Below are 72,089 nucleotides of genomic sequence, written 5' to 3'. Positions count from 1 at the left end.
TCCAAATCTGAGCTAGGGTGATCCCTAAGCTCATCTTAGGTTCGGTTTATACCCGATTCCATCCGGATCTCGTGACTTAATGGTTTAACGGTGTCGGCTCGTCGTTTCACGATTATATCTAACGGGTTTAAGCTCATACAACATCATACTATCATTACCTTAGATCGGGATCGGTTCTTCTTCTATGTTTCGGCTAGAGAGAGAGACTAGAGAGAGAGCTTAAGTGTGTGTTTTGATGGTGTATGGAATATGCGTCAAATGAAATTAAATGGGTGATTAAAGGTATATATATATATATATATTAATCATGGGCTTAAGCCCATGGTCTTTCCTCCTTTCCTTCATAACCCACGTCCATAACCCATATCCATTTACCTAACGCTAGCCCGACTCGTAATAACTCATTTTTCATTTATTAACCGAAACTCGAGAAACGGGATGTTACAGATTAAGTGCAGGGAAATGTCTTTTTCCTCGAAAACTTTGTTTACCCCCCCCCCCCCTTTAATTTAAACACACATCATGTGTTTAATTTGCCAGCAGAAGGATTAATGGCCGCATTAAATCCTCATCAAAGATTGTTGGTTTCTCTGATTTCGTTGGTTTAACCATTGAATTGTTGTTCTTAGATGGATTTGAGCTATACACGGCTTCCTCAAATCCATGAGGCTCACACAAAATGTGATTCGAATGTGGAATATTCTTAGCCTTGTGTATTATTTGAGGTTCAAATACATCCTCGATTACAACCTTTTCTTAAGTTTTGACAAACACTTTTTTTCTTTGAGTATGAGATTGAGGAACAGTTGGTTTGACATGAAAATTTTGTGTTGGCTTTTCCACATTAATGACTGTCTCAGATTTAGCAATTTTAACAACATTTTCGACTTTCTCATAAAATGGGTTGTTTGTATAGTCATTGAAAAATGGTGTAGGGAACCTCAACAAATCCTAACTCATTCTTTGAACCCTTTTGTTTACCCGAAACTTCAATAATTTCATTTAAAAGGAACGATGAGTTTCTAAATTTGCCCAACTTGTTCTTTAACTCAAGAATTTCATCCTCAAGTTCGGTTATCTTATTTCTCTATTTGAGAATCTCTTGGAATTGTTTGTCAATAATGGTTAATTTTCCTGAAAGCCATGATTACTACAAGACAATCCTTCTATTTTATCCTTAGATTTCTTTTGTAAATCCAATGATTGTCTATAGTTATCTTTCACTGAAGCGAGTTCTTTTAGAAGTGATTCATTTTGAGCATGAATTAAGTCATATTTAGACTTAAATTCCTCACAAACATCACAAGACACGGTTTTCGTTAATTCAGTTAATGTAACCGAATTAGCTTAAACATTTTCAGAAGTAGGAGAAACAAATATAGGACTAACCTCATCAGTCTTGGCCATACATGCAAAATTTGTTGGTTGCATATTGCATATCCGAATCCGATTCACTCTCGGTAGTCAAACCATCTCCTTGAGCATCTTGAAAATTTTCAGCTTGTTCAAGCATGGCAAGATTAGCTTGATTGCCATTACCCAGCAGTCGTTGATTCCAATCAATCCAATCAGCTGTGAGAAGAGCTTGTGAACCAGCAGCTTTAGAAGAATCACCCCCGAAAGATTTTTCCTTTGTCTCGTTAAACTTTTTACCCGAGCTTCTATCTTGATTGCGGGGTCCATTATATTCCTTATTTGGCTTGCCACACTCTTTGGCAAAGTGTCCAAAATCTTGGCAATTATAACATCTTACTTTAAGCTTATCAAAACCAACCCGCTTGTTCAAAGTCACGTAGATCTTTACCCGTTCTTTGCATGAACTTCTTTACTTTACGCACTATCATTGCCATATTTCATTTCAAATCCATCAACTCCAAATCATCTGAATAGATTTGGTCATAGTCTTAATCAGTAAGCCCACTTTTGGCAATTTTACCACTCACCAAATTTTCATAAGAACTCATGAAAGCACTTAGGAAAGAAAAATCTTTTTCAGCTTCCTTGATGTTCACATTTGGTGGTTGAGCTGAAGCATTACCAATACCACCAGAACAATTGTCTGACCCGGATTCCATGAAACAAATATTTGGTATTTGTTCATTCACTGAAGATGGCATTTCTTGTGAATTCTGAGATAAGAAAGCAGTGATTGGAGCTGCAGAGCTGCTTAAAGTAAAGATCCTCCATACAATGTTGGATCTTGGTTGTCTTTGGATGATTTCTGACACTTATGTCATATTCCCTTTCCTCTATCTTTTGCATGACTTCCATTGCCGTTAATTCTTCAGATTTAAAGAAGGAAATTTCTTTTAAAACAATTAGAAAAGTGGAATAAGAACATGGAAAAGCATTCTTAATAGTGTCAATCTGGTCAGACTGAGAAGGTTTCATCTTTTGTATCTCAGCAATAAGATGATTAAATCTGGTCAACATCTCTTCTACCGTTTCACCCTTCAATAAACTAAAGTTCCTGAATTGAAACTTTAACATGACCTTCTTTCTCTCTTGTGTATTACCCATGCTTCTCATCCTTATATGTTGAAACAACGAAGCACATATCTTAATACTTCCCACCTGGTGGAAAATATTATCTGGTAAGGCCATTGTCAAAGTGGAATAAGCTTTGGTTTCAATTTCCAAGACCTTTTTCTCATCTTGGGAATAAAAAAGCATAAGTCTTTTCTTCATAACCAGTATTTGCATCACCAATCATTGGAACAATATAGACATCATCAAGACATCTAGAACAATCAAGATGAACAAATCTCAAATGTGCTCTAAATCCTGGTTCCCACTTAGCAAAATCACTGAATTTCATAAGTTGGGACACTTAGAATGAGAACCAATCTCAGCATCCAAGTGGAGCATTTGTTGCATCATCATACATTGAGATACCAACGCGTAATAGTTAGCCATGTCAAAAATATGGATTAAATGATCAACAAATTCAAGTTTTAGGTTAAAATGTCCAAAATTAAAACTTAAGGGTTTGAACTGAAACTTTCTATAACGAATGAATCAGTTTAGTGACGAATGGTGAACAATAACACGAATAAGGTTATAAAGTTATGGTAACGAATGGTATCACGAATCACTGTAACGAATGACACCACTGTAGTAACGAATAGCTATAACGAATGATGATTCAATTGTAACGAATCAGCATGCGAATGATCAAACGAATAGCATAACAGATGGATTGATGAATGAGGTAACGAACCAATCTGTCATGAATGTTGTTTCTGTAACGAATGATTTTATCACTAATGGGTGTTGATGGCGCATGGGCTACAATACACGAATGAGCAGTTGTCAACCTACCACGTGTCACTAAACGGTTATAGGTTGATAACGAATGGTAGCTACAGTATAACAAATGAATCGTTATATTGTAACGAATGGGATCTTCAAAACTTCAAACACAATTTCTAGATCTTCAAATCCAGATACATACTTGTATCCAAACAAACGATCAACAATAGATTACTAGTATGTATCTCAACCAAATTTAACAACTAATAGCTTAATCAACTCGTATAATCCCCGCGAACAAACTCTAACACATCCAAACCTTCAATTTTGAACCATACTCGTCCGAAACCCAATTAAACATCAAACAGAAACCTCTGTTTCATACATACTCAATTCCTTCTCAATTCCACTCAATTAACCAAAAATAACAAAATTAAACCAATACAAACCTTGTGAATCTGATTGCAAACTAGAGTATAATCAACTAGATATAAAATTATTCATTACTTAGCAATAATTGAATCAAAATCGATAAACACAGTTTCAGAACACAAACTAATACAACTACTCAATGAATTCTTAGCAATTCATCTTAGTTATCATTATAATACCTTAACAATCAAATGCTCAGCTCTGATACCACTTGAGAGAGCCTGATTGAATAGATACGAATCAATTCATATTATTACACATACGCATCTAGTTCTTGATATGTTATAGGTGATTGAACGAAGTGTGTGTGTGTGTGTGTGTGTTGAGAGGTAAATTCGGCAGAGTAACGACACACTTGAATAATGATAAACACACTTGATAAATTAGCATTCATGGTACATCTATATATAGAAGACGAAGTCCATTCGTTATACATGCCATTACGAATGGGATTCATTCGTCATTAACCCTACATTAACTTAACAGTATAGCGAATAACTCATTCGTTAACATTCCATAACGAATGGTACAATAATAGTAACGATTAGACTCATTCATTAAACATCCTTAACGAATGGCTAATAAAGATAAAGTATGGGTTCATTCGTTAAACATACTAAACGAATGACCACATAAACATAACGTATGGACTGGTGAAAAGACCAAAATGCCCTTTTACATTAATAAAGATAAATTACAATAAATACAAAGACAAAGATGACCAAAACAATGCACTAACAGAAATAAAATGGAGGGGTTTGGTGGATGGTGTGCTAGATAAGGTACATATCAACATTAAGTCAATCTTATCGTCATAAAAGTGAAATACCTAAATTGCCCTTGTGCCATATTTAGGAATTTAAAACAAAATGCATATGTGAACATCCCTCACCAGCCATTTGGGTTTCAAGGGTTCACAACATAAACAAGGATTTCAATCAACATTTTCCATATATATATATATATATGGAAAATGTTGTTTTTTTTAATCTTAACTACATTAAAATCTACGTGCATTATAGCCAAAAAAAATTTATATAATAAATAGTATATATTAAAGGGCTTTTCGTCTAGTAGTGTCAAAAGGCTGGATATGCAGGTCTAAGTTTTGTGTGTGTCAATACAAAAGATGTAATTTAAAAGTAGAATCATTACATAGTCTTAGAGTTACTATCTTGAAGTTCTTAATATATCACCAGGTTTGAAATTATATATCACATAATTACATAAATAATATTTTAAGAGGATCCGTGTACCTTTTACAAATAAATAAATAAAAAGGGTAAGAAAAAAGACTGTCCCTCTCCAGCTCACGACCAAATTAAGGACCATATAAGAAGAAAATTTGGCTTATTTAAAGTAGTTACTTCTTTTTCCTTGCATGTGCAAAATGTTGGTAAAGTTGAGACATAGTTGTAAGGAAGGACTAAACATGCTTTCATTATTGATTTCAAAAAACAATCTTGGTATGCTCTTTCTTCATGAAAATCGTAGCTTTGGTATACAAGGTGATGAGTTCTTGTATTACGGAGAACATTTTGAAGCACTTAAATAGAGTTCCTTGGCATGGTGGATTTGAAAGTGTCGTGTTATTTTTATCTACTTGCAAAATAAAATTTGACAATATTCTTTTAAATTGATTTGATAACTAATGGGTCGTTCGGTTCGCGAAGGAAACGGTAACGAGATTTAAATTGGATTTGAAATGGAATGTTTGAAAAATCTATAATTAGGGTTAAAACACCCCATGGGTTTTATTAGTTTTCCTTCTAAAATTGGAAGACTTTATGAATTCCATTCAACGTGGGATTAATTCATTGAAATTCACCTAAATTCCAATTTCATCTCTTGTCGAAGCAAACACGCTATGTCACGATATTTAAATTCCAATTTCTTTAAATTCCTATGAATTCTGTGAAACTTTCACAAACATGTCGTTTAGTTCACTGTTTAGATTTTTTTTTATCTTTCGAGTTAGAAGGATATTATCACTTGGACTTATACCTGCTGTATATGTATTATTGTTTTCTTATTCACTTCAACAACTCATCCGTCTGAAACATCGTATATTTATCGTTTTAAAGTTTCTTTAAACTTAAATACAAATGGCCGATCTTTTTTTTAAACGGTAGAGAATCACACATGTAAACCTATTCTTTTGGGGGATGTATGTCTAATATCGACTCCTTGACCGCCGTGAGACCATACCCCCTTGATGCGCGGGAACAGATGAAATTTGTAAATCCTCGTTATGTCAGGTTTGAGCCCAGAAATAAAGTCATGATTCGTCCATTCACCCAGATGTCTATGAAAAAGACCCCAAGTGAAAATCGAACATATGTCTCCACCGGTAAGATCAGACCATCTTACCAACTTAATCAAATTCACATGACAAATGGCCGATCATTAATTTGTAGTTAAAAAAACGTATATGTTTGTTATTTAATAATTTAAAGATCTACTTTAGAATCTTTAACAGGTGTCACTAAGATACGATGTGAATAATTGAAGAATTTAGTACAACAAGATCCAGGAAAATAAGGAGAATCCTTTGGAAGTGTTGGTTGCACATTCACCTACGCCCATACATATAGTAAGTTCAGGTGATCTATCTCCTCCTAATGTTGTACGGATGAAAGACAAGTAATCAAGTCATTTCACATCTCATTGTATCAACTTCACTTGTAATTCGTAAAAATGTCTGAATATTAGTTAATATCAAACAGTTATATATTAATGTTGCATGAACTATAATTAAACTAAGTTACGACATTTAATCAACAAAATATGTTTTAAATGCAACAACTTTGATATGTAGGGAAGAGAAAGGAGTTGGTATTTATTAATTGAATTATACTCACTATAATAATTTAATTTTAAAATATATTTAGTGTGATATATTTTCGCAGAGTGGATTGAGATTAACCGAATTAGTTATAACTAACGGAGTTACAAGAAGCGAACCCTAGAGAAACCTTTATCATGTCATGGGCTAAGTACGTAATGAAACAAACTAAATTAACATTATATAAGCAGTAAATGTTTTCTCAAGTTGGAGAAATTATATTAATCATGCTCAAATTGTTAAAAATAAAATTCATACGCACTTCTCGAAAAGATTTGGTAAAGATGTTTACATGTTGAAACTTGTCTTCACATGCATCGGCTGATTAAATGGGGTTTGTTTTGAGTGTATACTAGGGCTGTTCACGAGCTGAGCCGAACTGAGCGAAGGTTTGCTCGTTTCTTGACTCGTTTACCACCGAACCGAACGGTTAAAATTCAAACCGAGGATAAACCGAAACGAGTCAAAATCGAATCGAGCATTCTTCGATCGAACATCGAGCGATTTTAAGCATTATTTATTTCTTTTTCACTTTAAGATTTTCAATAAGAAACAAATTTGAATATTGTAAATAATATCTATAATATATATAAACGAAGACATAAAAATCCTACGTGTCGCAATGTGGTCGCTCCCACTTTTTTGGAGTCACCAGATTTGCTTGATTTTTAAATGAAGGCTTCTTATGCATTTAACCCGAATTTATGGGTATAGGTCTTACCAAACCCAGATATTCCTTAAACGGGTTATAACATCTCATTAAATTAAAAATTATTCTCACCAAATTATTGATGTAAAAATCCTATAAAATAGGATATAATAAAAATTAATATCTTATTTATTTTAAAAAGATATATATATATATATATATATATATATATATATATATATATATATATATATATATTATTTAAATTAAAAAACCAATTTGATAGTAAAAAAATAAATGGGTCTTAATTGGTTCTCATCAAACCATAAGTATTTTATTAACTTTCATAAATATTATTTATAATTAAAAAACCAATTTTATAGTAAAAAAAATAAACGGGTCTTGGGTCTCATCAAAACCATATATCTTTTAAACTGGATTATAACATCTCATTTATTTGTGAAACAATTTATCATCAAACTATAAGTATATTATTAACTTTCATACAATAAAAAAATACAAATTCAAAAAATAAATAAATATTAGAACAAACAATATAAAACAACCCCCGTAATACGGGGGATAAAAACTAGTAATATATATAAGCAAAAAAATAAAAATTTTACGTGTCGCGATGTGGTCGCTCTCTCTTTTTTTAGAGTCACCAGATTTCTTTGATTTTTAAATGGAGGCTTCTCATGCATTTGACCCGAGTTCATGGGTATTGGTCTAATCAAACCCATATACTTCTTAAACGGGTTATAACATCTCATTAAATTAAAAACTAATCTCACCAAATATTTGATATAAAAATTCTAAAAAGTAAGGATATATATTAAAAATTAATATATGATTTATTTAAAAAAGATATATATTATTTATAATTAAAAAACCAATTTTATAGTAAAAAAAATAAACGGGTATTGGGTCTCATCAAACTTATAACATCTCATTTATTTGTGAAACAATTTATCATTAAACCATAAGTATATTATGTACTTTCATACAATAAAAAATAAATATTCAAAAAATAAATAAATATTAGAAACAAATAATATAAAACAACCCCGTATATATACATATATATATATATATATAACCTAAGAGAACCAATATAAGAATTTTGGTTTTTTTACCTTTTTAAAATTTTTGTTATTTTTTGTTTTATGATTTTTTTAAAGGTGTTTTTAGTGGTCCAAAATGGTTCTCATAGTTCTTAATTTCAAAAAAGTTATCTCATAATCCTGATCCTATATATATATATATATATATATATATTATTTTTCATAAAATAAAAAAAATAAAAGTTCAAAAAATAAATAAATATTATAAACAAATAATATTATACAACCCCCGTAAATAAACAAAACATTTAAAAGCTATATGGTTGTTTCTTACATTTACTCAAGCCACCATATTATTTTATTTGTAAATGAAGACTTTTCATGCATTTTACCCGAATTCACGGTATGGGTCTCACCATACCCCGATAACCTTAAACGGGTTATAACATCTCATTATTCTAAAAATAAATCTCACCAAGTATTTGATATACAAATCCTATAAAACAGGGATATACTAAATATTAATATTCAATTTTTTTTAAAAAATATATATTATCTATAATAAGAAAGAATTTTATAGTAAAAAAAATAAGTGGGTCATGGGTCTCACCAAACCCATAGTTTTTAAATGGGTTATAACATGTCAGTTATTTGTGAAACTATTTCATCATTAAACCCTAAGTTTATTATTAACTTTTTTTTTATAATAAATAAAATTAAAATGCAAAAAATATGAATATTAGACACGAAAAAGAAACACAACCCCAGTAATACGAGGGATAAAAACTAGTATTCTATAAATAAATTAGTAGTTTTAGACAAATGTGTAATAGATTGTAAATTTTTATTAAAACTAAGTTTAAAATGAGATATAATGATCATATAAACAAACTTCTATTATTTTAAAAACTTGAAGCAAACAAATAAAACTATAAAATTGAAGGAATATGAAAAATTTTAAGGGGTAAAAATAATTGTAAGCTAATATTTATGTGTTTTGTCTATATATTTATATATTTGTTCATATATAATTACATTTAAAATAAATTAAAAATATTCGAGCCGAACCAAACCGAGCAGACCTTTGCTCGTTGTTTGGCTCGTTTACAAAGCGAACTGCGCAGAGCGACTCGTTTTCAAGTGAAAAAACGAGCGAGCATTTACCGAGCAATTTCCGAGCGAGCGACGAGTGGTTTGGACGGCCCTAGTGTATACTACCCAATCCATGATTGACTTATATGTGTTTCGTCTTCTAATGAAACATTTGAGTCTTATATATATATAGACGGGTGCCAGCGCGATGCATCGGGAACACAGACCGTTGATAAAAGGTTTGGTTTCAATTTTTAACGGTTCTGTTTCGGTTTACATGATCATAAACTACTACTAATTGTTAATTTAAAAATCATCAAAACCGGATCACACACTGCTACGTAAATGTTAATTTTTTTAACTAAAAAAACTAAGGTAATATCATACTCAAATAAAAAAGAATAAAATTCTCGTTTTATGGTGCCGTTTTTTAAAAAAATATTAGCGTATGAAAAAATTATGACTGTTTAAAAGTCGTGGGTGGAAGTTGGGTTAAATGTGACATTAAAAAGAATATATAGTTAAAAGTTAAATGGCTAATGTTGTAACTGTTACTTAAATTTACAAAAGTTAGTTAAACTTAAGAGGGCAATATTGTAATTATGTTTAAAGAATTGAAGTTTACTGTTTTGTCATTTTTCAATATGTATGTAAGTTGTATCATTTGTTAATTAACTTATAATTTACTTAAAATCCAAGTGTCTTAGTTTGCGCATGAGTTATGTATTATATATATATATATATATATATATATATATATATAGTGAAAAGATCCAATACGAAAATGCTTAACGTACAAATACGTACGCGAATCCCGTTTTTCGCGAATCGATCCATAAAATCACATCCAAACATCTCGGAATCGTCAATACATATCCAATCAATCACTGCTTCATCGAAAAAACAGTTTTGAATGGTTAATCGATCAATTTTTCACTTTTTTTCACAAAGACGGTTTTTGAGCGTTTAACGAGTGTTTAATGAGCGTTTTAGGTTTTTGCCTTTGAGCGTCTCGCGTACGTTAATGTACGTTAAGCATTTTCGTACAGTAATTGAACCCTATATATATATATATATATATATATATATATATATATATATATATATATATATATGTATGTATATATATGTGTGTGTGTGTGTGTAGCGGATTGACAATGATATATGCCGAACATATCAGCAACATATTAATCACGTTCATTTGCAACCACATTTAAATATTTAATTTGCATGCTTAAGTATAAACCTTTAATTTAGTTTGCATGTTTCCATTCCTAGATCTAGAGCAGTGGAGTAGTGTTGGTTTATTAACTCCTTTGCATTGTAAGCTATATAAGGTATTTTACCTTTGTTTAGTGTTCAGAATAAAATTGATAAAATAATGTCTCGTTCTCTCTATTATTTCTTTGGAGTTTAACCTACTCAAAGGGTCACTATCTTGGGAGATTAATCATTTTGAATCGGCTTCTATCAGACTATCTATAAATGCGTAAAGTAGCTAGTTAGTAATAACCTGGGTTCTCTAAGAAGATAATGAACTCATATCAATCCTAGTGTGACATGTCACGACTCTATATTATAACTCATCAATCAATGTATATAATATGTGCCACTTCGTACTCTTTCGAAACACAAGATTACCAATAAACACACGGTACCCAAATCATCATGAAATAAGTATCCTATCCAATATGCATATGAAATCGATATTCCGTCATCTCATCCTCGGTAAATGCACGTTTGAGATGCCTCAATAGATGAAGAGCGTCGCCACTTGGCATGGTGTTCGGTATATGGTGTGGCCATGAACTGACTCAAAACACTTGCAGTAAATGAAATATATGGTCGAGCAACTGTCAAGTTAGTTAAGTTTCCCAACCAACCTAATATCTTGTTTATGTCCTTGTAGAAAGCATTGCATCGCAACAGCTTGTGGGATAGTAATCCAAACTCAATACATTTTTGCTGAGAAAGTATTCCTTATGGAGAATCAGATACTTCATGGAGGTGAACCAAAGACAACATAAGTGATCATGATTTGGATCACAGAGGTTGGAGGAAATATTTGAGCTCGGTGATTATGATCCCAAACTCTCCCATAATATTAGAAAACCATCCAAAAGATGTCATGAGACTACTTATGTTCATATAAAGAATGGCAGTCCGAAGCTTTCTATCTTGCTTTCTCCTCCGCTGTGAAGGCTTTTCTCTCTGAAGGCATACAAAAAGCTCTTCCACGCCTAGCATCGTACTTTCCTCTCCGTTTATAGAATAGAATGCAAGCAAGCTAGCGACTCTCCTAGTAGCGAAGGAAAGGAGCAGAGAAGGGGTTGGATTTCCACAATGATGCTGTCCATAGATCAAATTATTTCGTGGATTGGATTTCACTTGACTGTCTACGGTTCCATTGTGTGTGTTCGGGGTAGAAGTTTTGTATAAATGTATCGCCATGCTAGTAAGTATAAGTTTAAAGGTCGCCCACGAAAATAAAACAAGGTGGCTACTCCGTATATACCTCCTCAAAAATACCATTTAGACGAAGCTTTACACCATTAAAGCACTTTTTTTTCCATTTCCTGTCATTTTAGTTTTTCGTCATAAAATTATAAAGATAGGCGTATTTAATCATTTTTAACTTGAAAGAAAATTTATGTGATTTATCCAACTTATTATAAGAGAATATTTATGTAAATTGCTTAAATCTACATAAACTAAAACATTGAAGTTAATCCCTCTCCCCCACCCTTTCGACCCCCTCCCTCATTCGTCAACGCCGCTCCCACCAAATCCTCAACCATCACCAACGATAGACGAAGCACCTTTACACCCCCATTGTTCTTTCCTTTTTTTCATGTATTTTTAAAACATCGACATAGAAATAGAGGCCTTAGAAGAACATCTTTTTTTCCCAGCAATGCATTTAACCCAGCTCCCCATGCTTGTCTCACTGTCCTTAATGGCTAGACATAAACACTACCGATTTGTCATCCAAGGAGTTCAACATGCAACTGGCTAAGCTCATTTTAGTTTGACGTAATGGTAGCGGTGATATTTGGTGCTGAACCACATTGGGTTCAAATTAAGGACTTCGGTGATATTTTTGGAGGCAACCCATAACCCAAACTGGAATCGAATATGTGGTAGCAAACCCAGAATGCAACATCACCATTTCTTCATTGGGAAGAGACTGACTGTTAAAACTTCAGTTTGAGGTTTGATTTTGAAAGCTGGTTAAAATTGAGAACCATATGTGTGCCGTGTGCGACTGAGATAGCAGCAAAGCAGTAGATGAAGACGATGGTGACGGTTAGGTATTGTAATCAGTAGTAGAATAGGCGTGATTGAGATATATATTTAATTGTTATTTTGTTTTCTTTCTTTGGTTACTAAAAGTTCCCCAACTATTAACTTATTTTAGATGTAAAGAGACTAGAATACCTTATTATATAACAAATAGAAACAACCAGATTTAGACAAACGGACTGAAATGACAAATAAAAACTAGACTGAAACCATAAAATAAAAAATTGACAAACCACAACAAAACATAATTTACTCAACAAACTTAAATAAATACATGTACAATTCAGAACAAAAACCATATAATTATTTTATTTTTCTATCATAATAATAAAAACTATATGTTAATAAATCTGGGTTTGCATCAGCTTTTTTTCTTTTAGTTCAATTATCTCGTAGGAATTAGGAAACAACCTCGAGTGGCCTTTAAAATGAGATTTTCGAGTCTAATTCAATTCGGTTTATTTGTAGCAAAACCGAATTAGTTTATTTGAATCAAAACCTGAATCAGAAGTTGAATAAGATATTTCAATTCAGTTTAAACATTCGAGTCTCATTCTGGTTTTGGTTGAAAATTTCATACCAGATAAACTAAGAACAAGATACACAAAGCTCTCTCCTATCATTAAATTAAAATCAACCAGCTCTCCAAACATGTGTAAATTGTCATGGACCAGAGTACCAGACCCGATCCTGCCTGACCATAATTTAATCACACTTTTTTACTTAGGCCCATGAATGAATCAACACATGATCGTTATATATTGTACAGTATACAGTTATACAGAACACTCTACTTGTAAAAACACACCTACTAACTATGGTCTGGTCAATGTCCGGTTTTTTATTTTAATTTTAAGTTTATGAGTCGGAACGGTACCTTCAGGCCGCTTAACCACATCGTCCACTGGCATCGCAACACTTGGCACTTGAGCAACCGCCACCTCATCTTTAACTGCCTCGGATTGTTTCACATCGATCAAAGGTGGCGATATCATCAGTTTAGCCAATTCCTTTTCTTTTCGTTTCTTTTCTTTCTTCAACCGTTTTCGCTCCAAATACGCGGGATCGTCTTTATCTTTATCTTTCTTTTTTCTTTTCTTTTCCTTATCTTTCTTTTTCTTCTTCTCCTCCTTATCTTTACCATCCGAATGCAGTTTGTTCGTAGGTCCTGGTAACAGACCGTCAACCCCTTCATTAAGGGCTCGGAGACTGATGTACCTGTTATGATTAACGGTTTCCGGATCGTTAGCTTGAACTTTACTTGATTCAGCGGTACACTGTAGTTCCTTTATTAGGGCGGCATCACCATCACCGCCATCATGAGGAAGTTTAGCACTGCCGATGCTGGCGGTGACACGCGACCCAAGGTCATGGCACGAGTTAACATCTTCAAAGTTTTGATTACCGGCACTTGCGGGCTCGGTTAAGTTTCTTTGTGGCGGGGCATCCATTGAAGCGGAACTACTCATTCCATGATCGCCGCCATTATGGGCACCTTGAGATCTTTCTAAAACTGTGTTATCAACAACATCCTCGGCTCTACTAGAGGCAGCAGATGATTGTTTCATTTTTATTTTCAACACGGTTTTTTTCCGTTCTTGACTGTTTGAAACCGTAGCAGGTTCTTTCTGAACTTCTGAAGAATCCTGAATGGGTAAATCTGGCAGTTTTTGTTCATTATTGCTGTTTACTTCTTTTGGTAAATCGGGTTCGGTCAAGGTTAGAGTCAACTCTTGATACGGGATTAATTCCACCTTATCAGTAACGGGAACAATGTTTGGGTTGGTTTTTGGTTCGGTGTCTGGCCCATCATACGGAAGCATAAGGGTGTCTGGAGACGATTCTGGTGGCTTAGAATTAGACTGATTCACAATAGCAGTAAAGAAGTTTTTAAGCTCGTTGCAGATTTCCATGTGGCCCTTGATCATCGTTTCATCTCTCGGAACTCCACAAAGTGTCGGTGGTCTGATATACAGAAGTTATATTCTTTTAAAAAGATAATAAAAACAGAAAAATAAATTGTAATACGGAAGGTATTATAAGTTTATAACTAATTACCTTCCAGCCAGGACTTGTAAAATGCAGAATATATAATGACGGAGTGTGACATTATTAAACGCTGCTGGGCTTTCAAGAAGACGGAGTAATGCCACGAGAGTTCCACGCATGACACCGTGGTCGTCATCCGAATCACCGTTTATTTGGCATAACCGCATAGCATGCACACCCAACTTCACTTGACCTGATGAAAAAACACATTAAAAAAAGTGATTTTATGATTAATAACTAAATTAATAATTAAATGTTCATGCCAAACCTCTTAATGAAGGCTCGTCCTTCATATATATAGTAAACAGAATCAATGCTGCATCGATTCCTTTGCAATGATACTCGAGGTCAAGAAGTGACCTGAATGCTTCAATTCTAACTTGCCATTGTAACTTAGAAGAGGAAAAGGGTTTTATTAAATCAATGATATGATCCTGAAACACGAGTAAACAAATATATAAATAAGCGGTGTTTATTTTGAAACTTGTAGCTACAAACGAAAGAAATATAGTTACCAGAGGGGTGAATTCTGAAAGCTTCAATGCAATTTGTGTCAGTGTTCGAATGCAACTAACCGTCAAGATTCCATTGTAGCTAGGCATCAGCCTGGTAAATATTTAAGATCCATATTAAATGGAAATGGGTTAAAAGTTATAATTTGATGGGTTATGATAATACAGCTGTGATGAGAGTAATAATGCACCTGTCAAACTGTAATAACCGGTCTATCCGTTTCACAAGAGAAGATAGTTTAAAAACAGTCTGCCAGTAAAATAATAAAAATTATTCGTGAAAAACGAAGATAAAAGTATACACATGTATGATGGGTTTAATCATTAAAATATACAGTTGTATTAAATCAATAGATGACAACAAACCTCTTGTCCAAATTCGAGTTCACCAACTGACTGGACCAATGCAGCAAGCCAGTAAACATCAGAGTAGGGATTCCCATTGTTTTCATTGTGCTGTATAATCAATAGAAATATGAACAACAATTAAAAAGGCAAAGAACACAAAATACAATGAAGATATGCACAACAGGTGGTCAACAAAAAAAGTTGACCAAGGTAGTGCAACCTAAAGAACTCTGCCTTTTGGCCCCCATTATAGAGGTGGTAATTTTGACCTGTTTACTTATGAAAGGTTTGATTTAGGTTTAATTTTTTATCAATGGTTCATATGGGTTGGATAAAATATAGTTAAGGGAGAACGGATCTGATGCAGTTGTCGGCCTAACGGACCTAATTCCAAAACCCGGTGTCGGCCCAGCAGGCCCAATTAAGGTGGACGGCCCGATCAGCAGCCCCAACTAGTCTGGATGGAAATGATTTGCAGCTGGAACTATTTAATAATTTTTATGTCATCTTTAATTTAGTATTTATGTTGGACTGTTCAGTTCATTTTCCTACTGTCCTTTTAGAGGCCTATGGTTGTCTTTAAATTGTTTGGGTTTCTCTTTGTTGAAGACAGATTTTGATTAATAAACTTTCAAAGAACCGTTCCAGCTTGTTTTCGTTTTTGTGTTCGATCCAACTTGGTTGCATCTGAAACTGCATCAGTTGGTATCAAAGCTCAACGAGATCAATGGGTGACCGTGGAGGACGTATGTATAGACATCCCCATAGAAACGCCGACCGAGGCAACGAGGGCTATCGTCGTGACCCACGAGACATTGAGGAGATTGCACGCCTGCAACAACGGGTCCGGGACCTTGAACTACAGCGAGAGAGTCGATCCGATGAAGAAACCGAGACTGACTCCCTCATCTGGGATGAAGGGGGCGGCCCTCAACCGTTTTTCCAAGATGAGCGGAGGAACCCATTCGCGAGAATGGAACCCAACCTGACCCGTTGCGAAACTTGGGGGTCAAGATTGACGTCCCGGAGTTTGATGGAAAAGCTCAACCCGATGTGTTTATTGACTGGCTTCAAACTGTCGAACGCATCTTTGATCTACGTGACATTCCCGACAGACTCAAGGTAAAACTCGTGGCCATTAAACTCCGTAATTATGCATCTTTATGGTGGGAACATGTTAAGAAAAAGAGGGTTAAGAAGGGAAGTCTAAAGTTAGAACGTGGGACAAGATGAAGAAGCTACTTCGCGAAAAGTTTTTGCCCGTTAATTTTCGCCAAGAAGCGTTTCTGGAATATCAAAGCCTTTCACAACGATCAACCACTGTTGAGGAGGTGATTTGTGAATTTGATAGACTACGAATGAGGTGTGGTGCTGAGGAGGAGGAAGAGCAGACTATTGCACGTTTTTTTGGGGTTTTACGACCTGAAATCGCCAATATTGTCCAATTGCAACCATATTGGACATATAATGACGTATGCCAACTAGCTCTAAAAGTGGAGAAACAACTCAAGGTAACAGGAAAGCCACCGTTTTCCCGGTCAAACCCGAACCGATCCGAAGTCACGAGAACCCCAGCCCCACCAGGAAACCGATTCGGACAGGGCCGAACCGAAGGAAGCTCCTCGTCCGCTACCCCAACGGAATCATCCCGAGCACCAGCCAGATGTTTTAAGTGTGGCGGTATGGGCCATTTCGCAAGGGAATGCTCTAACACTCAAATGGTTACTCTCACAGAGGACACGTTACCTATTTTTGATACGAAAGATGACCAACCGAAAGATGAGAAAACTGAAGTTGTTTACCCAGATAAGGGCGAAGCTCTGATTGTTCAACGGGTTTTAAGCACCAATCCGACCCGCTCGGTCGACGACAATCTATGGCTTCGCAACAATATATTTCAAACACGGTGTACGGTGTAAGGAAAGGTGTGCACTATTATTATTGATGGCGGTAGTTGTGAAAATATGGTGGCTTCGGTATTGGTGGAGAAATTAGGATTAAAAGTAGAACCGCATCCCGAACCTTATCAGTTGACCTGGTTAAAAAAAGGTAATGTTGTGAAAGTTAATCAACGATGTCTTGTACAGTTCAGCATAGGTAATCGCTACTCAGACGAGATTTGGTGCGAGGTTATTCCTATGGATGCGTGCCATATTTTGTTGGGGCGACCATGGCAGTATGATCGACGCGCGAAGCATGATGGATTCCTTAACACTTATAATTTCAAAAAAGAGGGGGTCAATGTTCAGTTAGTTCCTCTTGACACACGTGAATCGGGAACGGAAGCGCTCATACTTAACAAATCAGCTTTCTTGGATTTCACTAGGGCCTCAAAGCCCCCATTAATATTTGTTATGGTTATCACCGAAACCAATCCCACAACCAGTGATTCCCCACCCAAGGTACTACCAATACTTTCTGAGTTCCATGATGTCTTTCCATCTGAAATACCCACGGGTCTACCCCTTGTTCAAGAAATTCAACATTGTATTGACTTTCTGCCCAGAGTTGTCATCCCGAATAAACCGGCATATCGTATGAATACCAAAGAGTATGAAGAACTACACCGGCAGGTCACTGAACTCCTTGACAAAGGGTTCATTCGAGAGAGTATGAGCCCATGTGCGGTTCCAGCTTTGTTGGTTCCAAAACCTAATGGCACATATCGGATGTGCATTGATAGTCGGTCCGTTAACAAAATCACGATCAAATACAGGTTTCCCATTCCCCGTTTTGATGACCTCCTTGACCAACTACACGGAGCAACGATTTTCTCTAAAATTGATTTAAGGAGCGGGTATCACCAAATTCGAATGCGCCCCGGTGACGAATGGAAAACGGCTTTCAAAACACGGGATGATTTAAGGAGCGGGTATCACCAAATTCAAATGCGCCCCTTTGGCCTCTCGAACGCTCCGAGTACTTTTATGAGACTAATGAATCATATATTCAAACCACTTATTGGTCAATGTGTTGTCGTTTATTTCGACGACATACTTGTTTTTAGTCGTGATCTCCCACATCTCTATCACTTACAACAACTCTTTACTATTTTGAGGGATCAAAAACTTTATGCAAATCGTGACAAGTGTTCTTTTTTGTCACCAGAAGTCTTATTCTTGGGCTATCTAATTTCGGGAAACGGCATACGCATGGATAAATCGAAGATCGAGGCGATCACCACTTGGCCCACACCAAACACGATTCATGAGGTACGAAGTTTTCATGGGCTAGCATCTTTTTACCGACGGTTCATTCGCAATTTCAGTACCATCGTAGCACCTATTACCAATTGTTTAAAGGGGAAAGTCTTCTGTTGGACACCCACGGCTACAAAGGCGTTTGAGGAATTGAAACTTTGTATTACACGAGCACCCGTCCTTGCATTGCCTAACTTTCAGATGACGTTTCAAGTTGAGTGTGATGCATCCGGGCTTGGCATTGAGGGCGTTCTTAGCCAGGAGGGACGTCCGATCGCTTTTTTTAGTGAAAAGCTAAGCGAGGCCAAACAGAAATTCAGTACTTATGACAAAGAGTTTTATGCCATTATATGATGTTTGGAGTTCTGGCGACATTATCTCCTCCACAATAAGTTTATTCTATTTTCTGATCATCAAGCGTTACGCTTTGTCCAGGGGCAACACAAACTCAACCCACGCCATGCCAAATGGGTCGAGTTTCTACAAGATTTCTCTTTTGTCATTCGACACAAGTCCGGCGAAACTAACACAGTCGCGCTGATGCTCTAAGCCGCCGTCGCGCGCTGCTCACATCCCTACAGGTCCAGGTTGACGCATTTGAATCCTTTTGTACTCTATATCCTGATGACCCGGAGTTTTCTACCTTATGGGTCGCTTGTCGGGTTGCTCCGGCCCATGGATATTCGCTTCAAGGTGGGTTTTTGTTTAAGGGTCTTCGGTTGTGTGTTCCTAGGTGTTCTTTACGCGACGCTATTATTTTAGAAGGACATCAAGGGGCGTTAACGGGGCATTTTGGCAGAGATAAGACGCTGAAACTGGTTAAGGAACGGTTTTTCTGGCCCAAGATGAGTGTGGATGTCACTCGGATTGTTGAAAGGTGTCGTATATGTCATATTGCTAAAACCCATCACTCGAATGTCGGGCTCTATACGCCGTTACCTGTTTCAGATGGGCAAACAGATGGGCCGTGAGAGGATGTTAGTCTTGACTTTGTGGTGGGTCTACCTTGGACTCAAAAGGCAGAAAGACTCTATAATGGTGGTTGTGGATCGTTTCTCAAAAATGGCGCATTTTGTTCCATGTGCCAAAACTTATGATGCGAGTCAGATTGCTCGTCTATATTTTGCAGAAATTGTGAGACTACATGGAGTGCCAAAAACATTAACTTCGGATAGGGATGTTAAGTTTGTTGGGCATTTTTGGCGAACGTTGTGGAAACGGTTGGGATCTCGCCTCAATTTTAGTAGTGCTCACCATCCTCAAAGTGACGGGCAAACGGAGGTTACATATAGAAGTTTGGGTAATCTGTTGCGCAGTCTTGTTGGATCCAATCCAAAACAATGGGACACGGTTCTTTCCCAGGCCGAGTTCGCCTATAATCGGTCTACCCATCGTTCCACCGGGATGAGTCCATTCTTGGTCGTTTACGGGCGGAATCCTTTCACCCCGCTCGATCTTGCGCCTTTACTAGCTACAGAACATTTCAGCGCAGATGGAGAGGACCGAGTGGCTCAAATAAAGCTTATTCACCAACAGGTCCGTGACCGTATTATTAATAACAATATTGTGTACCAACGACGAGCCAATGTCAAGCGAAAGAAGGTTGTTTTTCAAGAGGGTGACCTTGTTTGGATTCATTTAAGTAAAGATCGTTTCCCGGGTGGTCGTTCGAGTAAGTTACAACCGCGGGCGGATGGCCCGTTTAAAGTTTTGAAGCGCATCAATGATAACGCCTATAAGATTGATTTTCCAGGGCATTACAATGTTTCAGCCACCTTCAATGTCGCTGATCTTTCACCGTTTGTACCCGAGGTTGATGACTCGTATGACTCGAGGACGAGTCCTTTCGAAGGGGGGGAGGATGATGCAGTTGTTGGCCTAACGAACCTAATTCCAAAACCCGGTGTTGGCCCAGCAGGCCCAACTAAGGTGGACGGCCCGATCAACAGCCCTAACTAGTCTGGATGGAAATGATTTGCAGCTGGAACTATTTAATAAATTTTATGTCATCTTTAATTTAGTATTTATGTTGGACTGTTCAGTTCATTTTCCTACTGTCCTTTTTAGAGGCCTATGGTTGTCTTTAAATTGTTTGGGTTTCTCTTTGTTGAAGACAGATTTTGATTAATAAACTTTCAAAGAACCGTTCCAGCTTGTTTTCGTTTTTGTGTTCGATCCAACTTGGTTGCATCTGAAACTGCATCAGGATCAAACTCTTTAGTAGTTTTACTCAAAAATTTAGATTTTTTTTGTAAGAATAATGTTTTTGTAATCATACTCAATGAGCTATTTATTAAAAACTAGAATCAAATTCTTGCGTAGTTTTACTCAAAAATTTAGATTATTTATTGTAATTAGATTATTTATTGTTCGCCCTGGTTACGGTGCGCACATATAATGTATATATGTGGGCCCTCAGGTGGGCAAAAGTGAAATTGCACTAACTTTGACGTTATTTTACTAATTTCGTAAACATAACGTTAAAAGTGGCGGAAGGTTAATCAGGCATCATGTGGTGGCGTTGATAGCCGAAAGACAAAGGCACATGCACCAATCGGCGGGGTGTCCCAATGGTTGAGTGTTATGTGCCTTATGTCCAAGGCTTGATGCAAAACTACTATCGAGCCGAGGGTCTCACTGGAAGCAGCCTCTCTATTCCTATGGGGTAGAGGTAAGGCTGTCTACATCTTACCCTCCTCAGACCCTACCATAGCTTTGCTATTGGTGGGATTTACTGAGTACGATGATGATGATGATGAGATGATTTATTGTAATAACAATATTTTTGTAATCATACTCGATGCACTAACTATTTCTTTAAAACACTAGATAATATAGAGCATATAAGGTAATCTCAACTCATCCCAGCCCTACTTTTCCCAATCCACACACGCACACATGTATATATATATAGCAAAATGCCAGCATAATGAATACACACCTTCAAGAGTTCTAAAATGAACTCAACAGCTTCCCTGGGGCTCTTTTTATCTGATGATCTAACCAAAGCAACAGCATGTGGAATAGCCTGTAAAAAACATCCATAGTTCAAAAGTTTTAAAAAAGTCAACAATGTCTTTTTTATCCACTTCTATCAGTTATAGCCTGTGAAAACTCACTGTGGTTTTTAAAAAGTCAACTCAGGCATATAGAAAGCAACGTACTCCTATGTATTGAAACACAATGTGTGCAACCAATGCTAAAACCATCAAACTTATAAATTACAAATATGACCAGAGGCATGTTTTTTCATCCTGTGCAACCAATGCTAAAACCATCAAACTTATAAATTACAAATATGACCAGAGGCAGGTTTTTTCATCCAGTATATATAATGCAGAACATCATACAGTAAACCATGATCAATCACATAAATTAATTTCAAAGCAAGATTTGACCTTGTTATTGAGTAATCACCCTTGGAAAATTCGATTTTTAAAAACACAAAAACTAAGGAGCTAGAATAATAATTAACATAAAAGGTAACTATGACATCCAATTACAGACCAACCACAATTTCATGACAGTTAGAACATAGACAACCAACTATATTAAAGCTCATGTTAGCCTGACATTTACACACGTACACATAGATTGACTAACTAATTATTTAATAGGACCTTATGCTCATGCCTAGCATTATTCCATACTCTGTTCAATACAAGTATAATTGTATATGTTAAGAATATTATATTAATTACCAAGATCATGCCGTGTGTCAAAACTGACCCCTAGACACTGACATTACACATCCTACCTCATCACATTACCTCAAGTACAAAATACTCCGCAAAATCATGGAAGTCATTCGGCCTGAATTAAAATAAAATTAGCTGAGCATACTACAGAAAGGTATTATTCGATATCTACCAAAATGATAGAAAAGAATAGAAAACTTACTTTGGGAGTCCAATCTTCTCATCATATCGTCTACTTTTATAGAACTTAATCAGATTCTGTAAACCAGCCAAATCAGTTGCCTATAATAACAAACAACGCATCAAATGACAGATAATTAACAAAACCTTTTTTGGAGACAATCATAAGGATATCTTAATCATACCTCAGATGCTGTGGTGGCCAAAGCAAAAGCTGCCTCGATCCGAACTCGCCAAAACGCCTTGACAAAAAAAAATGTAAAATTAAAAATTTTATAACTAACAAAACGAATATACAGGTATAATTATATATACTAGCAAGGAGAGTACCTGAGAATCACAAAGGAGATGATTTAGAGCATTGACAATTGGCATGTGACGAGGAAACAACTCTAGTGCTGTTATTGCTTGTACTTGAGCAACAACATCCTTGTCCTTCTCCAATTGATTTATCTGGTTTATGTTTACATTTTCTCAAAACAGTTAGATTAATAAACAGAAAAGAAAAGAAAAGGAAAATATAAAAAATACAATCATATGCGCGCAAATTTCATCCTCTTTTTCTTTCCATCAGAAAGTAGTATTAACAAATAAATCATTTTATATTTGGTTGGCGATTTCCTTTTTATAACACACATCATGCATGCTTGTATTTTAGAAACTGAAATTATATTACCAAACATTCAAGGCTGCAAAATTACCAAAGGTGGCAGGTGAGCAGGTCAGTCTGGTTCATAACAGATAAAAGGGTTATTTTTTGTATGCGTTGGGTTGGATTGTGCTGACACTTTTAACTTATGTAAATAACAAATATGTGAAACACGATTGCAAGAATTATATTAATTCAATAAATAATCAAAATTTCAGAACACCAATTAGGAGGGTTTTTGCAATAAAAAAGAGTAGTTTTTGTGTGGGTATGCTTGTGTTGAGTGTTGACACTTGTGAAGTCTATAAACTATGAATAAGTGAAACACAACTGCAAAATATAATATATCAATGAATTATCTGAACTTCAGAAGATAGAATTAGGAGGGTATTTGCAACAAAATACATTTTGAACAAATTTTGACCGTTTGGGCCATTTTGTTTTCAGCTAATAAATATTCTTTTTGCCCGTTTGATCTATTGAAGATAAAATCGTAACCTGAATCGACCAATTCACAAGTATATCAGTCAAAATTTCCACTAAAAATATTAATAACAAAGGAAAGCACGATAACTTACCCACATCTGTACAGGTTGGTTGAAATGAATCTCAGCAAGATACTCCATTTCAGGGTCTGCCCTAAGCCATTGCAAGGGGGAATCGTTGCTGCTAACAAACCATCTCACAAATGTCACACAGAAAGAAACATAAACTATAATTAAAACAATAAAAAGCACATAACTACATACTTGGAACGCGTATCTACTGAGGCAACTGCATCTGCATTATCATCAGAACCATCATGTTTAGGCCCTTTTTTTGGCTTTTGAAAACGTTTAGAAGCAAGTCTAGAATGACATTGTATTTCTAGAAGCTGCCATGTTTCTCCCGCCATTGGTAAGACAGGATGATCATACATTCCATCAAGTTCATGAACCCGTATACTCATCATCCCCGGCCATCCAGCATCAACTTCTCGTTTCACAAAATCGGGTTTTGAACTGGGAAAAGTGGGATTTGAATCTGGTGTGGCTGTACACCCACGCAAAGCTGCTAACTCAACCAGGTTTTTTCGTTTGTTGTATGAAAATCCCATCCTAAGTATCATAAAATGCAACAAAAAGTTAGCATTAAAAGTGGCAGATATTTAAATTAAAAAAAGAAAAAGAAAAATATGTATATGTTTGTTGAATCATACTTTAAAACAGGGCAACCGCTAGAACCCACCCAACGAGGAAAAAATTCTCTTAGAAAAGGGCGCTCAAGATTGCCTACTTCATTAGCCAAGTGCCGAAACTGCATTTCAAATTTTAGCCAAAAAAGGTTTGATAATAAGTTAACCTTGTTTTCATATCGCATGTTATTAACATGTTAAAGCAATAATAGGGAACTTGCAGACGTGTATATGTGTGTCAAGTAATGTGATACAATGTATTAAGTTGCATAAGAAACAGTTCTTCCACCTTTTAGAAACAGTTTTACATGTATCATATAGACATGATATAGCTTCTACTCACCTGTTTTGTGCTAAGGGTTCTTAAGGGATGAGTTGTATCTTTAGGAGGTGCAACCAGATTCTTTAAAACCTGTCAAGTGAGATAAGTATAAATAAAAATTAAGCGATGACAAGTTAATAATGAGCTTCCTGATATTAATAGACAAAAAAAAAACAATTTCTTTACAGTAGTAAAATTTTACATAGCTAAAATAAAGTCAACCATCGTACTTTACAGAATGACTCAGGACCCATCTGCTTTTCCAACATTTGGAGAACAGCAACCTGCAAGAAAGTGGTCAAAGATCAAATACAGCCAATTTTGTATTGAACTTAACTTTCTGAGAGCCTGACTTTTGACTTATTTGTGAAAGCATACCATTGAAAATTTTGCAAACTTAAAATTGTTCTCGTGGAACAATAAAATATGAAAATTAATAAAACAAACTTACAGATTTCCAAGACCTAACTTTTCCATAAAAACCAATGCACTGTGTTCCATACAAAGCCTTGGAAGCATCAGCGGAGCTCAAGGCAGTTGCAGCACTATCATCTGCTTTGCAAACCGCACAATTTGCCTACAATAATATTCACAGGTGAAATACCTGATTCAAGAACAATATCAAGAAGATACTCATCAACCAGATATGAGAGCTGCTAACCTTATAGCGCCTATACCGTGCTTCATTGTTCCCCAGAAATTGTTTAATAAACGAGTCTGTCAAGAACCAAGCAAGCCCATCCAATAACCACTCTGACAACAAAAAAGAGATGATTTTTGTATTACATTATTTAAATTACATTAACCATGCGAATAGGAGTATGTTACCATCATTTGGTGCCTCTGCAGTGATATACACTCCAAACCATTGCCTTGCAAGACCATAGGCGAGTTTTATTCTTGTATCTATTGTCTGCTCCAATGATGATTAAGAAATCAACATACACTTAAATTAGATAATTAAATCATCCTTAAAACTATATAATCACTCTTTAATATAGCAGCCATATGGCACACATACAGAACTATTTAACAAATCCCATTAGTAAAATATACCAATAAACAAGAAGTAAAATGTGTGTATTTAAGATAACAAACGAAGTTTGACTCTTGAAAAGGCTACACCCATCAAGATACATGAGATAATAGAAAATGAAAACTAAAAGGCACATGTAAATGTGTTATTGATAACTAGTACAACATTTAAAAAGATTACCTGATCAATGATTTTCTCATCAAAGAGAATTTGTGAGCTAAAGATATTCATTGATGCACCTAAGCTCAAAGAAGATACTGCCATCTCAGGGTCGATAAAAACTTGTTTGTATGACCCAAATGGGAATTTGGTGGAAAGATAATGTTCAAAATGGCTGTTTCATAATCAAACATGAAATCATAAAGCAGAAGCAAAAAAAAGAAGAAAACCAAGCCATAATTAGTCTTAAAATGTAAACTAAAAATGCCAAACCTGTATGCACTATAGAGAAATCCCACTGTATTCCGAAGCTTTGGCAAGTTGTGTGACAAACAGAAGTGTGTTATAAGATTATTATGACGATCAGGAAATATTTCAAATGGAGCGACAGCCAGAGATATCCATTGAGCTGCAACGGGTACATTTATTTTGTAGATGTATGTCTTACGTGGAGGGTCATCATTGGTCAAAACCTGGATGAAGAAACAAAAACTAAGCATGAAAATTGCAAAGCATAAAGAAAGAAATGGTGTTCACACTTCACAATTGCAGGGAGTTTGGCAAAGAAAAAATCATAAATGCATCATTGTAAATAGGAGTAGAAGGCAGTTGTAATTCTTTAAAATTCAGTGTGCTTGGGATCACTAAAAAAATTAACCATGCACTTCAAAAAAGCTTGTTAACGTGTTATTACCTAATTGTGGCAAGTGTATTCTTTGTGCAAACGCATTGGACCCAATGACACAAACATGCCTCTGTGCCGTTCTTTTTATTAATCATGATGGACAAATATCAGAAACCATATTTCTACACACATGGCAAACTGGCAATGATGATGATGAGTGATGATGAAAATATTAACTTGATCGTGATGATGACTAGTTTTTTCTCAACCCAGGGTCATTTTTCATTTAAGTATTGACTCTGATGGCTAGCAATGTTCCCTTTGTTATAGTAAATAATACTATTTGGTCCTTTGATCTTAATTTGATATGGCTTTGAATACTTAGCAGATTTTTCTCTGAGATTATGTTTCTATTTTATGTTAACATATTTTATACATGGCACACCCAAACTATGGTAACTAGTAAACCTCAAAATCCCAAATGTAGTATGCTATTTGACTATTTGAGTATCTGTATCTGATTGTTTAAAAGTATTACTTTACTATGGTCCATATTAATTATGACACCAGGACAAGGCATAAGTATTCTCTTCAGATGCAAGAATATATAGACATTTATTTACATAAAACAACCAAAAGTACATGATATTTGAAGAATATCCCGTTACCATTTGTTAGGTCCTGAAATGAATCCCATTTAACTGCTTTATTTCTCACCTGATACATCAAGGTTCCAGTGCTGGCAGCAACTAGGTTGTTGGCCACCGTGAACTCCAAGTCAAAGCTGATAAAAATACAAGCAAAAAGCATTTAACAAAAATGCATGTAAACATACTGAGTGTTATTGCATGTAAACATACTGAGTAGAATAACATATTTTCTTACCAGCAACGTTGTAAACTATCATCCATACAAGGGAACCAACAACGAGCACGTCTTATCTGATTATCTGTGTGCATCACATCTTTTTCAATATGTATTCCTGTTTCTATCTTCTCCACCCAGTAATCGATATGGATTAGTCTTACATTCTGCAGCCAACATAACCTACATGAAGAAATACTGAAAAGGAATACTGCACTTAAATAAAAACTTGTGAACATTGTCACGAAACCATGTCAGTTGACTTGATAATAAAGTGAAGCCAGCTTTCTTCTAAGGCCTTAGTAAACCATATAGGACATGTGCAATCTTTGTCATTACTGATGTGAAAACATAAAAACTAAAATTCAAGAATAGCAGCTATTAACAATTCAAGAAACTAAAAAGATAAGGGTAAAACTGTGTACATTTACACATATTCATATGTATATATAACATGTAATTGTAAGATTCTTCTGCTTTTAAACAATGCTTGTTACTAAAGAGCTGACATTTTGAAACCACACCTTAAACCTTGTTAATCCACTTTTTTAATTTTGTTTATCACCAAAGTGTAAATAACTACAGATTTGCATAGCAACCTAAATCCTAAAAACAAATCCACAGTTATGTCTTCAAAAACAAAAGCTCAAACATCATCTGAATATTTTGGTTGCAATCTAATTGCATATAACACAAGGACTTTCAGTAACTGCATTAACCTGCTTGGGTTCGCTGGACGTTTGGTTCCCATTTTCTTGCAATGTTTGTGTTTGGGTCCCATTTTCTTGCACCGTTTGTGTTTGGGTCCCATTTTCTTGCACCGCTTGTGTTTCGGTCCCGTTTTCTTGCATCGTTTGTGTTTCGGTCCCGTTTTCTTGCATCGTTTGTGTTTGGGTCCCATTTTCTTGCACCGTCTCTGCTTGGGTCCCCATTTCTTGCACCGTCTCTGCTTGGGTCCCCATTTCTTGCACCGTCTGTGCTAGGGTCCCAATTTCTTGCACCGTCTGTGCTTGGGTCCCAATTTCTTGCACCGTCTGTGCTTGGGTCCCAATTTCTTGCGCCGTCTGTGCTTGGGTCCTAATTTCTTGCGCCGTCTGTGCTTGGGTCCCAATTTCTTGCGCCGTCTGTGTTTGGGTCCCAATGTCTTGCGCCATCTGTTCTGGCTGCTCGACCACCAGTTTGGCAGCCTCAGTAGAGCACATAATCAACAAATTGGGCACCAATTCTCTTTCAAGGCATGAAACATAAACCGAACCCGCAGCATCAGCAGCAGAATTAGCTGAAGAAACAGAGCACCATCTGTCATCACTGTCCATTTGCTGGTAGTGAGGAAATATTTCAAACCTTGCTGGCTCTCCATCCACCGTTACACATTCAATCATCAAATTATCAGCATGTAACCCCACAATACCATTCTCTGGGACAACTACTTCAAGCTCAGTATACCTGTTCAAACATAAGCATAAGAACTATAAATTACAAGATAAAAGTACAATTTGTTTGCAATCAAGAAATCAGATTCACAAAGAAAAGCATAGTTATTAAAAGTCCTCGCTTCTTGCTAGGCCCCACTTTTCAAGCGATGCTCAATAAATGAACTTCAAGTTTCTAGGCGAGCGCTTTGGCATTCTCTACAACAGGAACATGAGAAGAAAAAAACCAAGCAAAAGAAACGCAAGGAGTGGAACTTAGATCTAGGAGAGGTTAAAAAAATTATACTGAACATTTTGTTATTCAAGTTTTGGAATTACATTTTAATATTGACTATTTTACAACTTCTGGTACTAATTGATGATATTAAATGTTATATAATAGCTTTTATTTATTTATTTTATTTGAAGAATAATATTATTTTTCATATACGTAATATATTTCTATTTTTTTTATTTAGGTGCGCCTTTTTTTCCTGAGACCATTGCTTTTCTTTGCGCCATGTGCCTAGGCCCCAGGAAAGGGCTATGCGCCTTGAGCGCGCCTAGCGCATTTAATAATTATGAAGAAAAGAAAGTGATTTTTCTTTAAATGCTATAAATAACTACCACAATCGTAATTCATAACCTAATACCAAAATTATAACATTGCAGTATAGCACCACTATTGTCATCAAGTTCTTCTACCACTATAATGGTTGTACCTTCCTATTTCAAATGACTCCAGAATTTAACGCCATCAAGACACCATGATCAAGAAAGAAAAAAAGGAAATCCTGTCTTCACAATATGAGAATAACATATACTTATAAGCTTCCCGGTCAAATACAACATTACTAGCGCTCTTTCCAGAGACTTTACATATGATTGATAATCAAGAAACGCCATTTACCATAGTTAACAAAGACGCGAGGCGCAGTTAATACGCAAAGGGTGAGCCTCGGGCCTAGACGCAAGGCGCTCAAAAAGCGAGGGCCTAAGATGTGCAAGGCATATAAAGATAAACATACATAATTTTGGGGGCTTTAAACATGTTCTACATGTTCTAGACTTATTTAGGGCTAGTTTAGGAAGATTCCAAGCCATTTTTGGACGTTTCCGACCAGTTTGCCAAAAATTTGCAAAATATCGTCGCCAAATTCCGACCGTAATCTGGTAGGAATCTCGCCAGAGTGAGTAGATAGCCACAAGGTGCGTTCCCTGCATCTCACTTTGCGACAACATAGCTATTTACAAATAATAATTAAATCGTCCTCATTCGCAACCATAACATTTGGCACTTTCTTACATACAACAACAAACTAATACATCTCTAAGATAAAGGCCGACTCGGCAATAACCTAATTGCTCCTTGAGCAAGCTAAACCTAATCTCAGGACATGCATAATTCTCGTAGTGTACTAATTGTATTAATTGAAGCATTTAATTCAATAATAACTAACTTAAGGCACAAAAGCTAAACCTAATCGCATACTAACCCGTAGATTCGACGCTTCTCGATATCAATTGCGAGGCAGAGCTTCTGATGCTTCACCACAGCTTCCGAATTATTATTATCAGCTTTCTGGTCTTCGCTCTTGTGCTTTCGAGGTTTTGCCATTTCACAAAATATACTCTGTGTCTGTGTGTGTGATTACACCTAGATACACACACAGTTAAGGCCTTTAAAAATTTGGGAAGAAGAAGAGAATAGAGCGGGTTGATTATGATTAATATATATATATAAGATGTATGAGATCAGCTTTCGAATTTGAGCCCTAGTTTTGATTTGATGATGTGTTGGTGGTGAGTTTAATCGGACGGTGTATCTATAGGGTCTCGGTTAAAGTTAAACACGAGCCTACTGTATAATTCTCTTTTTAACCCAATCCGATAAAATAATTATGTGATTTTTTTTAGAGTTAAGTGTCATTTTAGTACCTGTGGTTTAATCGACTACGCAATTTTAGTATTTTTTTTAAAATTTTTCGCAACTGGCTACTTCATGTTTCAAAAACTAGCCATTTTAGTACTTTTTCGTAACCTCATTTACTTTTTCAGTTTAGTCAAGGGCATAATGGTAACTTTAGTTATTTTATTTATTTTCTTTTTGAGTTAAGTGTCATTTTAGTACCTGTGGTTTGGTCAACTATGCAACTTTAGTACTTATTCTTTATTTTATGCAAATGGCTACCTCAGTTTCAAAAAACTTGCGTTTTTAGTACTTTTTTTTCTAACCCCGTCTATTCTTTTCGTTAAGTCGAAGATAATTTGGTAACTTCGTTATTTTCTTTGTTTTTTTCTTTTCTTTTAAAAGCTTATATCTTGTAAACCTTAAATCCACAATCATAACATCAAAATCTAAATCCTAAATCCCTAAACTCTTTCTCCATATCATCATAGGGCTTGAATTTTTACGATATTTGGGAATTTAGGATTTGGATTTTGAAGTTTTGATAAGGGGATTTAAGGTTTACAAGATATGAGTGTTTAAAAGTAAAGAAAAAACAAAGAAAATAACGAAGTTACCAAATTATCTTTAACTTAACGAAAAAAATAGACGGAATTAGAAAAAAAAAAGTACTAAAAACGCAAGTTTTTTGAAACTGAGGTAGCCATTTGCATAAAATAAAGAATAGATACTAAAGTTGCGTAGTTGACCAAACCACAGGTACTAAAATAACATTTAACTCAAAAAGAAAATAAATATAATAACTAAAGTTACCATTATGCCCTTGACTTAACGAAAAAAATAAACGGGGTTACGAAAAAGTACTAAAATGGCCAGTTTTAGAAACATGGAGTAGCCAGTTGCGAAAAATTCAAAAAAAAAATACTAAAGTTGCGTAGTCGATCAAACCACATGTACTAAAATGACACTTAACTCTTTTTTTAAGAAAATTAAAAGGTTAAAAATTACTAAAGGAAAGGAAAAGAACAAAAATAATTATACAGGACTGGAATCGCTTGAAGCATGGAGAGGAGATCAAATATAGACAAAAAGGATTTGAGTTTGTGGAGATAATGTTACGTGATCTAAAACTGTAAAGGGTGATTGTAACGATACAAAGGATTTGAATTTGTGAAGATATGTTACGAAGATAGTGGTGAATATATTTTTATATGTTTGTATTTGATCTAAACCAATGGATTTAGAAGTTTGGATGATTGCGAGATGTTGTAATTATTGGGTATTGGCCATCTTGACACGAGGGTGTATTTTGATTGTAATGGCGAAGCTTAGTGAGGGGCCCCTTGTTTTTTTACGAGTAGTGTAAATTTACCTGTTTTCGGCTGAAAATTTGAAACCCCCCCTCCACTCATTTATGATTTTTTTTAATACGAGTCTCCTGACAAACTCGTCCAAACTTCGCCACTGCTAAAATGCATTTATTTACTATGATTTTGTGCTCTCTTAATATCATATGATTTTATCTTGTTTTCAATGTTGATGGTTTAGTTGTTAAGCCATACTGGTAAACGATCTCAACATTCGAACCTTAGTCAAATGGGAGTCAAAGTCAAATGAAAGTTTGTAATTTTATACAAAGATAAATGGTAGATTCATAGAAAAAAAGTCAATAACTCAATAGAAGGCAATAAAAAATAAAAACATCAACCATGAATTTGAAAGCGATTTCTTTAATAATTTCAAAGTAAATATCTTTGACTTTCTCTCGTAACCTTTTGGGTAAGTCCTGCAACACGCCTTTCAAGAGGATTTACATAATATAGTTGTAGTCCATAAATAAAATAAAGTTAGCATGATACAAACATTTTAATTATATTTAGATTAAAAGTGAAAGTTGATGTCACAACTTACCTAATCGGTCCGCTTCATGACATATGATTGGTCCATATTCTTTTGGTTTTTCTTTACATTTAATTAATGTTTTAATGGTGTATTTTAAAAATCTGAGTTCATAGAAAATTGGTTCATAAATGATGTTATATATGATGCTACAAGTGTTTTACTTAAAACATGTTGAAAATGCATCCAAATATGATGAAAACAAATAAATACCTACACATACTAATAGCTAGATAGCAAAGTACGAGTTGGAGAGACATAGTTCCTTTCGAGCTCACATACGTTCTATATAATATATTCAATGTTCTTCATTATAAGAGAACGAAAACATGAGGATGAATACAATACGGAGAGAGGTAGAAAGGCAATGCACCAGGCTACTACTCTGATGCCTACACTTCCCCTATGGGGGTGGGGGTGATAGGCCTACTTACAATAAAGCCACATATTTAATAGAACTAGTAAGCGTACCCGCGTGTTGCAGTGAGCGGAGTTAGTACCATGTTGTATGTGTGTTGGACATATTATAAGATAATTTGCTTTGCAGCACATTCACATTGATTAGGCAGTCTACACCTTGCTAAGTTAGAAGTTGGTTATTGTAATAGTTTCACTACAAAAGATGAGATTGGTTTTAACTACATTTGATGATGACAATACATGTTGCATATGTACCAAAATAAGCTTGCTTCTTCATTCCATGGTTGAAAGGATGTTGTTTCTTCATTACATCTTGAAGATGATGTAAACATACAACATGCATGTAGATATATGATTTAGATAGTAAAAAGGTCTTGTTTATATGTTCAATAGAAGCAAACTTTGATCAAAATAATAAACACCTTAGTTCACAAACTACATTCATCTTCTTCTAAACCGCACCTTTTTTCCCTAAAGACAATTAAAGAAAATGAAAAAATATGTTATAAAGTTAACCTAGTTACCAGGTTATAATGAATTAAGTTACTGAAAGGTCAACAACTTAAAATTTTGAGTTTCTAAGACTATGTGTAGTGGAGGGGCTACAAATTGGGCGAACTGCGACACGTGACGCCCATTCAGCAAATGGTAGGAATTTGTTTTTAAGGGGTAATGGTGTTGTAGCCCCTCCAGTGCCACGTCACCATTTTCTATTATTTTATTTTGTAATTAAACTAAACAAACAAAAACCATTTAAGTTATTAAAAATTATTAAATTAACTAAATAAAATAAATATAAATTATAATCAAAACAAAAAAACACACCAAAAAATAAAATAAAAAATACATATAAAAATACTAATCTACTCAGTATCCTCGTCTTCATCTTCGTCTTCGTTCTCCTCATCGTCTTCGTTTTCCTCCTCGTCTTCGTCTTCGTCATCGTCCTCGTCTTCTACTTCAACGGGATGATTATCACACACGTGTTGAACCAAATCCGCCTTAAGTTGGTTATGTATCTCACTTGATGTGAGCTCGTGAATGTTATGCTCTCGTTGCTCTGCGGTTGGTTCAGGGAACTGTTCTGGAACGCTTCTTGGTATATAGTGTTGACATATTGCTTTGCCAGTGTCTTCTAAAATCATATTATGCAATATGATACACGTATAAATGGCATCGCTCATTTTTTCCATCGTCCATACACGACATGGGTTTTTCACATAATGCCAATGTTTTTTTAGAATCCCGAAACACCTCTCAATATCCTTTCGCGCGGACTCTTGCTCTTAAAGTATTCTCTTTTTTTCTTCGATCGGGTCTTGAAACATTTTGACGATAATCGAGTACTATGGATATATCCCATCTCCCAAATAGTATCCGTGACGATAGAGGTATCGTTGGCATAAAACGGTTAGACCGGTGTGCTACGGCTGATGTAATACTCTAGCACGGGGGATGCGTTAAGAAATTTTATGTCGTTGTTGGACCCGATGGAGCCGAAGTAGGCCGGCCAAATCCAACGGTCGTGTGAACAAATGGCTTGAAAACTAACCGTTGGTACTCCATGGTCACCACGAGTGTATTGACCTCGCCATGCAGTTGGACGGTTGCCCAATTCCCAATGCATGCAATCTATACTCCCGATCATGTCGGGAAAAGAATGTTTGATTTTGTGTACGTCATATATGTGAGTCAGGTCGTTTGAAGTTGGAATCCTCAGATAACGACCAGCGTATAATTGTATTATTCCTACACAAATAAATTATTAAAAAATATTTATATTAAAAACAATAATTAATGTAAACAATTTAAATTTTACCGATGCAAAAATTCTCCAACGAGTCTCGCGTCGTTTCTCAGCCATCTTTAAATACTCGTCGCTGATGTCAGTCGTGTTGCTGTATGCGAGGATGCGTAGCGCCGAAGTACACTTTTGGATGGCGGTGAATCCTAAATATCCTCTTGCGTCGGGTTTTTGTTGAAAATACATATACTCTTGCTCCAAATCTCCCACGATGCGCAAAAATAAACGCTTAGACATCCGAAAACGACGTTGAAACATAGCGTCGTTAAATGTAGGTATGTCGTTGAAGTAGTACTTCATTAAACGATCGTTCGCTTCGTTACGATCCTGAAGGATATACGATCGCCTACGTGGCAACGAAAAGCTAGTAGAGCCGGAAACTATCTTACTGTCGGCGACTCGCATTGCGCTTATGACCTCTTTTGTCTCCTCCAACACTCATTGTTGCACTTGAAAATTTCTCTGACTCTCCTTAATTACATGATCCCAAATTTCGGAAGAGTTCGAGGTATCCGGGGAATCCATTTTGAGATAGAATGAAATGAAAATGTGAAGAAGTATGAAATGGTGAAAATGGTAGAATTAGTTTGGTATTTATATTTGAGTTTGTGTATGATATGGTGAAAATGGTTGAATTGGTTTGGTATTTATATTAAGTTTTTTATTTAATTTTTCTTTTAAATGTGACCGTTCAACGGTCACCTTAATTTATTATTATTATTTTCCACTTAACATCGGCGACAAATAGATTCCCCCATCTTATCGCCCAAAAATCACCGGAGGAGGTCGGCCACTATGGGTGGCCTAATGGATTGTTTTTCTTCAATCCATTTGTGACACCTATCATAAACAACTTTTCCCACTAATGTGTCCCTCGATAGAACCAACAATGAAAAGAATATAACAAAGTAATACTGATATCAAAAAGTTTATATGTACGATGGTGATTATTACCTGGATCAAATCTCCATGTATATAAATCAAGTATAGCATCAACCCCGAGTCTGCCATCTTGAAACTGCAATCTGCATTCAATCTGCATTCTCGGGTTTAAAATACAAGAAAAATAAATGATAATATTGGATATAAGAAGAAAGGAAAAGAAATTATATACTTAACAGACATTCTCGAGTTAGAATAAAAGAAAAGAAAAGAAAAAAAAATGTTAATTACATTCTTGAATTATATTGAAAGGAAAAGATAGGGAAAAAATTGTAACTTTACAATTATGTCCTCATAACAACATGGAAAAGAGAATTAAGATAGTGTAAATTAGTAATATGGTAATGAGCTATAAACTTTCCTTAACAATCAGGCCATATTTGGTTGGAAAGTTTTGGAGGAAAAAAACCATAACTTCTCTTTCCATTCCTTTTCTTTTCTTTTAAAAACAAAACTCAAGAATGAATAAATAAAAATTTTCTTATCTTTTCTTTTTCAAACTCTTAAATAAAAAACTTAAGAATGCAAAAGGTGTAATAAATCCGTTAAGCTGCACTCGAAGGAATCCATATACAACCATTAACAATTTCAATAGTGATGCATGAAATTATGTTATCTTTAAACTTAATCAGGATGAATTGAAGCTCAATTGCAAAATTCAATAAATGATATATCCAAGATTCAACAATAGGTAAAATACCCTAATTTGATTCAAAGATCAAAGCTACAGTTGTTATTAATCTAAAATCAAAACAACATTAAACATAAATAATCAGAAAAGAATAATTGTTGTGAACCTCTATATGTGTAGCATTTTCAATGGGCGGCTGAACACGCAAAAACACAAAACGCCTCAAACGCACGTCAACATCGAATATGACTTTGCTTCCGCCAGCAGCGTTATTGACACTTCTAGAACCACCAAACCGAACCTGTTTATTGGTGGTAATAGTAATGATCGGGAGGCACCTTCTAGTCAGCGACATGCAAACAATTTTACCCAAACTGAATAAATAGCTAGATGAACATACCCACAAAATTGAACAAATAAGTTGAAATAAAACAATATTATACACATACCTAAATTAACAGTCATTTACACCTTCAATTCAAACGACCAGAAACCCAAATTTTCGGACCACTCTTATTGAAGACGTCATGGTTTCAGTGCCTCATTCCCTGCGCCGAAATCCGATTACAAATGCCATTAAAAATAAATAAGCAGTAAGTTGCATACATTGATCACCACCACTATAATCGCCATGAGCCAAAGTATGACCGATGCAGGCGGAAGCTGGTGAGACGGCAAGGGGGCAAGGGCTATTGTAGACGTGGGTGAAATTGATGAGAGAGAAAGTAAAAAATAGTTTAGTTATTCAAGAAATGGGTGAGAACAATCTGAAAGTTGTGTTTCATTCAGTTATACATAAGGCTTAATGAATTGTACATTTAGCTACAATGTAATCCCTCACATACCAGATTTGCCTTTTAAATATATATATATATATATATATATATATAATAAGTCAAGCTAGAAGGGGAAAAACACTTTAAGATTGGTCATGAACCAAAAAGAATGAGTCGCTTTAATGCCAAAAGGAAGAAATTATTACTTGCTTATTGAGTTGGTACAACTCCTTCAGTGAAAAGGATTAGCCGATTATAAGGCATGAGCAAAGGTGTTACAAGCGGAACCCCAGTCCCGAAGACAAATGAATTAGCGACGTGTTTGTATCTGAATGACTGAAGTGGAAAGACACTAAGGGAGAGGGATATAGTCCTTTATTTTTGTAATCACCGAAATTGTACGACGAACCTTCTTGTTCCAGTCGTACTACTTTGTTGTAATATTTTAAAACTAATAAAAAAAGTTTTGGGTTAAGGGTGCTAGAACTGAAAAACAACCCTTTTTTAAGAAAAACACGCCTGAATAAAAAACACTCATTTAGAAAATCTTAACCAGAGATTAAACCAAAAATGCATGATAGGTAATGGGTATTTAAGCCACGTTATATAATTCAAATGAAATTTACAATTTTGAAAGAAACCGACATTATCGAATCGAATAAAGTATCTTTGGAATCGATTTGTATACAAAAATCTCATTATTCTGGGCTCTCTGTATAATCCACTAAAAATGATTGTCTTAACACCACTTTTTTCTTCTTTACCCATCTAGTCAAGACGGTGTCAACGGTGCGGTTTGGTACGATATTGGGCTAAAACCAAAATTTTAGTTTTTGGATTTTTGAAACTTTTCGGTTTCAATTTTTCGGTTTTCATATTGATTTCGCTTTTTGTCATCTGAGCTTGAAAATTTTAGGCCAAAAAAAGAATTAAATCGAAAATAATGAATTTTATATCTAAATAATTGTGTTAATTATTAAATAAGTGGCTATTATATAATTGGCCAAAAGTATTTTGAGTTATGTATTTATTAAATTCTTAAAAATTACTTAAAATAAAAATTAAGGAAACTAAAAATCTAAAAATTTGGTTCGGTTTTATAAAAACATAAAAACAAAATCGTCGGATTTTGTTTCGGTTTGGATTTTTTAGGGTTCTCATTTTCTTGCTTATCCCTACTGTTGAGTCCAACCATTAATAATATTTTAGACCCTTATTAACTTGGAGCTCCACATCCAACTAGCGACCAATCGAATTTCCTAATCTTAGACACCATATAACACCGTCAAAATACACGGTCCATAACTCACTTAGATCGAACATACCATACATAAAACATAATGAATATATATATATACCTTTAAAACTTAGGGGGTTCTTGGTTCATGGAATATTTTGCAAAGGAATTGGGCATGGAATTTGAATGAATTCCTTTAAAATTTAGTTAGATATTTGGTTGACAAATTTATTACTCGAATGTAATGTAAAAAAACCTAAGACACAAAATTACACTTTTCCTCACACTAACATAAGGGGTTTTCTAGGGACATCAAAGATCCCCTATACATCTCGTATAGAGTTATACGAGGGGCTATACCTCGCCCTTATAGGCCCCCGTATAGCCTTATACGGGGCCTTATACGCCACGTATAGTCATATACGCGTATAGGGGTGTCCCTAGTAGGGAAAAAAAAACTATATTGTAGCCCCAAATTTATCTCTTACTGTTGCTATTTGCCTTCATCATTTGATTGTTAAATGTTTATCATTTTTCATTAATTAATCTTTGTTATCGCATGTAGACTATATGTTTAATTTTGTGTTCGATTTTCATAAATCTTTTTCATCGCTTTTTGGAGGATTTCCTTGTTCTCGTATGATTGAATCATGGAGACGTCATTGTCATGAGTCAGTAACAAGTCACAAACATGAGTCCATCTGTACACGTTGGTGATTAATGTCGAATAGGTTACGTTAATAACTTGTATGATTTAATTATTGCACGATAAGTGATTATGTGTTACATGCTTTTCCATATTATAATTAGTTATTATAATTCTAGTGTAAAAAAACATGAAGCGCGCCACACGTCTCGTAGCCCGTAGCCTCGGCCTCCACGCGGCTCGAGGGATGACCAGACTCGGGAAAATTTGTTTAAAACCTATTTTTCAAACTCTAATAAGCCCATAACACTTTTTAGCCGTCTTTGGAACAAAAACTTGAGTTCTTGGGTAACTTTGGGAGCTTGTGGGTGATTAGGAAGATTATAGTTCATCAACATCATTGTTTGATCGTTAATTGTAAGTGTTTCATCGATAATCACTCGTTTACGTGCTTGTCTATTGTTCTTTTTGAAAAACCCTAATAGGATATGATATATTTCTGCAATATGGATGTTTTATGATGTTTTTGATGATGTTTGTTCGTTTATTAGTGTAGTAGAACATTAGTGTTGTTGTATACATCATTATTGATCGAGCTTTGTTGAAATCAGAATGCTGACAGATTTGTACTCGCTTATTGTTTCGACTATAACTTGATGATAAAGGATGATTTTTAACATATTCTTGATTCTAGGATATAGTTTGTCGAGTCTAGTTTCCAGAAAGTTATGATTTGTAATTTTTGAATATACATAAGATAGTTATGATTTTTACAAGATTGCGTGTCTAATCTGATTCTGGAAGACGTTTTCTGATCTAACTTCCTGACATCACAACTTGAGATTGACAAAGCAAAATGGGTTGCTTCAACTTATGGAACTACACCTTTTGATTTAGGATTCTAACCCAATTGGCATTGCTTGAATTCCTATAGTTTGGAGGGTTAACCAAGTCTATACTTTTTGTTACGCAATCTGATGAGTTATCTATACCCCCCCCCCCCCCGTGATGATTGATTTATCGTGTTACACAAAGGAAAAATACAATAAAGATATATTGAGAAACCCAATCCATAAATGCTTCCGTGGTAATTTTTGTGGGATTTATTTCTAAGGAATACTTAGTTAAACTAAAATGGATTGATATGCGAAATTCTGTCCTGAAAACTATTTGATCAGATTTTGAAACACTTGACAATTGCTTGATGTTTTAATCATGATGTGACATAAGATGCATGTTAGAATAAATTACAACTATCGACATTAACTGAAATCACCAAAGAGTCGTCGGGCCAAGTTTGTGTTAGTGTGTGAGTCCATACCTGGGTCTTAGAGTCAAGTGTTGTTGAAGACACTCTCATCACTTAAACATTTGGGGTTGAGTTATTCTACAAAGGCCATAAAAAATGAGAAGTGTGAGGAGCCATAATTAATTGACATGTGTCAAGTAAGGACCAAAGGGAAAATGGTATAAAAGTAACTAGGTTATTAACCCGTGTGTTACACGGGTGGAAATATAAAAATCATCAATTAAATACACATATATTTTGTAACGTGTTTTTTTTAGACACAACATGATTTATAAATGCAATTCATTTTAAAATGGAAACATAATATAGAAAGACATAAATTACAAAAAATGACATCACATTTATATTTCTTCTATATTATGTGTACAAATAATTTTTAATACAAACATATGTAAGTTGAAACAATGATATGCGATATAGTGGATGATACAAAAAACAAAAATACAATAATTTGTAGCTCGAACTCAGTTTAAAACAGAACATATTAACCTTGTATTACATGAGATAAAAATATGAATATACAACTTTCCTTTTATCATACAATGTCGTCGAAACATGATCATCATGTAACCTTTTACACGCATAAACTGTATTCTCCATACATTCACACCACTATAAAAGTAGTATAAAAGACAATAGGTTACGGATTTGTTGTCAAATTACTATAAAACCCTTCAAATATTAGTGAAATACAAGATGCCTATTCATGATTTATGAAACTGCCATTGGGACCAATTTGTATGTGCTTATGATCTGCAAGTCCTTTAATTTATTATTCAAATATATATGTTAAACGAGTTTTATTCATAAAAAATATAAAGGAAAACTAAAGAAATACTTTTCGAGCTTTGGTAAATTAACAACAAATGTAATGTCCTGAAAAAAAAGCAATTACAAAAGACATAATATTGTTGACCATTTGCTGATGAAATACATATTGTGTGTAAACACAAAAACAACCACACACGCGCAGCGTGTGTGATAAAACAAATAAAATTTAAAATACTTACGAATGTTGAATGCAAATAAATGATGAAATATTGTAGTACGGAGTAGGTTGCAAAAGATTTGCAATTTGCATAATAGATAAGTGTCGGGTATATTATATATTTCATAATGTGGGTGAGTTAAATTTGGAATTTATGATAGATTGACAATACATACCAGTTACATGATTAATATACAAAAAACAAAAATAAACTTTTTATTTATGGAAAGGTCAATTACTATTTAGGTATGTTTAAAACATTAATATAAACTTTATTTTTATGGAAATGTCAAAACAATTTTACAATTATAAATTACAATTTTACAATTACAATTTAAAGGAATGCTTAATTAACAACTTTGGGTTGTTAGGTCTAAATTAGGAAAAATGTTTAATTGATTTTTAGATTTGCTAAAAAAACTATATTTAAGTTTCGTTAAAGTGTTTTTTATTAACTATCAAAACTTTTGAAATATAAGGTTTCTAAGATTTTTTTTTTTCGTCGCCTAAATATAAGTCAATGCACAACATAAACTATTAACTAATATTAACTAAATATAATATCCAAATTATGTTTTTTCTTCCTAAATTGCAAATAAACTATTAATAAGATTATTAATCAAAATTTAATGAAATCTGTTATTCTAGTAGGTTAGTTACAAATTTTTATAAACATAAATTTCAAAACAAAATATTAAATATGTAAACTGTTCAAATGAAGCATGTATTTAGCTAAGTAGTTTTTTGGTTTTGTATAATTGGTCAAATTTTATTATTATTGGGTCAACCTTTTTAATTATATGTTACAAAAATTAAACATTAAACATCAACATTGTGATATGATTATCCATGTCTAGTAAAACGAACATTATGAGATGATTATGTAATCAATAATTTTGAGATGATTATGTAATCAATAATTTAATTGCAGTTATGCACCTTTTTATAAAACATAGTAAATTGTTAAATTATGTTTTTCCTTCCCAAGTTATAGATAAACTACTAATAAGATGATTAATCATAATTTAATCAAATCCAAAAATTCTGGTCTGTCAGTTATAAATTTTTACAAACTGGAATTTCAAATTTATATATAAAAAATTAAGGGAATATATTATAAAATAGTAACAACTTTCAAAAGTGTTCTAATTAGGTCACTCATGCATATTTTTCTCAAATTAGGTCATCTTTAAATCGAGTCTTACCAATTTTTTTGTGCGTCAAGAAAGAAATGGAGGATAAGATGTGGGGGTCGGAATTTGCAATATATGTAGTTATATTTAAAAAAATGAAAAATATTAATTATTTTAAAATACAAAAATAAAAAATAAAATCCACGTCGCCACTCAACGTCAACATAAAAAAAGATAAAAAGATTTCATATGTGAAACAAAAAAGAAAAACGCTAAAAAAACATGTTAAACCCTTTAGTTTAATAAAATATGAAATATGAGTAACTTAATTTGAACACTATTTAAAGTTGAGTGACCTAACTAGAAACATTTTAAAACTTGATTACTATTCAATGAAGTTTCCCCAAAATTTAAATATGTAAACTTCTAAAATTATTCATGTAATTAACTAATTAGTCATTTGGTTTTATATAATTGGTCAAATTTGACTAATATTTGTTCAAAATATGTAGTCATATGTTACAAAAGTTAAACATCAACAAAATTCGTAACAATTGGAATTAAATTGTTGGAAGTAGTGACTACAACATTAATGTTGTTCTAAACAATCAAATTATTAAGAAACCGATGGGCATTGGTGTATTTGATGCCAACAGTCTAGTCATTAGAATCCTTTTGAATAAGAAATTGACGAGCATCGGTGTTGTCTTTGAATATGTATTGACATAATGAAGATGACAGTGACTACAACATTAAAGTTAATAAGAACAATCAAAAGTAATGATGAAATTAAATGGTTAGCATAAGTCACACAGAGGTGTCATACATGTGACAAAAAGCCGGATAACTCATTTGCTAAAATTTGATAAGAAAAACAAACATTAGAAAAAAAATATATAATTAAGTAAGACAAACTACACTCTATTATTAAAAAGCCATAATCATCTGTTAAAAATATTTGAAAACAATAAATATATATGAAACATTTATACATAACCTATTCAAAAGGAGGTTTAGAGTTTAAGAAACAATGAACGTATAATTTATAGCTAAAATCAACCCGAACCCGTTTATACTAAACTCAAACCCACAAATACAAACAGTTATATCAAAATAAAATAATTGTATAGCATAATAAAACAATAATTGTTTGTTCTCAAATAAAATATGAGGTTCTTTATACGTAAGGTTGTAAATGAATCTTCCTTTTTAAACTTTTATTATTTTCTATAAACAAAAGTATTAACTTTACTAAAAGTGGCCACAAGAAATTAAAAAAAAATAAATAAACAGGATCTCATTCATTTTAAATAGTTATCTAGGTTTAATAAAACAATTGCGCATTGTCACATTATGAATATTAGCCCTCCCTTATTACGTTCAAAATATAAGAACTTTTGTGTTTTCTATATAGAACATACATATAAACATCGTTTATGTATACTGTAAGTAAAGATTTAAAAGAAACCGTATCATAAATATGGGGTTTCAACACTTCCAACAACAATTTTTTATAGTAAAATCGTAAACCAATTAATATATTTTCATTAAAAGAAATGTTAGGTGACCTTAAACAGTAGCATTTAAAAACAACTATGTTGAGTTTATAATAAAAATGTGGTTCGATTTGTTACCAGGTATGAGAACATGATTAACAGGAAGAATGGACGGCTTCATGTTGATATAACCAAGATGATCGTTGGTGTCGGACCGGAAAGAACATAAGTGATGGCTGCCAAATTCTGGTGGTCGTCGAAATACGCGTCGAATCAGTAGTGATAAAGCAAAGAGTTCAATGAGGTGTGTAGAACACAAAGGCTTATATCGTATTTAAAGCCATGTGTAGAAATTCATATACATATAAACGGTTTAAAATAATTTAATTCAAATCATGATTTCTTTCTTGGTAAAGAAACCAAAAAGGAAGGAGCCAAAATTTATAAGGAAGTCAAAATATATTACAAATTCATGCATTAATTCCAGCAAAACGTAGAATTCAATGCAAATTAATAAATCGTTGACCAATGATCATAAGTATGAAGTTATTTATTTCCATTTTAAAATAACTAACATGTTAATTTATTTTTGAATTATTTAATTGTAAAAAAATTCTTAAAAGTGGTTGTTATATATGAAAACAATATGCTATAACCAATAAGAAGATGCCAAATAGACATAAACTCTATTGATTTAATAGTATATATAGATATTACACAATTTCTCTTTTCATATGCAAGTCACATGTTAATTCCACCATCATTTATATATGTCTATAACTTTTTCATATGATATTTTTGTTAAAAATAAAAATTAACCATAATAATAAGCGTTTTTTATCTTTAATACTGTAACAACCCGAAAAATGGGGCCAATTTTTTTAGGAAATTATATCGTAGATACCAAGTTTGATGTTGGTCGAATAGTCGAAGCGAATCGTACGTTGACAGGCTTGGCCCGAGCCATAGAGCTTAAAGCTAATGGTCTCGGCTCAATGATTATGTAGAACCCGATAGAGATAGAGATAAGCCCAAAGATAATACCATAATTTATAACATGGGCTTGACCCAAATCAATCAAACGAAACCGGGACTCGGTTAACCCAAATGAACCTGAACCCGATAACTCAAAATAGTTATACAAACCATCCAACGATTATTTAATATTACCAAGTATCCAAAATACTTGACCCGATATCAAATGATCTTTTATGTCACCATCCAGTCACCAAACCAAACGAAGTGATAACCGTTTAACAAAATTTGTGACATGATATATAGACAGAATTACAAATTTTGTCCTTTTAAAAAAGCCAAATTACGGTTCGTGTCCTTTTTTTAGTTTCCTTGCAGGCGGTGTCCTTTAAACATTTTTTTCCTACACGTTACGTCCTTTACGCTAACTGGGCTAGAAAAACTCAGTTAAATGCCCTCACGTGAGGCGCATGTGAGGGCATATTAGTCTTTTCGTCTATACCTGCAAAAATTTATATAACACTCTCTTTCTTCCAAAACTCATCCACAACCACCAAACCCACCACCAACACCCACCATCAACACACACCTTCAACCTCCAGCAACCACCACCAAACCCACCAACCTCTCCTACGGTTAGCGATGTATCACGATAGTTGCATTTAACTATTCTACGACACTGTCAACCGGATATTCGCCTTCTCCGGTGCCGTCTACGGACCACGATAGTTGCATTTAACTATTCTCCGGCGTCGTCTACGGACCACGATAGTTGCATTTAACTATTCTTCGGCGCCGTAAACCGGATATTCACCTTCTCCGGCAACGTCTCCGGCGCCCCAATTCCATCACCCACCACCAACACCCAACAAAATTATTGGCGGGGAGTTCAGACAACAATGGACTGTACTTGACTGACTTTTTGGTTTTCACAGGACCATGATGGTTGCCCAATTTGAACCCAGATCTAGTTCGAATGTTACTGGTGGGTATCGGTAAGTTACCTTCAGCATCGCAAAGCGGAGACTCCTTACCGGAGTCAATTTCAGAAGCAATTGAGGAGGTAATCGAGCTCTCAGCCATGTTAGTGTCATCTCGTATCTCCGATTGGGGTTTAATTTCATGATATTGGACAGAATCGATGGTTTTGGTGGGGTATTTGGTGGGTTTAACCCACTACTTGAATATATCATGACCGAAAAGAGAGAACGACTAGAGAGAAGGGTGTTGATGGTGGGTTTGGTGGTGGTTGCTGGAGGTTGAATGGTGGTGTGAAGGTGGGTGTTGGTGGTGGTGGATGAGTTATGGAAGAAAGAGATAGTGTTATATAAACTTTTTGCAGGTGTAGACGAAAAGACTAATATGCCCTCACATGCGCCTCACGTGAGGGCATTTAACTGAGTTTTTCTAACCCAGTTAACGTAAAGGACATAACGTGTAAAAAAAAAGTTAAAAGTACACCGCCTGCAAAGAAACTAAAAAAAGGACACGAACCGTAATTTGGCTTTTTTTAAAGGACAAAATTTGTAATTCTGTCTAATATATATTGCCTGCAATATATAAAGCCATGGTTTATAAAACATAAAAATCAGTCCAAATAAAACTATTTAAATTGGTTAAATTTATAAAAATCTGATTAATATCTTTAAAATTCTTTAAAAGATATCATTCCCTCTTTATCCCACAGTCTCAATTCCTTGCCAGTACGTATAACTCATCTGCCCCACTAGGCTATTGCTTCCCCTTGCCTCCAATGACATCCTCTACATTGTCTGCTCCTCCAATCTTCATCGGGCAGTAGCCTGCTCCCAATCAGTGTACATGCAGACTGCAACCTCTTCCTTATGCGACCTCCTATGACATAATCTTTAAATCTATTATAATCCTCCTTATCACTATCACAACACACTTACAACATCATTCTTTGCTGTCCAACTGAAGAATTGAGGTTGCCATCCACAATCAACAATTCTGGTAACTTGTTACTATTCTAATAAATCCCTATTCCAGTATGTTATAATCCTCCAACTAATTATAATATGATGTTGATGTACATAGAAATATACATATTTTAAGTATCAAATAATCTCTAAAAACTGCAATTTCTATCAAATAACATAGCATAAAGGCTACTTATCATAATAAAACATAATTTCAAGTGAAACACAGCCCCAAACGAAGAAACAAGCAAAAAGACGAAGAAAAACAAAAGAAAACACAAGAAAACAAAGAAACACGCCCCCATGCTTCTGAACACAAGAAAAGACAAAATAAATCTGGCACATGTCATATGTCACACCCCGACTAGGTAGTTGCGGAAGCGTAATACAGGAATGTAACAGATAACACTGGTATCAACAACATTGTTTATAAAGAAATTCATAAACTAATTTACATCATAATACATGGGTTGGTACTAAGTTTACAAACTAGATGAGAAAAACACATAACCGGTTTACGAGCTTCTTATACAGTATTATATCAGCGTCTATTCACAGCTATTCAACTTTCTTCCTAACACCAAGCATGTAAGCAAATCATTCCACTTTTGCTTTACCTGAAAAGCATGTTAAAACGGGTCAACTACGTCTAGTTGGTGAGTTTCAAGTTTCACGAGTATCAATGAAATCAGTTCACGAGTTCGTAAAGTTTACAGTGTGTATGTATATATGTCTGTGTATGATGCATTATACTAAGCCACAAGTGAAACCGAAACGAGCTAAAACACATGGCCTCCACTGCCCATGCACTCCCGTTGGCATTTAACAGCCACTTTGCCCCAAGTATGTACTATGTCTAACACCACATAGCAGTATGTAAAAATATAATGACAATGTGCAACTGGGTTTACATATGTTCCGGCATACCCCTCCGGCTCTGTCAGTTGGGTTTGTCAAACCGATAGTACTATCCACACGTCACCGGCACGAAGTTAATCACTTGTGTTTGTGGGGACTTGTCAAGTGTTAGTACTTAGATAATCCACATCATCACACGTTTTCAAGTATATCAGTTTATGTAAACATGCTTTTCACCCCAAAAGTTCGTAAAACAGTTTAGAAAGTGGGGGTCGTGAAACTCACCTTATCGTAGTTCGCACAGAAATCACGTATCAAATAGTCAGATGTCTCGTTTATAGCCTGATTCCTATAAACGGTATCGTATCGTTAATACTAGTACAGTGTTCAAGCTAAATCGGGCTGTATAGATAATCTGGGTATAGCTGTTAGGCCCAGAACATGACCATAGTCTTAGATTGTGACGTTGTATACTATGAAATGTTTAAAACTGGATTTGGCTCAGTTTCACCGTTTTCCGAGCCTAGCTCAGTTGATCGTTTATACGTTTCGGGATTAGGTAAGATCACATAAACTTAAGTAAATATATTGATTGATAAAATGATTCGATTTATGAAAGAATTTTAAGGTTTCGGTGTCTGGTTTGATCGCAGGGTTCGAGTCCGTTTTCACACGGGTTTGATTATACAAAACGCGCATAATCCACCCGAATTGTCCGGAATTTTCGTAAAAAGTTTGTTTTTATTAATATCATTCAAAAATATGATATTTGACCACTTTTGACATTTTGACATACCAGTCAGTCCGTTAAACACAAAACTGCCGGTTTCGTTAAAACAATTATAATTCAAATCTTTGATTAATCATAACTAAATATGTACTTATATATAAATTATGTAAATTTTTGTAAAAATACATTAAGACATGGAGAATTTTATAAAAATATTTTCAGAAATTTTATGATTATTTATTAATTTATAAAAATTCATTTAATAGGTTATAATCGTGTAATAAATGGCCCGTTTATATCAAACGACCTCCGAAAAATCCGATAATTTTTACCAATGGCCTCAATGTTAACACATAGCCCCTGCAAAATTTCCAGAACCTAACTCTTTTGACAAAATGCCTTTTTGTGCGTTTTTCGGCTGTTAAAATTCGGTTAAGCCATGATTGCACAAACCATACTTAGACATTTCCAATGATTCCCAAACTTTACCAGTGATCTTACCATCACATATTAAACTCCAAAACCAAGTTTCATAATTTTTCAATATGTTTAGCTATTTTTCCCAAATAAACGCTCATAAACGGGAATAAATTCACCAAATATTCTCCGTTTATCGAAAAATTACCAAATTTGAACAGGGACTCACTTATATGATCCCTAATGTCCCTGAAAATTTTCAGAAGCTAACAACAAGCACGTCACAACCTAATACTAAACAGCCCCTAAACGAGTGTTACGGGTTTACCTTGTCGGTTTTCGATGAATTTTGCTAGCTTAAACGACTTTCCGGGTCTCGGGTTGCAAACTCAGTATATCTACATATCATATAACATCAAACCAAGCATAAATCATCCATGTAACAGCCTTGATAATTAGGGTTTCGGTTTTGGGTTCAAACCGAACTTTCTAACCGTAAAAACGTTGTATTCATGTTCTAATCCGCGTTTTTGACCAAAAAAGTATATGTTCCTGGTTTTTAAACATGTTTAACATCAAAACATGGTTTTACTTGATTTTTAGGGTTTTTGGATGGTTAATCATGTTTAAAACTAACTAAAACATGTTTATATGTTAATTAAATAAATCAAATTTGGTTAAATTTTCATGAGACTTGATTTTTACCTTAGGTTTTTGAAGGGAAGCTGATAGAACAGAGCTAGTGCTGCTTGGACTTCAAAATGTTATGAATTAGAATGAATAAGATTACTTAAAGTATAAGTTATATAAAAGAAATGTGTAATATGGTGGCTGGCGATCGGAACTATAGAATGGGCCCTTAATGGGCTGTTTTGGCCCATTAAACTATTCATACAAGCCCAAACATGAAAAGCCCATTTCAAATTTAGTTCGGGTCCGGTTTTTCGCAAGAAAATTAATTCGGGTGTAAGAAATAGCGTAAAATCGAGTGTTTTTCAGCTTATTTTTGTAAAATAAGAAAAACGTACTGACTCGTTGTAAAATTCCAAAATATTTTCACGGATTGCTTAGAACATGTCATATAAGTGTTTTATAAATCTTTTTCGGCTTAACGGATGCTACAATGCTTGTTTTGACATTAACGATTGCGTTTAAGCTTATAGCGTATCGATAAACGAAACCTTTTTCGTTTAAAGAGTTTTAAACGTACTGGGGCCTAAATATCAATATGTTAGCCTCTATAACATATATATAACTCGTATATGACCCCTCAGTATGTATACGGGTCATAATTAGTGTCGGTCGGTTACTCGTTTAAGCACTACGAATTAACCGATTTATCGTTTACTTGTTACGTAATGAATATAGTGTACCTCGTTTTGTCATGAATGTCACATTCTCCCCCCGTTAAGAAATTTCGTCCCCGAAATTTAATGTGTTATCGGGTTTCTAGGGAACAGGTGTGGGTATTTCTTTCGGAATTCGTCCTTTCGTTCCCAAGTATATTCGGGTCCTTGTTTTGAATTCCACCGAACTTTTACTAATGAAATTTTGTTGTGTCGTAACTGTTTGGTTTTCCCGTCTACAATTTCTACCGGTTCCTCTACGAAGTTGAGCTTTTCGTCGATCTGAACATCTTCCAGTGGTACTATTGTCGTTTCATCAGTCAAACACTTTTTCAGATTCGATACATGAAACACGTCGTGAATAGTGCTCAGTTCTAAGGGTAGTTTTAATCGGTAAGCTACGGGACCAATTTTTGCGACAATCTCAAAAGGTCCGATGTATCTCGGGGCTAGTTTACCAGTCTTTCCAAATCTTATAACACCTTTCCATGGCGATACTTTTAAAAATACCTTATCACCTATTTCAAAAGATAACGGTTTTCTGCGAACATCGGCATAACTCTTTTGTCGGTCACGGGCAGCTTTCAATTTTTGCTTAATCTGGTGAATTTTATCGGTGGTTTCCTGAATTAAATCGGATCTTGAAATTTGAGTATCACCCACTTCTGTCCAACATAGTGGTGATCTACATTTTCGCCCGTATAGAACTTCATAAGGTGCTGCTTGTATACTACTGTGATAACTGTTATTGTAAGAGAATTCAATGAGCGGGAGGTGTTGATCCCAATTCCCTTTAAAGTCCAGTACACAAGCACGAAGTAAATCTTCTAAGGTTTGGATGGTTCGTTCAGATTGACCATCGGTTTGGGGATGGTAAGCCGTACTTAGGTCGATTCGGGTTCCCAAGGCTTCTTGTACTGCTTGCCAGAAATGTGAAGTAAAATGACTGTCTCGATCGGAAATAATCGAAAGAGGTACTCCGTGTCGAGATACTATTTCATCGATGTAAATTTGAGCAAGTTTTTCGGTGGTGTAGTTGTTACGGATGGGAATAAAGTGTGCGGATTTGGTTAATCGGTCCACAATTACCCAAATTGCGTTGTGTCCTCTAGCGGTTTTAGGAAGGTGTGTCACAAAGTCCATGGTAATTTGTTCCCATTTCCATTGTGGAATTTCGGGTTGTTGTAACATTCCCGAAGGTTTTTGATATTCCGCCTTTACTCTTGCACATGTTGCACATTTACTTACATACACGGCTATATCCTTTTTCATACCAGGCCACCAGTAAAATTCTTTGACATCCTTATACATCTTATCAGTACCTGGATGAATAGAATATTTGGATTTGTGTGCTTCATCAAGTATCAGCTTTCGGAGTTTATGAAGTGTTGGAATCCAGACCCGGTTTTTGTAATAATATACTTCATCGGTTTTCTTCTCAAAATTCCTTTCATTTCCATGTAGTTCTTCTTTTTCTAGCTGATCTGTCTTCAAGGCCTCATCTTGTGCAATGCGAACTTGTTCGGTTAGGCTACTTTGAACAATCATTCCGAGTGCTCGTACCCTTAATGGTCTGATTCTGTCTTTTCGGCTTAAAGCATCAGCTACTACGTTAGCCTTACCCGGGTGGTATTTAATCTCACAATCATAATCATTTAACAGTTCTACCCATCTCCTTTGTCTCATGTTTAGCTCTTTCTGATCGAATATGTGTTGTAAGCTTTTGTGATCAGTATAGATGGTACATTTAGTACCATACAAGTAATGTCTCCAAATCTTCAATGCAAAGATAACTGCTCCCAATTCCAAATCATGGGTTGTATAATTCTTTTCATGCACTTTTAATTGTCGGGAAGCATATGCTATTCCTTTCTTTCTTTGCATCAGTACGCATCCTAAACCTTTACGAGATGCGTCACAATATACCACCAATTCATCAGTTCCATCTGGAAGGCTTAATATTGGAGCCTCATATAACTTCTGTTTTAACGTTTGGAAGGATATTTCTTGTTCTTCTCCCCATTCATATGCTCGATCTTTTTGAGTTAAGAGGGTTAGAGGTTGTGCAATACTTGAGAAGTTTTCAATGAATCTTCTATAATACCCGGCTAGTCCTAAGAATTGATGAATTTCTCTTGGTGACTTAGGCACTTGCCAATTCTTAATGGCCTCAATTTTACTTGGGTCTACTTGGATTCCTTGATGGTTCACAATGTGTCCCAAAAACTGTACTTCTTGTAGCCAAAACTCACATTTGGACAACTTTGCGTATAACTTCTCTTGCCTCAATAATTTTAAGATTTCCCGTAAATGTTGTTCATGTTCCTCATTACTTCTCGAATATATCAAAATGTCATCGATAAACACTATCACGAACTTGTCAAGGTAAGGTTTGCAAACTCGGTTCATGAGGTCCATAAACACTGCGGGTGCATTTGTCAACCCAAACGGCATAACCAAAAATTCATAGTGACCATACCGAGTTCGGAAAGCTGTTTTTGGTATGTCTTCTTCCTGAATTCTTACTTGATGATAACCAGATCTAAGATCAATTTTTGAAAAATACTTCGCACCTTGGAGTTGATCAAACAAGTCATCAATTCGAGGTAAGGGGTATCTATTCTTTATAGTCACTTTATTCAATTCCCGGTAATCAATACACATTCGAAAACTCCCATCTTTCTTCTTTACAAAAAACACTGGTGCTCCCCACGGTGAGTAACTAGGGCGAATAAAACCCCTGTCCAGTAATTCTTGTAACTGGTTGGACAGTTCTTGCATTTCAGAAGGCGCAAGTCTATAAGGTGCCTTAGCAATGGGTGCTGCTCCCGGTATCAAGTCAATACGGAATTCAACTTGTCGGGTCGGTGGTAAACCAGGCAACTCATCGGGGAATACATCTGAATACTCGTGTACCACTGGGATGTCTTCCATTCGTTTTTCCTCGGTTTCCTTAACTGTTACACTCGTCAAGTATAAAGTACAACCTTGGCGTAAATATCTCAATGCCTTAAGTTGAGATATGAGAGGCAGTACCGTACCAGATTTCTCACCTTGAACAATCATAGCTTCATCATTCGAAAGAGGTATCCTAACGGTCTTATCCTTACAGACAATTTCAGCTTTATACTTAGATAGCCAGTCCATACCGACTATAACATCGAAACTTCCCAATTCTACTGGAAGTAAATCAATAAGGAATGGGTGGTCGTTTAGGATAAGGGAACAGTTTCGGGCTATTCGGTTAACAAGTATAGACTTACAGTTAGCGAGTTCTATAATATATGGTTTTGTTAGTTCACTAACCGGCATATTTTCTAAAGGTAAGAAATTAACAGATACAAAACTTCTATCGGCGCCCGTATCAAACAAAACTGAAGCATACTGACCCGAAACTAAGAATGTTTCTGTCACCACATTCGGATCATCACGCGCTTCACCCGGTCCTAATACAAACGCGCGTCCCTTAGCTGCGTTGGAGGTTGATGCTTGTGCTTGGTTCTGCCTTCTCACTGCACCCGGGTTCAAATTGGGGCAGTATCTCCGAAAGTGTTCCGTACTGCCACATTCATAGCAGGCACGGAGGTTCGTGGTAGGTGGGGTTTGCTGGTTGAGTTGTGGGCGGGTTGGTTGAGGTCGAGGGAGTTGAGTTGATTGCAGTGGACGGTTAACAATGTTGGTGGGGGTTCTACAGTTGGGGGCATAGTGTCCCGTTCTTCCACACTTTTGACAAACGATCGGTTTGCAATCACCCACATGATGAAAGTTACATCTTCTGCACTTCGGTAACGTCCCTTTATAGGTCTCTTGTTTTACATTAGAACTGGTCATGGCATAACTTCGGGTATTCGGACGAGTCCGCTTATTTTGAGGGTTTCCTTGCATTCTTGTCCCATAATCAGTTCGTTTTAAACTTGTTGTTTCACCTGGCATCCTTATCACTCCACTTCTCATCAGATCAAAAGTAACGACACCCGTTTGAGATACAGCACTTTTTAATGTCGGGTGGGCAACTGAATTCACTATACTTCTCACAGCAGGAGTCAGTCCCCAGATATAACGTTCAATTCGTTTCGCTTCCGGTGTAACTAACCACGGAACTAAGCGGGACAGTTCGTTAAAATGATTCGTGTATCCCACATGGTCTGCTCCTTTCATTTCCAAATTCCATAACTCGTGTTCCAACCTCTGAATCTCACTTTTAGGACAAAAATGCTTTAGCATGAGGGTTTTTAATTCAGTCCATGACATACGATTAATAACATCTTGTCCCCTTATTTGGACTACCGTGTTCCACCACATCAGCGCTTGGTCTAGAAACATACTGGTAGCATATTTGACCACGCGGTTCGGTGGACACTCACTGATATTAATTACTGATTCGGTCTTTTCTATCCATTTGACCAGTCCGCTAGGTCCTTCAATACCCTTAAAATCAATCGGTTTGCATGATGTAAATTGTTTGTATGAGTACTCCTGACGCGGGGGTTCTCGGTTATTATTATTATCGGTACTGGTCCGAGTATTATCATTATTAGTTGTGTTAACAACCGGTACAGGGTTCGGGATATTACCAGGGTGCACAACAGGTTCTGGGTTCCCAGTGACATTCATAGTTGGGAGAGTGTTATTATTATTTATGACATTATCAGTATTCACCGGGGTAGTAACACCCGGGGCTACATTAGTGTCCGGCGGAGGTGTATTAACAGTGGCCGTGGTGGTGCTCGTAGGTTGATTAACAGTATTGTTAGCACGTATGCCTGCAGTGACTTGTGCTACGATTGTTGGTATCACTGCCTGTAGTTGACGAGCAATCATTGCGGCCACTTCCGCCTCAGGCAAAGGGTTTGCTTTCTTCGGGGCCATTCTATAGAATAATCAATTATATAATAATCAATATCGTTTCACTATGATCAACACAACTTTACAATATTACACCTTCACAACACATAACTATGCCAAAGAAAACACGTTTGTATTAATTATAATCATTACTGTACATATGCATCCAAAATTAGCGCATAGGCTTAACCTGGTATAGGCCAGCGCTTGTATATGCGTATCAAAATTTGTCACTAAGTGACATGTAGACTTAACCCGATAAGGGCCAGTGCTTGAAATAGTACTAAACCACAAACAACTCCCAAGTCAGCCCAACATGCTGTAACAAAATGCTGCTTGGGATATCAAAAGACTATATACATACGGCTAAACTACTATGTCCTATCTATTCTTTGCAACATGGAACCACAACCAAACAACAGCAGCCACTAGGGCCGCATTAACCGTTAAGCATACCCCCAGTAGTATCATCGCTCGATCCTGACGCCCGTGGCTATGAGCACTGGATCTTTGCACAATTCTGATTTCTTGCTGCATGTATCGCATGTGATATTGCATATCATATCTATGCAGGTTTAGGTTATTTATAGAGTGTGAGTGGTCTAAAAGCTGATCAGTTGCTAAACCAAACCATGCTGAATCAGAATAACGAGGTGGCTCGGGTACCGGGGCGGGTAAACCCCAAGTAGGAATAGGTATCTCAGTGACCTGGACACGTGATGTTTCTCCCCTATGGTACGTAGATCGAGGTGGGAGAGAAGTGTGCTCAGGTGGACGCACTGAAATACGAGCGGTCTGACGGTTTCTAATAGTGGGTGGGGGTACTGGTGTATGCTGTACAGGTGGAGTAGGGGATCTGGGTGCTCTAACAGGTGAACGATAAGCACTAGTAGCTCCCTGTCCTGCAGCATTCCTAGGGGATTCCCTAGGGGGATAGGTGTCACAACGATAACCCGATAAGTCGGGTTGATCCGCGGGTACCTCACGTGGAATTACCGCATCTGCACCTTCTTCTATTTCCTCTGGTTCCTCCTCCGTTTCTTCTTCCGGATCCTCCTCCTCCTCCTCAGGCCCTGTTGGTAGGGTATTAGGTAAACGATCAGTAGTTCTTGACATATTCCTGCACAATGGTTAGTGATAAGAATAATATCCTTCTATATTAATCATAGTAAGATACGTGCAGGTATTTATACACATAAGCACAAATAATCGTTTATATACACAAATATTTATCTATTATTATATTTTATACACATATGTTGCTGTTTTTACCTATTCGATTGTTTATCGACTTCTTCTCGAATTTCCTCGTACAAACAAGTCTGTTATTACGTTCCGGACCATAATAACCCACTTGTCCATTCGCGTTCATCACGAGAATCATTCGTGTATATTATTTAATATTATTTTATTCCCAGAGTTAATCGAGCCTACGGTTATCTTAGGGTATCATAAGGGACATCCTAATTCTTTATAACCAATGGCTCTGATACCAACTTCTGTCACACCCCGACTAGGTAGTTGCGGAAGCGTAATACAGGAATGTAACAGATAACACTGGTATCAACAACATTGTTTATAAAGAAATTCATAAACTAATTTACATCATAATACATGGGTTGGTACTAAGTTTACAAACTAGATGAGAAAAACACATAACCGGTTTACGAGCTTCTTATACAGTATTATATCAGCGTCTATTCACAGCTATTCAACTTTCTTCCTAACACCAAGCATGTAAGCAAATCATTCCACTTTTGCTTTACCTGAAAAGCATGTTAAAACGGGTCAACTACGTCTAGTTGGTGAGTTTCAAGTTTCACGAGTATCAATGAAATCAGTTCACGAGTTCGTAAAGTTTACAGTGTGTATGTATATATGTCTGTGTATGATGCATTATACTAAGCCACAAGTGAAACCGAAACGAGCTAAAACACATGGCCTCCACTGCCCATGCACTCCCGTTGGCATTTAACAGCCACTTTGCCCCAAGTATGTACTATGTCTAACACCACATAGCAGTATGTAAAAATATAATGACAATGTGCAACTGGGTTTACATATGTTCCGGCATACCCCTCCGGCTCTGTCAGTTGGGTTTGTCAAACCGATAGTACTATCCACACGTCACCGGCACGAAGTTAATCACTTGTGTTTGTGGGGACTTGTCAAGTGTTAGTACTTAGATAATCCACATCATCACACGTTTTCAAGTATATCAGTTTATGTAAACATGCTTTTCACCCCAAAAGTTCGTAAAACAGTTTAGAAAGTGGGGGTCGTGAAACTCACCTTATCGTAGTTCGCACAGAAATCACGTATCAAATAGTCAGATGTCTCGTTTATAGCCTGATTCCTATAAACGGTATCGTATCGTTAATACTAGTACAGTGTTCAAGCTAAATCGGGCTGTATAGATAATCTGGGTATAGCTGTTAGGCCCAGAACATGACCATAGTCTTAGATTGTGACGTTGTATACTATGAAATGTTTAAAACTGGATTTGGCTCAGTTTCACCGTTTTCCGAGCCTAGCTCAGTTGATCGTTTATACGTTTCGGGATTAGGTAAGATCACATAAACTTAAGTAAATATATTGATTGATAAAATGATTCGATTTATGAAAGAATTTTAAGGTTTCGGTGTCTGGTTTGATCGCAGGGTTCGAGTCCGTTTTCACACGGGTTTGATTATACAAAACGCGCATAATCCACCCGAATTGTCCGGAATTTTCGTAAAAAGTTTGTTTTTATTAATATCATTCAAAAATATGATATTTGACCACTTTTGACATTTTGACATACCAGTCAGTCCGTTAAACACAAAACTGCCGGTTTCGTTAAAACAATTATAATTCAAATCTTTGATTAATCATAACTAAATATGTACTTATATATAAATTATGTAAATTTTTGTAAAAATACATTAAGACATGGAGAATTTTATAAAAATATTTTCAGAAATTTTATGATTATTTATTAATTTATAAAAATTCATTTAATAGGTTATAATCGTGTAATAAATGGCCCGTTTATATCAAACGACCTCCGAAAAATCCGATAATTTTTACCAATGGCCTCAATGTTAACACATAGCCCCTGCAAAATTTCCAGAACCTAACTCTTTTGACAAAATGCCTTTTTGTGCGTTTTTCGGCTGTTAAAATTCGGTTAAGCCATGATTGCACAAACCATACTTAGACATTTCCAATGATTCCCAAACTTTACCAGTGATCTTACCATCACATATTAAACTCCAAAACCAAGTTTCATAATTTTTCAATATGTTTAGCTATTTTTCCCAAATAAACGCTCATAAACGGGAATAAATTCACCAAATATTCTCCGTTTATCGAAAAATTACCAAATTTGAACAGGGACTCACTTATATGATCCCTAATGTCCCTGAAAATTTTCAGAAGCTAACAACAAGCACGTCACAACCTAATACTAAACAGCCCCTAAACGAGTGTTACGGGTTTACCTTGTCGGTTTTCGATGAATTTTGCTAGCTTAAACGACTTTCCGGGTCTCGGGTTGCAAACTCAGTATATCTACATATCATATAACATCAAACCAAGCATAAATCATCCATGTAACAGCCTTGATAATTAGGGTTTCGGTTTTGGGTTCAAACCGAACTTTCTAACCGTAAAAACGTTGTATTCATGTTCTAATCCGCGTTTTTGACCAAAAAAGTATATGTTCCTGGTTTGTAAACATGTTTAACATCAAAACATGGTTTTACTTGATTTTTAGGGTTTTTGGATGGTTAATCATGTTTAAAACTAACTAAAACATGTTTATATGTTAATTAAATAAATCAAATTTGGTTAAATTTTCATGAGACTTGATTTTTACCTTAGGTTTTTGAAGGGAAGCTGATAGAACAGAGCTAGTGCTGCTTGGACTTCACAATGTTATGAATTAGAATGAATAAGATTACTTAAAGTATAAGTTATATAAAAGAAATGTGTAATATGGTGGCTGGCGATCGGAACTATAGAATGGGCCCTTAATGGGCTGTTTTGGCCCATTAAACTATTCATACAAGCCCAAACATGAAAAGCCCATTTCAAATTTAGTTCGGGTCCGGTTTTTCGCAAGAAAATTAATTCGGGTGTAAGAAATAGCGTAAAAACGAGTGTTTTTCAGCTTATTTTTGTAAAATAAGAAAAACGTACTGACTCGTTATAAAATTCCAAAATATTTTCACGGATTGCTTAGAACATGTCATATAAGTGTTTTATAAATCTTTTTCGGCTTAACGGATGCTACAATGCTTGTTTTGACATTAACGATTGCGTTTAAGCTTATAGCGTATCGATAAACGAAACCTTTTTCGTTTAAAGAGTTTTAAACGTACTGGGGCCTAAATATCAATATGTTAGCCTCTATAACATATATATAACTCGTATATGACCCCTCAGTATGTATACGGGTCATAATTAGTGTCGGTCGGTTACTCGTTTAAGCACTACGAATTAACCGATTTATCGTTTACTTGTTACGTAATGAATATAGTGTACCCCGTTTTGTCATGAATGTCACATCATAAAAATACACGGGGGCGTGCCCACCAACCACGGGGCTGTGCCTCACACTCCAGATTGCCTATAAATAGTGGCTCATGTTGCACTCATTTGGTGTGCCTTGAAAAGAGTTCTATCAGTTTTCACTTATAAAAACACACACTAACACTCACATAGAAGATTTAGTGAAGAGTTTGAAGGCTTGGAGGTCATCACCATCAACCATCATCATCATCATTAAGAAGGAAGATTCATCTATATTTGGTTAGATTGTTTCAAGTTTAATCATGTATTTGTTATTATCATTCATCTTAATGTTTATCATCATGCTCATTATGAGCTAAACTCCTTTTACCATCTAAAATCTATGAAGAAGCTTTATTTTACTTGATAATTAATCAAGACATGTGATGTAGTCTAGTAAAGTACATGGTTATATTACAATTATCTTTTGATGAGAAATGTTTCACCATCTTAAATCACTAATTCAAAGTTGGTGGTTGTCTATTCTATTGGCAATCGTTCATGATCGATTTATGTTCTTGAAAGATAGAAATACTTTGATACTGTGACAATTGCAAATTTCAGGTTAACTCTGTTAACTAAACCCAGTTAAATCCTGTTGACTGTGTCAGTAAACTCAGTTAGTTCTGTTAACTATGAGTATGAACTCTTGTACATGTGATGTCATGTATGCGTATATTTAAGTCAACGTGTCATTGGTGACTTAAACAAGGATAAGTGACTAATTATAACTAGGATAATAAACTCGTCTTGCATGTTATAATAAACATGTCATATAACATGTATGATAAGTATAATGTGCTATGTGATTAATATGTTATATTATGGTTATTGCATGATGATGTGATTGTAAGTAAGCTAAATGATTAAATAGGTTATATTGTATGTCATGTAACATGTTTATTATTTAAATGGAACCTTAGTTTATGTTACATAGGAAATGTTTATTAAATTATGTACCATGTCACAAATAAATAAATAAAAGATAACCTAAGTAATTTTATTCATTAAATCAATCATAAAGGTTGTTAATAACAAGGTGTAGGTTCCCAGCCGGATCTACACGAGATATCGCGTTCTACGTAGGTGCGGAATCCCTACGTAAGACGTTACGAGTATAGAAAACGATACGAGCTAACACACGATACGATAATCAAACACACGTTGTATTCCAACCGTAAACACGTGATACTATGATCACTGAATACAAACTCTCTGACTCGAATACACGAATAAGACTCTCTCCTCTCTCTTAACTTCTCAGCCGTAACCTAGCTGAATATATAGGCGACAACTTCGCCTGGTAAGTTCAGGCGAAGTTGTTCCTAACTTCGCTTGTTCCACAAGTTCGCCTATAACTAGCGAACTTGTGATAACTTCGCTTACATACAAAACTCAAATCTAACTAACACGATTACAGACACTCGACACTGAACTACTGACATCATGCACCAACAGACTCCCCCTTGGCAGTAGCTTCATCTCTTTAGCTTCAAACACGTGTCTTGTAATCTTCAACAATCCTGCATCTTCATCTTTAAGCATGAACTCCTTCGCGTACACAAACTGATACAATTCTTTGATATTTCTTCGCTTCGTCTTTCCAAGCAGGAATATAAAATATTTTCTTCTCATGCAACACCTACAAATCAGCTTGTGACAAGTTCACTAGATGCATCGGATCATAAACTCTTAGCTGCTCTTGTTCATCTTCGTCTTCCATCACTGCTTCAGCTGTTTCACAATCAACATACCACCACTTTAGATCTTTGAGCACATCCTTGGGCATCTGTTTCATCGGCACTTCTTTAAGGCACCGGATCGGCTTATACTTCATAATCATCCAAGGTTTTCCATCAGCTCTCAATCCACGATCTTTGTTTTCGATAAGTTTTCCCTTTTGTGGTTTCAACAGCTCAAACTTCTTCTCTTTTATACTTTCCTTCCAAACAATCTTCCCAATAACTCTAGCCATATTATCATCACTTCGGTTTATCAATCCCAATCTGGCTAAGTCTTTCACTTCACATTCTGGCAGTGTATTCAACGATCTTAACAGTCTTTTGAAATACTGAACACCGTCATATCTCTTAATCACGAAGAGCCTCAACTGCTCATCATATATCCAGCAAATAATCCCTTTCTTCGCTTCAGCATAACCTTTAATGTTGTAACTCTTCTTAAACATTGTAGGAACCGCTGGTTTCTTCGTTTTGACGAACCACTGACCATAGCCTTCTTTCCATCTAGGCTGCTCTTCCCATTCAGATTCATCACTTGCCATCTCTTTACTCATATCTGCTTTCTCAACATCTGGAATGTCATGCTCAATATTTTCCTCAACTATCTCTCCCTCTTCTATCTCTGTATCAATCACAATCTCTTCACCAATCTTCTCTATCTCTTCACTCGGTAATACATCATCATCACCAACCAACTCATCATCCATCTCCTCAACTTCCACTACCACCACATCATCACCACCAGCTGCAGTTGTCGACTCCCCCTGAGTTGTGGAAGTTCCAAGAGCTTGATCAGTTCTTGGCAACTCACCACCCGCACCTTTCGATGCATTGGGATCATCGTCTCTATCATTGCGCTTCTTGGTCCTCAACTCATCGCCTTTACAGCTCGTCTCCCCCTGAGATGCCAAGAACTCCTTCAGAGCATCTATGATTTTACCATGTTCTACCAGCAGGGACGACTGCATCTGATTCTCTGCAACTAGGCGTTGAATAGCCTGGGTCTGGATAAGATTAATCCTTGACTGCTCTGCCACGACCCGTTCAAGTGCTGCTATTCGTTCAGAGTCTGATAGGGGTGCATCGAAATCGAACCTCATATGTGATATATCTTGAGTGTACTGAGGAGGGATTTCCGATGTCACCGGGACCTCAGAAGTAGAAATAGACGTAACCGCAGGTGGTATCGTCACCGATAACCCTGCAGTGGCCACAACAATCGACTCGATAAATTGTGCCACGACCTCCGTTGGAGTAACAGTCGGAGGCGGCAACGAAACGATCTCAGGAGCCGAAAGTTGGAAAGTAGTGGGTGGGAGGCCAAATGTAGATGAGGTAGCCACCACAGGAACAACCGTAGCGCTTGGCCTTGTAACCTGTAATAATGAGGGAACCATTGTCATACCGGATAGTGCTGGTGGAGTGAAACGTACCACCCTAGAGCTCTCACCGGCTCCCGATCCTGCACCTATCCGTTCCCTTCTTGACCTCCGGATCAACTGTTGTACCTCTTCCTCATAGTCTGACTCGCTGTCATCATCAGTTCTCTTTCTCTTCCCATGAGTCCGTTCATGTGTTACCAAAATCTGTCTCGCTTCGGCCACTTCATCATCAGAATCTGAGCCAGCCACCGTTGTAGCTGCCCTAGTAACATTCACACCCGAAGCACGTTCAACCGGGACCTGTACATTCTCCTCTGGATCAACCCTTTCCATGTCAAAAAATCCTTGACCGCCAAACGCTGCGTTAAGGTCAACGGTCTCCTCCGGTGACACAACAGGAGCAGCAGGCATAGCTTGAGGTGCCCCTGCCTGTTGTGGTGCCGGGTCCCTAAACTCGTCCCCACGAGCAGGCACATACCCCGGGTTGATCAAGTACCCAAAAAGTGGAGTATGCCGAGGACGGAGCTCAGGTTTGCTCCTCGCACTCGAAGATCTACATTGGGCGAAGATTCTTTTGTTCACACTCTCTACATATCTGATTGGATGGCGCTGAGGTAGCGTAGGAGCAACATGATTCAAGATCATTTGTAGGAATCTTGGATACATGATGAATCTCTCACGCGCCATCGCCCTTCTCTGACGATCAATCTCATAGAAGACCATCTGACTAAAGCTGTACCGCTTGTTGTAAGTCAGAGCAGTCATCGCCGAGTGCATGGTCGCACCCATGCCATCAGTGCCCGCCTTTCTCCCTGACATGTATACAATCATGACATGCATGAGAAAGCGCCACTGGTCAAGCAAAAACCCTTTCCTTCTCTGCGTATCCCCCAAGGGACCAGAGTATCCCATCCTCAAAAACGCTCCATCACGGAAAGGAGCTATAAACTCTGTCGGGTCATCCCTTGTCTCATTTCCAAACCGTAAAGCCGCCCGGATTTGTTTAGAAGAGAAATGAACAATCTGATTGTTTACTGTTGCGTGCATCACCGGGGGTTCGACTCTACAGTCATATTCCACGGTCTGCCAAAAATCCTCAATGTTGGGCAAGGATATCGGCAGAGTTGTTGTAATCGCGTGGAATATCCGCGAGCGTAAAAGAAATGTGATGATTTCGCGGAAATCATCAACTCCGCTCGCCTCCGGGTCTAATGTTATATACATGTTGTGACCCGGGAAGAACTGTCTCTGGTTATCACCTCCGTCATCACCGCCTGCACCACCTGCTCCAGCAACAGCAGCCATAACTGCAACAAACATGTTAAGTTAGATAAACGTCAAAGCAAATCACAAGTTCTCCTATTACCATGAGCGAAGTTGTGATCTATTCTGAATAGGCGAAGTTAAAGGTGGGGCGAAGTTGGGAAACAACTTCGCTTCAACTTGAACTTCGTCTGATAACCGTTAAGTAAAATGGTCCAGGCGAAGTAAAAGAGAACTTCGCCTAACCACAACATCGCCTCTTAAACTGTTTCAAAATTAATTATCAGGCGAAGTTAGACCTCAGGCGAAGTTACGGATAACTTCGCCTAAACTGTAACTTCGCCGAATTCGAATCGGCAACAGTTAGGTTTATCGAACGACGTGTAGATGATGAAATTGGAGATCGAGAACTCCGTAACACATGATTTTATGAAGTTTTAGACGTTCAAGTAAATTACTATCACGTAATAACAAGTTTTAAATCGGGTGTTTAAGGTTCGAAAGATCGAGGTCGTTAATCGAGTCGAAACGACCAATGATTAACCTCAATAGACAGAGATTATACGATAAAAGAACCCTACACACCTTGAAATCGGATTGAATCGAAATAAGAACACAGATGATTGATCGGTTATACGATAAGTTCGCTTAGGTTGACAGGGAGTAAGTTCGCTGGTTTTAAAATAATGAACATGTCTGACCTTAAAACTTCTTTATATAGGATCACAGATGTACCGGCGAAGTTATTGATAACTTCGCCTATCAGGCGAAGTTATGCAGAACTTCGCTGATATTAAAATTTTCAAAACAAACCCCATACTTTGAACAATTTGCAATTAAGTTTTAAAACATCCTTTAAAGCGTTAAATGATACGATCAAGACCAAGTAACCAGGTATAAAATCATACAACTACAAAAATAGAAAAATATTTTAACTATAAAGTATACGGGATCAAATTTCAGTTTCGACAGGGACTACCATGTTTTAGAAAAGATCCGAACAGGAATCATACTAACTACGTGACTGTCACACAGATCCGTGTTCAGCTGTATTATGACATAAAGAAACAGGTTGGGAGCAGGTAAATGACTTAGAATGGTTTTCATTGTTTCTGTGATACGGGTTAGGTTCAATTAAGCTCAAAACTTAAGTGGGCAACAACTCAGAGATTATGATGCCTCCTATATATTCTCAAAGCGTATTTGGCTTTCCCCAAGTCACCCCGAATTGACCTCGACCCGTAGTGTCTGATTAAATAGTAGTAACTCTTCGATCCTTGGACTCTTAATCCCGTTCTCTATCTTGCACCTTGATTGAGAAGTCTAAATATTATGAACTCTAGAATGTCTCAATTTTTTTTTAAACATTTACACAACTTCAGATAAACTACTGCAAGTCCCGAATCTGGATCACTGCTGTTTCTTGACACGCTATCTTCACGGGAATCAGAACACTCACGGGCTCGTGTATGACTTGGTAATCGCTTTTCTGCCTATCATTCGGAAAGATATATATGGAGACATGCACAACTCATAAGAAGTTTCCACATAAAATCGAGTAGATTTAGTTAGTATCACTTCTACTTTTACGCACCATAAAAAGCTACCATGACATACAATGATTGTTCTAAAGTCTTTTAGGCCTAATAACTTCACTAGTTAAGCACACAGAATCAGTATATCTATCACTTTCCAAGGTTGGATCAATTTTCTGTTAACATAGTAAAGAAACTTCTTACGAAGTAGTAGACTTGAAAAATAATTTCATCTCCCGAAAAGAAAAAAAAAATTTTAACTTCAATCGCCCCGACCAAATCAAAGTCTTCAGGTAAACGGCTATCCCGAAGATCCAATGGATCAGCTGGACCGACCACATACAAGTATATGTGCTTCTAATTAAGTATGATCGATTAATTTTCAGCGAAAGAATAAAAACACATCATAAACCGCCCCGATCAGTGTCAGTCATCTGGTTAATGGCTATCCTTATATTCTACAAGTAGAAATGAGGACCAAACATATCCGAAGATATGTCATTCAAACTGAAGTAACCGACATAATTCTAAGCGATAGTGACGTTTTTTTTTTTTTTTTTAATCAAACACAAACACACGGCATGGTTACTCGGGATTGATCATCCCATTCAGCTCAACAAGGTTTTGAAATCTAGTTTTGTCAAACGCTTTCGTGAACAAGTCAGCGAAATTATCTAACGTGTCAACCTTTTCGAGCACAATCAGTTTCTTCTCAGCACAATCCCGTATAAAATGATGACGAATGTCAATATGTTTAGTTTTACTGTGCTTTACGGGATTGTTAGTTACTGAGATAGCAGCAGTGTTATCAATGCAAATAGGAGTAAGTGAGAAATTCAGACCATAATCGCGCAACTGTTGTTGAATCCAAAGAACCTGGGAGCAGCAGTTGGATGCTTCCATGTATTCTGCTTCACAGGTTGAAATTGTGACTGAGGTCTGCTTCTTGCATTGCCATGACACTAATCTGCCACCAAGAAACTGACATCCACCTGTCGTTGACTTCCGACTCTGATTGCACCCTCCATAATCAGAACCTGTGTACGCGACTAGCTCCAAGTCTCCTCCTCTCGAGTACCACAACCCCAGCTTCGGCTTGCCTTTGAGATACCGCAGTATCCTCTTCGCACCCTTCAAATGAGATTCTTTTGGGTTTTCCTGAAAGCGTGCACAAAGACAAACAGCGAACATTATATCAGGCCTAGAAGCAGTTAAGTACATTAAAGAACCTATAATTGCCCGATATTGGGTTGGGTCCACGTCTGCATCGTTGTCTGAATCAGCACCCAATTTGTGATTGACGCAGACTGGAGTATCATATGGAGTGCTGTCCTCCATCTTGAAACTTTTGAGAACATCATGGACATACTTCGTCTGATGAATGAACATCCCATCTTTCTTCTGATCAACCTGCAATCCTAAAAAGAAGGTTAGTTCACCCATAGCACTCATTTCAAATCTCTTCTTCATGACGGCCTCAAACTTCTGACACATGGCGACCTTTGATGCAGCAAAGATAATATCGTCCACGTAGACTTGCACCCGTAGAAAGTCGCTCCCTTTTCTCTTAAAGAACAATGTGCTGTCAATCTTACCTCTTTCAAACTCATTCTCAAGCAAGTAATCGGATAACGTTGAGTACCAGGCACGAGGTGCCTGATGTAGTCCATACAGCGCTTTACTTAGCTTGTACACGTGATCGGGAAAGTCAGGGTAAGGAAAACCCGGAGGTTGCTCAACGTACACAACCTCATCGACTTTACCATTTAGGAACGCACTCTTCACATCCAACTGAAAGACCTTCATCTCCTTATGAGCAGCAAATGCCAAAAACAGCCGAATGGCTTCCAATCTTGCCACAGGAGCAAACACCTCATTGTAATCAATCCCCTCTTGCTGATTAAAGCCTTTAACAACCAGCCTCGCCTTGTTCCTGATAACAATCCCTTTCTTATCTCTCTTACATTTGAAGACCCATTTCGTGCCTATCGCATGCACATTCTTCGGTTTTTCAACCAAATTCCATACCTCCATCTTCTTAAACTTGGCTAATTCTTCTTGCATGGCTTCGACCCACGAGCTGTCCTTGAGAGCCATTTGATAGTTCTTTGGTTCAATCTGGCTGATAAAGCAGGTGTACAAGCATTCGTTGATTATGCCTGATTCTTTAATGCTTGTGTAAACACAGGTGTGCTCATTCAAGCTTTGTCTTGTTTGTACACCATCGGACAGATCACCTATCACATTTTCCAGAGGGTGATTTTTGTGAATTCTCGTGGTTGGAACCGAACTGACATTCAGATTATCTTCCAAGTTCGAAGATAGCTCATCAATGTGTGAATGATGTTGAGAGTGAAATGGATTGATGAATTCCTCTTCAGTAGAGGCAGCAGGGGTATTGACAGCATTTGACGAGGAAGGCTGACATTCATCATACTGTGGTCGTTGCACCAAAGTGTCTTCCTCATCGCATATCATCTTCGTAGCAATTCTTTCCTCAACTTCTTCTTGGTGAGATGGGATTTCTTGTGTTGCTTTCCCTTTTTGCATGATAAGCATTTGTCTTCAAAGTTGAAATTCTTCAAGGGAACACCCAGCACAAGCCCATTTTTGACAAGGTAGTTCATTTTCCGAAGATGAATATGCCCCATTCTCCTATGCCACAACTCGGACTCCGATTCAGTTGCTTTTGACAGAAGACACGATTCTTCTGTGGCCATCTCAGTCGACCTCATATCCATGATATACGTATTCTTCACTCTTGGAGCCTTCATAACAATCCAATTCTCTGGTATCTTGAAACCAGGATATAGCACGATCGCCTCATTCTTTGTAAAATGTACGGTGTACTCTTTGTCACAGATCTGCGAAACACTCAGCAGATTGTGCTTCAGTTCTTCAACAAAATTTACTTTCTCCAAAGTCATCTTTCCATTCGACACCGTCCCTATTCCTGTAATCCTTCCACCGCTCTCTCCTGCGAAACTCACTCTTCCTCCTTGAACAGGTTTCCAGTCGTGTAACAATTTCTTGTTACCTGTCATGTGCCGGGAACAGCCGCTATCCACAACCCACTGATTGTTGGCAGCCCTGTTCAACTGTTCCTGCACGATTAAAGCAGATGATTAAAATCTGGGGACCCAAGACCGATTGGTCTTGGGTCGATACATCCCGTACCTTGGCTGTCCAAAGTTAGTATCATAATAATTTCTGTGAGTCCTAACAGGATACCTTCTTGTGGATTGTCTATGAGGCCATTCAAACCTTCATGAATTAAAAGAATTATTACTTATGGTTTGGTTGTTAGCAGTGAAAAACTGAGATCTTTTTATTTGAAAACCTGAATTAGTCCAATTTTTGAATTTTGATGGGGTTTCAGTTTTAACATTTCCGTTAGTTCTATTCTCAGTTCTCGAAGGCCTCACATCTCTGAATCTCTGCTTCAGAGGGCAATCAGCAACAAGGTGTCCTAATTGATTACATCTGAAACAACTCCTGTGTTCAACTTTCTTTTCCATAGTTGTTTTAGATGTTGAGGCTGTATTACCGCCCGTTTGTCTCACATAAGGTGGGACATACGGGTTTAGTGGAGACTTCTTTTCAAGTGTTTTCTTTTTCTCTCCACTTTTTGGTAACACTTCCTCTTGTTTTGTCTCACTCGACTCAGATGACTTGTCCGAGTTTGATGAGACAGGACTCGGAGCAGAAATCTTAACACTAGTAACAGGCTTACTTGTTTCGCCTTTACTAACTTCTGGTTCTCTAATCGTTACCTTAACCGGAACTGTCTGACCATAGTCAACATCGACAGATTTCTGATTACTAGGGTCATAAGTGTAATTATGATTGAAAGGTGGTGGAACTTCATGATAACCAATTCCTCCCCTTTTTGGGGAACCTTGATCACTAACGAGGTGTTCAAGTATAGCGGAGGAATTTCTGAATTGCTCAAGTTTCCTGTTAAGTTCCACCACTTTCACCTGGTGATCAGCTATCTGTTTATCCCTTTCAGCTATTAGTTTGGTTTTCTCTTCTAGTACTTCATAGCTAAGATCAATCACTTGAATTTTTCAGCAAGCTTTGCTTTAAGACTTTTAATATCTTTCTTACTAGCTTTAATTTTTACTTTGTAACTATTTTCTCTAGTTTTAGTGAAATGATGATCTTCTTTTAATGTTTTAAATTGCGCATCCAAACTAACAAACTGATCAGTTATAGTTGTCAGTTGTTCAGACAGATGTTCACACTTAGTACAAGGGAGTTCGGTACTTACCTCGGAGAGCTGGTCTGCCACATCTGCCATGTAAGCTTCATTTTCGCCAGTTCCCTTCTCACTATCTGCAGTTTCGATGTTTGCCAAATTGGCCTGTTCAAATACTTCTTCAACATGCAGATTCCAGTTGTACTCCTCATTCTGTCTGGAAATCATGGCTCTATAGTCATTACCACTACCACTCTGCTGTGTAGATCTGTTTTGACTGCGTTCTACACGTTCATTTTTGCACTCTTTTGCAAAGTGGCCATTCTGCTGACAGTTGTAACAGCGAACCTTCGACTTATCAAACCCTGGCCTCTCACCGACAAACTTCCTGCCAGTCTTCTTCATGAACCTCTTAACCCTTCTCACAATCATAGCCATCTGCCACTGCAGATCCATCTCCTCCAGATCATCAGCATCGATCTGATCATAGTCTTCATTCAAAATTGCAGGATCAACAATCTTACCCTGAATGTAATTCTCATACGAAGCAATAAAAGATGCATAGAGAGCAAACTGCTGTTCAGCAGATTTAACACTCATGGGCATCTTCGAGTAGTTGTTGTTTGAAACACTTGGGGAAAAACTACTCTTGGTCGCTTGAGGTTGAGAAGCATTTGATCCTCCAGCTACAAAGCACACATCACCGTTCATGTTGAGAGATACATGTCCTTCATGTGTTGAGTTAGCGCCTGACTCTCCCTTAGAGTAATAAGCAGATGATTCAGTTTTCGAGCTTGATCCTGAGTTAACCTTTGCACCATACATACCCGGATCTTGAACCTGATCGGTAGGTGTCTCCTTTCGTACCATGTTCAGTTCAAACGCTCTTAGCTTGTTAACTGCTGTCTCCAGGTCATAGTCAGCAAAGTCTTTGTCTTCTCTCATCAACACAGTATACATCTCCCATTTCGGTGGGAGAGCATCAAGAAGCTTTTCAACAATCTCATCTTCTTTGTAAACAATTGAATAGTTGCTGAGTTCAGTCATCAGATGATAATATCTAGTGATGATATCATCAAGTGATTCATTCTTCAGATACTTGAAGACCGAGAATTGGGTTTTTAGAAGTTTAATCTTCGATGCACGAATTCCCACATTGCCCTCAAACCGGTTTTCAAGCGCTTCCCAAAGCTTTCTGGCAGTTTTATACTTTCTGAAAGTGTGCAGAATCTCTTGTGGAAGAGCCATTGTAATTGCTGCATGAGCTTTGCTTTCGGCCTCATACATTTTCTTCTCTTCTTCTTCCATCTCTTTGTATTTCTTGATCTGATCACGACCCTCATACTCAGCAGTAGGTGGAATGTAACCATCTTGTATGCACACCCACATCTTAGCATCTTGGTACTTGACATATTGTTCAAAACGATCTTTCCACGCTACATAATCGGTTTTCTTAAGCATCTTCGGTGCCTTTGTAGCCGAACCCGCTTCCACTTCCATCTTAACTAGTTCCGTAATGTTTATTGAAGACATCTTTCACGAAACCCAAAGAAACTCGAAAAATAAAAAATTTTATTTTAAACAGTACTGTAGGCGAAGTTGTGGATAACTTCGCTTAAGTCTGAACTTCGCTGATTATGAACTTCGCTTCCTTTTTAAATTCGCCTGATTCGGCGAAGTTGTGAATAACTTCGCTTGAGGTAAGCGAACTTGAGAGGTAGGCGAAGTTATGGATAACTTCGCTTGAGATAAACGAACTTGAGAAGGTAGGCGAAGTTGTGGATAACTTCGCTTAACCTTATATCTTCGCTGAAACCCTACGAACAGTGACGGCAACTTCGCCTGATGAACACGATGAATATGCAGGTTTGATATCTGGATTTTACGAGGTTTGTGAAGGTGTTATGGGTTGTTTATGATTGTAGGAGATGAGTATGACACAAAAACTCAGAAAACTCGTCCCGCGAATAGTCGGACGGAACGATTTCTACACCCGCGTGATAATCCCGAACCACACAATCGAGCAAATGCTCTGATACCAATTGTAAGTCCCCCGCCCCGGGGCGTCGCCGATCGATACGAGATCCGCACGATGTCTAGGAGTGCGGAATCCTCCTAGACTCGTTTATGGTGTAGAAGACGAAGAACACGATTACACACAAACACATACACGAACAAACACACGAATGGATAAACACATCTGCAGATCTTTTATATAATAACCGAAACACTTACATACCAAACAT

At 36.3% G+C, this 72,089-nt stretch overlaps 1 protein-coding gene across 2 annotated transcripts; it reads right to left on the bottom strand.

Moving 5' to 3' along the window:
- Positions 1–13,267: 13,267 nt before the first annotated feature.
- Positions 13,268–30,542, bottom strand: LOC143589135 (transcription initiation factor TFIID subunit 2-like). 2 transcript variants are annotated; one of them, XM_077069975.1, is made up of 25 exons: positions 30,362–30,542; positions 28,173–28,899; positions 27,475–27,620; positions 27,307–27,373; positions 26,238–26,437; positions 25,986–26,139; positions 25,598–25,682; positions 25,431–25,522; positions 25,221–25,346; positions 25,000–25,053; positions 24,791–24,859; positions 24,472–24,569; positions 24,023–24,370; positions 23,852–23,942; positions 22,955–23,077; positions 22,810–22,866; positions 22,647–22,726; positions 22,517–22,559; positions 21,688–21,774; positions 15,565–15,654; positions 15,390–15,448; positions 15,202–15,292; positions 14,955–15,120; positions 14,696–14,879; positions 13,268–14,602 (listed from the first exon to the last, which is right to left on the bottom strand). In XM_077069975.1, exons 1-25 carry the CDS (start codon positions 30,481–30,483, stop codon positions 13,453–13,455), a joined length of 4,509 nt encoding a protein of 1,502 aa, XP_076926090.1. In that variant the 5' UTR covers positions 30,484–30,542; the 3' UTR covers positions 13,268–13,452. The 2 variants fall into 2 exon arrangements, with proteins under 2 accessions (XP_076926090.1, XP_076926091.1); XM_077069976.1 differs by having other exon boundaries at positions 23,852–23,939.
- Positions 30,543–72,089: the final 41,547 nt, after the last annotated feature.

Source organism: Bidens hawaiensis, unplaced genomic scaffold, assembly GCF_021521415.1.
Source record: "Bidens hawaiensis isolate Kalapana, Puna unplaced genomic scaffold, B.hawaiensis_p1.1 tig00037238_1, whole genome shotgun sequence".
Lineage (NCBI taxonomy): Eukaryota > Viridiplantae > Streptophyta > Magnoliopsida > Asterales > Asteraceae > Bidens > Bidens hawaiensis.
The sequence above is the reverse complement of the archived record's forward strand: the minus strand, read 5'-3'. Positions and strand labels throughout refer to the sequence as shown.

What these genes read in the sequence shown, in the direction of transcription:
- LOC143589135 (XM_077069975.1), bottom strand. Translation starts at nt 30,483, where the DNA reads ATGGCAAAACCTCGAAAGCACAAGAGCGAAGACCAGAAAGCTGATAAT. An exon ending in ATCTCCTTTGTGATTCTCAG is followed by an intron (nt 22,867 to 22,954) that starts GTACTCTCCTTG and finishes TTTTTTGTCAAG; the next exon opens with GCGTTTTGGCGAGTTCGGAT. An exon ending in CGGAGTATTTTGTACTTGAG is followed by an intron (nt 21,775 to 22,516) that starts GTAATGTGATGA and finishes TGTTTTTTACAG; the next exon opens with GCTATTCCACATGCTGTTGC.